The following is a 71662-nucleotide window of genomic DNA, read 5'->3' on the forward strand; positions in this document are numbered from 1 at the left end:
TGGAAAAGCTGTAAGATCCACATTACAGAGCCCCCCTTCCAGAGAACCTGGTTCAGGAGAAATCTGTGTTTTAACAAGGTCCCCTGGTGACCCAGATATCCAGATACTAGGGTCCAGGGGTCACCTTTTCCAAAGTGCAGGGGGGAGGGACCCCCTGTAGAGAGTGGTCAGGGAAAAAAAATGTGTCTTACTGAGTGAGCGGACACAGGAGGGAGTGCTGGGGCCAGGCCTTGAAGGACAGCAGGATTTCCTGTGCATGTTGCTGCCCCTGCTGGCCTCAACTGCTTCTGCCTGTTAAAAAAGGGTGGGTCATGGGCTAGGTCCACCCACTGGGATGTGCCTTGAATAATGTATGAGGTCACTCAGTGAGAAGCTCATGAATGCTTAAACCCTTTTAAGGGCTTCTCAGGGAGGCAGCCATCCACCCCAAGGCCTCTGTGGACCCCTGCCTTCTCCATCTGGATCCCAGATGAGGCATAGTGACAAGGTCATGCCCCCCTGCTATGGCCTTAAGGCCAAGAGCCTTTTAAGGAACAGAATGTTCCTTCTCACAGATTCCAAGTTCTCTGCACACATGAATTATGTATCTAGCACTTGGCGTAACAGCACTCTGGAGAGTATTCCAAGATCCCAAGGTGCAGTCCCTGACTCCATCCCTGCGCCACACTGCCCAAGAGCGTGCAGGTGGCCCGGCCCGAGACTCGACTCCAGGTCCCCTTCCTCTCACCTCCAGCCCTCGCCAGCTCTGTGTGGCTGGGTTAAATCACCTTGCTGCTCCTGGCCTCAGACGGGATAATTAGGTGTTCTTGCCTGACTGCTGCGAGCATGGGAGGAGAGGACATGGAGGAAGCCCTCCGGTTCAGCTCCTCGTGCAGATCAAGGGCTGCCAACACAAAAGCTGGTGCTGTTTTCCCTGTTACTCTTGAAGGTTCTCCCCACGCCTCCATGTCCCCAGGGAGTTAACACTTGTCTCACGATCAGTGTCTCTCACGCATTGGGCTGTGTTACAGGAGGGCAACACAGAGCCTCGAGGATTCAGTGCTTTGAAGGTGAGCAGTGAGTGAGTCTGCTCTGTGTCCACGGGGAGACCTGACCCCACTGTCTCTAGGTGTTCACTAAAAACAGAATCCTTACTTATAAGTGGGAGCTAAACATTGAGTACACATAGACATAAATATGGGAACAACAGTCCTATTAGAGGGTTGAGTGGGGATGGTTAAAAAAAACCACCTCTCTAGGCTGGGCCTTGGTTGTTCACACCTGTAATCCCAGCACTTTGGGAGGCCAAGGCGGGCGGATCACCTGAGGCCAGAAATTCGACACCAGCCTGGCCAACAGGGTGAAACCCTGTCTCTACTTAAAATACAAAAATCAGCTGGGCCTGGTGGCAGCCACCTGTAATTCCAGCTACTCGGGAGGCTGAGGTAAGAGAATCACTTGAACTTGGGATATGGAGGTTGCAGTGAGCTAAGATTGTGCCACTGCACTCCATCCTGAGCATTAGAGTGAGACTATCTTAAAAAAACAAAAATCAAAACCAAATAAACTATCTCTCCGGTACTGTGGTCACTACCTGGGGGATGGGATTTGTACTCCAAACCTCAGCATTTTGCAATGTTCCCATGTAACAAACCTGCATGTGTACCCCTGTATCTAAAATAAAAATTCAAGAAAAAAAAAATGCAACCCTGAAAAGTAGCCCAGGAAAAGAGTCACCAGAACTTTGCCTTCCTGCCATCCCCTGTAAGACCCTACAGGGGATGCTCAGGGCCCATGGCAGGTTGCTTCTCCCAACAAGTAAATAATTTTAAAGTGGAGAAATGCTATGGAAAACACAAAACAATGTGCTGTGATAGAGAGTGGCCAATTACTTAAGCTAGGGTGATCAGGGAGGGCCTCCTGGAGGAAGTGGCTTTTGAAATGAAATCTGAACCATCAGAAGAAGGATCTAGAGGGAGTCCCAAGTAGAAGGAATAGCAAAGACTAATTCCCTAGGGAGAAACACAGCTTGCATGGTGTGCTCCTGGGACAGAAAGAAGCCTCCTATGCTGGAGCGCAGTGAACTCAAGGGTTGGTGGGCTGAGAATGGGTATAAGAAACAGAGGAGACGAGGATGACTTTGTTAATTCCCGCAAAAGACGCTTCTATGAATGTTAGGCCCTCCCTGCCTCTCCACCAGGTGCCCTTGTGTAGTGCACAACCTTCAGAATCATACATGGAGGACTTGGGTAGTTCCATTCATTACTTGCCTGTGATGGAGCCAGGTGGGCAGGGAAATCAGCTCAGTGCTGGCCAGGCTAAATGTGAGATGCCATCAGCCACTCAGGAGACAGTGCTGAGGAGACAGTGGAATGTGCCCCTGAAGCTGACAACAGAGGTCTGGGTGTCCTCAGTGGGTCATTTTACAGGCCTGGATGAGGTCACTCATGCAGATCATGTAGGGTGATCTTTCTAATGTGTATATCTGCCTGGGAGGAGCTTACCAGATAGTGGGTGAGGCCAGCAAGGAGCCAATGAATCAAAATTTAAGGAGGCACTCACTGCCAGGCTCCTGCCAATGTAGGGTTGGTGCCTGAGAGTGAGTGCAACCTTAAATTTTGTGTCTCCTTAAGTCTAGCCCCAGTCCCGGGTAACTGAGCAGATAGGATGGTGCTTACAACAAATGGTGCTGGTATAATTGCACATCCCTTTAGGGAAAAAAAGAACCTTAACCTTTCATTCAGACCATACATAAAAACAAAAATAGATTAGAACCCTAAGCATAAAGGCTATAACTATAAAACTTTTAGGGAAAAAAGGAGAAGCATCTTCGTGACCTTGAGGCAGGCAAAGATTTCTTAAATAGGACACAAAGAGTGTGTTTTTGTATATTTTTTATCCTTGAAAGATAAAAAATAAATCAATAGGATTTTTATCAAAACTAAGAACTTTGAGAAACACTGCTAAGAAAATGAAGAAAAAAAGCCACGGATTGACATAGCTTAAGTGTTGACGAGGATGTGATGAAAAAGAAACCCTTGCACGCTATTAGTGGGAATGTTGACTGCCAAAACCATTATGGAAAAAATATAGAGATTCTTTTAAAAATTAAAAATAGAACTGCCACATAACCCAGCAATCTGTCTTCTAGGTATATATAGAAAGGAAATGAAATCACCACATCGCAAAGATACCTGCATGCCCACATTCATTACAGCACCATTTATATAGCCAAGATATAGAAACAAACTACAAATAAATGGATAAAGACATTGTGTGTGTATGTGTGCACATATATAGTGGAATATTATTCCACTTTAAAAAAGAAAGAAACCCTACTATTTGCGACAGCATGGACAAAACTAAAAGACATTATGCTAAGTGAAATAAGCCAGACACAGAAAGAAAAATACTGTATGATCTCTCTTACGTATGTAAACTTTTAAATAAGCACATAGAAACCTAATAGAACAATGGTTACCAGGCACAGAGCTGGGAAATGGGAACCTGTAGATCAAAGGGTGCAAAGTTGCACTTACGCAGCATGAGGAAGTCTAGAGATCTGACGGCAAGAGGACTGTGGCTCATCATATCATATTGTATGCTGGACATTTGCCAAAAGAGTACATTTTAGTTACTTTTACTATAAAGAAAGAACAACAGAAAGAAAGAAAAGAAAAGGTAACTATGCGATGATGAGTGCGAATTTGCTTGACTGCAGTAACCATTTCACTATATATGTGTATAAGAAGATAAATATATCAAAACAGCATGTTGTACACTTAAATATATACAATTAAAAGACCAGAAACAATAAAATTAAATAATAAATAAAAAATTTTTAAATGAAAAAATACCATGGATTATTGCAGCATATGTATTTGACACAGAACTTGTACCCAAAATACATAAAGAACAACTCAATAATAAAAAATAAGAAAAAGACAAGTGATCCAATTTTTTAAAAAATAGGTGAAAGATAAGAAAATAAAAGAATGGCCAATAAGCACATGATTTGATGCTCAGCATCATCCGTCATCAGAGAAACACAAATGTAAGCCATAATAAAATACTGGCTTACACCCATTAGAATGGCTAAATTAAAAGCAACGAAAATACCAAGTGTGGCAGGGAATGTAGGGCAATTAGAATTCTCATACACGGCTGGTGGGAATGTAAAATGTACAAACACTTTGTGAAACAGTTTGGCAGCTTCTTACAAACAAGCAACTAAGCAAACAAAATATCTACACAAATTCTGACACACAAATGTTCATCAGCGTTTTGTTCATAATAGCCAAATACTTGGAAACAACCCAAATGCCCGTCCACAGGAGAATTGATAAACAAGTTGTGCTATATCCACACATCAGAAATTATTCAGCAGTAAAAATGGAACTACTGACACAGGCAACAACATGGGTGATTCTCAAAAATATCATGCCAAACAAAAGAGTCAAACGAAGAGAAGAGTACAGTTGTATGACTGCATCTATAGACATTCTACAAAAAAAGGATATGCCACTGGCAAATAAGCATCTGAAAAGATGTCCAACATTGTTAGCCTTTTCTTAGGAAACCATAAAGTAAAACCACAATGAGATATCATGTCATGCCTATCATAATGGCTAAAATAAAGAAAAAAAAAAGGACGATGCTCATATTAGTCAAATTTCTCCAGAGAAAAAGATATTCCTAGAGATAAATTCCTAGAGATAAATAAGAGGAGGTTTATTATGAAGAGTTGGCCAAGAAGTCCCAGAATCTACCATCCACAAGCTGGAGACCAGGAGAGCTGGTGGTGTAATTCAGTCCAAATCGGAAGGCCTGACAATCAGAGGATACAGATATGATGCATATCTATATCCCAGTCTGAGAGCAGGACAAGATGAGATGAGATGTCCCCAGCTCAGGTAGTAAAGTAGGGAAAAAAAAAAAAAAAAAAAAAAAGCAAATGCCTTCTTCTTCCAGCTTTTTGTTCTATGCAGGACCTCAATAAACAAATGACATTCGTATGGTTTGGCTGTGTCCCCACCCAAATCTCACTATGAGTTGTAATAGTCCCCACGTGTCAAGGGTAGGGCCAGATGGAGATAATTGAATCATGGGGGTGGTTCCCCCATACTGTTCTAGTGGTAGTGATTAAGTCTCACGAGATCTGATGATTTTCCAAATGGGAAGTTCCCCTGCACAAGCTCTTGCCTGCTGCCTTGTAAGACGTGACTTTGCTTCTCCTTTGCCTTCTGCCATGATTCTGAGGCCTCCTCAGTCCTGTGGGACTGTGAGTTCATTAAACCTCTTTCCTTTATAAATTACCCAGTTTCAGGTATGTCTTTATTAGCAGCATGAGAACAGGCTAATACAGATGCCCACCCTCCTTGGAGAGGCCAATTTACTGTACTGAGTCCACTGATTCAAATGCTTACCTTATCCAGAAGCACCTTCAGGGACACACCCATAAATAATGTTTTATCTGGGCACCCGATAGAAACTGATTCATAAAATTAACTATCACAACACCAAATACTGGCAAGGATATGGAAAACCCACTCCTACGTTGCTGGTAGGAATGTAAAATGTTACAGCCACTGTGAAAAACAGTTTGGCAGTTTCTTTGAAATGAAAACTGTAACTACCACATGATCCTGGGCCCTTATCCCAGAGAAGTGAAGACATGTTTATACAAAAAGCCATACACCATGTCTATAGCAGTGTCATTCATAACAGCCAAAAGCTAGAAATGACCAGGATGTCCTTTGACAGGTGAATGGTTAAACAAACTATGATACACCCATAACATAGAATAATACCCAGCAATGCAAAGGAACAAACTATTGATACAGGCAACAATCTGGATGGACCTCCAGGGAACTATGCTGTGTGAAAACTGCTGATCTCAAAAGAGTATAAACTGTATGATTCTTTTATAACATTCTTGCAATCACAAAATTATAGAAAGGAAGGACAGATGAGTGGTTGCCCCGGGTTAAAGAGTGGGTGGGGCAAGGAGGAAGTAGGTCTCCCCGTAAAAGAGCAAAGTGAGAAATGCTTGTGGTGGTAGAAATGTTCTGTATCTTCACCATATCAATGTCAGTATCCTTGGGCCGATATTGTGCTCTAATTTTGCAAGATGTTATCATTGGGAGAAACTGGGTAAAGGGTACATGAGATCTCTGTATTATTTCCTACAACTGCACATGAGCCTATAATCATCTCAAAATAAAAATTTTTAAGAAAGGCACCATGAAATGATTTCAGCAAAAGATTTGCAAGATCTTTATATAGAAATACTAAAGAAAAATTAAGCATATAAAGAGATATGGCATGTTCTTGAAGAGAAATATTTGTTATCTGTAATATGTCAATGATACCCAAAAAGAGTTAATAGAATTGTGTTCAAGCCCAGGTTACTTGGGGGAGCTGACGAGGTCACCCTAAAATGTATCCAAAGAGCAAAGAGCCACAGGTAGTAAGGAAACAAAGAACGCAGTGAGAAAACCTGCTCTCCCATACATGGATTAGCATGAAACTAGAGTAACTAAATCAGAATAGCATTAGTATTAGACAGATGAACAACCAATGGAACAGAACAGCCTAGAAACAGACTCATGGCTAGATGGACACCTGACAAATTTGGTGTTGCAGATCAACAGAAAAGAGCCGATCTAGTCAATATGGGGCTGGAATAATTGAACATTAATATGAGAAAAATAAAATTGCTTCCTTACTCCCGCCTCACACACAATATATCAGTTATACAAGGCTGAAATATGAGAAAAGGTATTTAAATTTTTACTAAAATACTACAGGACAATATCTTTATGGTCTCAAATTGGCAAATAATTTATTAAACAAGGGCTAACTATAAAAGAAAATGTTAATAAATTTTGACCAAATTAAAATTATTTACTTCTGTTCATGAAAATATATAATAGAGTGAAAAGAAATGTAAACATGAAAGATGATATTTAAAAACCTATAACTAACAAGACTAGTATCTAAAACATATACATACTTTTCCTGAGTCAATAAAAAAACAATAAGCAAAATTTTAAAACACGCACGAAAGACCTGATGAAAGGCATTTCTCATCAAAGGAAATGAAACTGATCAATAGGTGTGTAAAAGATGCTTAGTGTCATTAGTAGTCAGAGAAATGAGAATCAAATCCAAATGAAACACTACTTCATCATATCATATTTGCAAAATTAAAAAAAAAATCCTAACAATACAAAGTGTTGGTCAATGTGGAGCAATAAGAACCCATGCCTGCTATAGGTAGGATAATAAAATGGGTGAAACCGCCTTGGAAATCAGAAACTGGAAAACAATGGGCATCTATTAGTAAAAGCACAGAGGAGCTGACCACAAGATCCAACTGTTCCATTCCTGAGGACCCCTTGCACCTGTGCATCCGAAGACAAGATCGAGAGTGTTCATAGCAGCATTTTTTTTTTTTTGGCATTATCAGAAAACCTGGAGATGACCAAAGTATCCATCAAAGGGCTAGTGCATCAATAAAAACTGTGATAAAGACATACAAATGGGACATTGTGTAGCACTGAAAAACAATGGACATCAACTACACAAATAATGCTGAGAAAGGAACAGAGAAGACATGGAAGAACAAATTTAGAGCAATTTAATTTTTCTACAAAGGGTTAAAGCAGGCAAACTATAAAGGTAAAACTATAAAGGAAAGCAAGAGAATTGACATGAATGAATACTAAATAGGATGGAGGTGACCCTGGAAACGGGGCAGGTAGGAGATGCCTTAGGAGAGATACACAGTAGGATTTGAAGACTGTTTTTTATTGTTCCATTTTTTTAACCTATGCAAGGCTATATTATATTTCAAATTGCACACACACAACATACATGCCCTTTGATTGTGAAGTATGACACTTCACAATAAATGTACATATTTCTTACAGCAGATAGGGAGCCCTGGACAGTCCTGGGCAAGCTGCTCTGCTATTGGCCACAGGAAGGATGGAAGGAGGTGGACGGCTGTTGGCATGAACTGTTTGGGCATGCCCCGTGTGGATGACGCTGGGAGTGGCAGGAATGATGGGTGTGGCGAGCACAGTACTGACTAAAAACAGGGAGGGAAGGGAGGGCCAGGGAATTGGAAGGTTTAGAGACCAGAGGAGGAAGGGAGGAGGCAAGCATGACGGGAAAAGTGAAGAGAGAGAAGAAAGAGAAAAGTGGTGGGGGGCGGGTGGGGGAGAAGGAGAGAAGGAAGAGGAGGTAGAAAAGGAGAGAGAAAGGAAGGGAAGGGAAAGAAAGGAAAGTTATAGGAAAGATGACACTGAGAGCCTTCTATAAGTCAGTGAGGTTCTGGTCCCATTCCCACAGCCACAGTCCCTGCTGGGCCCCTAGCTGCTGCGGGACCTTGAACAAACCCCTCCATCTCCCTGTGCCACAGCTTCCTTGCCTGTGACAAAGTCTGGGAGTCCCAGGCTGACCCTCAGAGAGGCTCATGATGACCATGAGTGTGAAGTACCTGGAAGAGATACCACCCGAAGGGACCAGTGGTACTCTACACACACACACACACACACACACACACACACACAGTTCCCCTTACTTGTGGCAGCTGCATGAGTTTCGATACTTGTTTGAGCAGAGAGCCATAGAGTACCCGCTGTGCAACTTGAGCACCGTGCAGTCCTCGAAGACACCACTCACAGCCTCATCTCTATTGCATGGTTAGCCATGTTAGGGCTCTCATTTATTGAGGACACCGCGTGCTGTATTCCCTATCTCATTTAATTATTCGGTTCTGTATTGTCTTTTCACAGATGAGGAAATCTAGGCTCAAAGACACTATCTTGTTCAAGCTGCACAACAAAACAGAGCTAGGATTAAACCTCGTTCTGCTCAGATGCCGAGCCGGGAGCACACTGGACTCTGGGAGGAGCGTTGGCGTGGAAAGCCAGGTCACTCCGATCTTGGTCCCCAAGAGAAGAGCCGCCCACAGCCCCGGGTGGGTTGGGCTCAACTGCACGGGGCGGGGCGCCAACAGCTCAGGACTTGGGTTCCAGGCTGGTTTTTGCACCAATCAGCGGGGCGGCCTCGGGCCTCAGTTTTCCCCATCCCGCGCACGAAGGGAGGCGATTGTGAGCGCTTGGGGTTTCTGACGGACCCCGCCCTGGGGGTGGGGCCGGGAGTGGTCACGTGGAGGGGCGCCCCGTCCCCCGAGCCCCGCCCCGCCCCGCCCTCCCCCGCGCTCGGAGCCCTCCGCCCAGTAGCTGTCTGGAGCCAGAAGCCCAGAGACAGCCGAGGGCGCCGTGCGGGCTCCGGACGCTAGCTGCTCCGCCCGATCCCCGCCAACTGTGCAGGCTGCTGACCCGCAGCGACAGCTGCAGCATCGAGGACTCGAGCGCGGGCGGCAGCAACAGCCGCGGCGAAAGCGACACCATGGATCTCTCCTTTATGGCCGCGCAGGTAACGGGGCGCCCTCCCCACGCGCCCCTGGCCACCAAGTTTGGGGAGGTTCGGGGCCACGGTCTCGCCCTCCACGTTGGGACTGGGCAGTGGCGCCCTCCCGCGATCCGCGTTCCGGTCCTTTGTTCCGAGCCTGGCACCCCCACCTGGTGCACGCGTCGGGGGCGGCGATCGCGGCTCTCCCGGGGTGCGGCGGGCTGCGCGCCCCGCACTCCCGTGGCTCGAGCTGTTCCCACTCGGGCCCCTCTCTCTGGCAGGGAGGCTGCGAGGAGCCTGGGCAACCCGAGTCGCCCCCTTCCTGCCCATCCCCCACTGTTGTCCCCCTTCTGGGGTCCCGGAGCCCTCCAAGACCGGGGCGGCTCAGACCCGCGCGAACGCGGATGGGCGCACAGTCTGGCTCTTCCCCGCTCTGTTTTGCCGAGGCGCCGGTAATCTGTCTCTTGCCGGTGACCTCGAGCGCCCCCTCTGCCGCCGCCCGAGGAAGCCACTGAGACCCGCTTTGTGACCGTGAGCCGCCAAGCGTCGACGCGCCGCGGTCATTTGTCCTCTTTTGCTTTGTGTAGAGTCTAATGGAGCCACCAGTGCCCAGCGCGGCCGGAACCCTCCCCCGACACAAACAGGCTCCCAATGGCTGGAAAAACAAATCTCTCACAGCTTGAATTTTCCTCCAGCGGAATCCCCTGGAGTTCTGAGCTTGGGTGATGATTCTGTTTCTGTGCCTTAACTCTCTTGAGCCAGAACAAAGACAAATCCCGGATTTCTCCATCCGTCTGGGGCACTAGAGAAGACCCAGAGCTGGCTCCAGGGAAGGGCTGCATTTGGCTTGGGAGAGTAAGTCCCAATCTACCAAAGCCACGTCTTGCAACTTCTCTGGTTGTGTTGGTTGGTTATGGTGGGAGCAGAGAGGTCGGGAGGCCACCCAGGCTCCCTTCTGTCTCCATGGTGTGTGGCAGGGACCCCATCTGCTGCTGTTTTCTTTTACAGGGAATGACATTTGAGGGGACGCTTTCTTTTTCCCCAAGCTTCACCTGTAGTGGAAGCCTGTTTGAAAAGTGACAGCAAAATCCAGGCTGTGTGTTGGCAGCGAGTCTGCAAATGGAAGCAAAAAAGGTGCAGAAGCCCCAAGTTAGCTCTGGGGGTCTAGATCCTGGCTCTCTGGCAGCCTAAGTGTTCCATGATGCTAATTGCCCTTCTGAGTATTGCTGCCCCCCCTTTTTTTTTTGCCTGATTTTACATCTCCTGTGCCTAAATTCATACTTATAAATATTGTCATGTAAACATCATTTTAGATAATGATGGTTTTAGCTGCAGGAAATCTAAGGAGGCTTTCCGGGATTTATTTCTAGAGTGGAGAGGAACTGTGTCTGCCTTCCCCTCTGGATCCCACCGAACCTCCGGAATTTCCATGGTTACAAGATAAATTGATCCTTGCTAACCCTGGAGCTGGCTGGAGCATCAGTGCTGCCATGGCAACTTGACAAAATAAACACAGGGCTTTTCAACGTCTTTAGGCAGAGTCTGCCCAGAGACCAGGTTCCTAGTTTTCCTTTTTTGTTTACAATTCACATTCCACTTGGTCAACGTATTCTCCTTGACACATTTTTGACACTGATTACATGCGCAGTACTGTGCTAGCTACAAGGGACAGAAACATGAAGTGCCACACACGTGAGAACAGACCCTAAGGTTTGTTGGGCACCTACTAAGTGCCAGATGCTGGATACTTGGCATATTTTATCACAGCAAACCCTTACAAGTCCATGACGGAGGCCCCATTTTACAGGTCAGGACACTAAACGAGATTAAATAATTTGCCCAAGGACATGCCGTTTGTAAGGAGGAGAACTGGATTTCAAATCTGAGTCTGAGTGTCTGCAAAGCCACTGGGGTTTCCACCTTATTGCTGCAGCCTGAGAAAGATTTGATGTAAGGTACAGTACAGATCTATTTCAGAGTGATTTCTCTCTTCTCCTCCCTCTGGGAAGTGGTCTTACTATTGTGCCTTTCTAGTGGATTGCTTTCTGTTGTTGATTCATCCCATTATGCCCATAAGGATGGGAACTGTTACTTCACTACCTGCAACACTTCGCAGTGCTTGGCTGGAGTAAGTGCTCAGACCCTGCCCCTGGTGTGTCCTGTGGCCACCAGGTGAGGGTGACAGTCACGGTCTCCCTGTGCAGTCTTTCCCTCAGCAGGGAGCAGTTTGCAGAGAAATGTTGGTGCATCCATCCACTTGCTCAGCAAATGTCTAGTACCTGCCTTGTAATAAGCTCCGTGTCAGGCACTGGGACAGGGATCCTGTGGGACAAACTTGAATGGAACGTAGATTTTCTTTCTGCATGCTTATCAAATCTTGGAGAAATGATGGGCCCAGTCAAGACCCAAAGAGGGGAATGGCTAAAGTGCTGGATTGAAGAAGGTGCCCAGCACAAAGTAGGTCCACAAGTATTTGTTGGAGGATTGGATGAGGACCAGATGTATGTTCACGAAGAGACATTAACAGGAAAAGACGGTGAATTCAAAGTGTCAAATGCCAATGCCACTGAACAGCTGTCATCATCAGGACTTTGAGAATGGGGGCTGTAGATGGATTAGAACTATAGGCATATATCTCCTGGTGGGCCTGGGCTTTAAGACTGTTCTAGGTGGAGAGGTATCAAGATAGGTAAGCCCAGGAAATATTCATAGAGTCCTTCAGAAAGTTAGAAGATAGGGGTGCAGGAGGGCTGAGAGAGAGAGGCCAGGGCCAGATTATAGAAGGTGCTGATTGCTGGGGTGAGAAGTTTGCATCTAATTGGTAGGCAGTAGGAGCCATTGCAAGTTATTGAGCAGGGGAATGGCATAGAGTTGGAGCAGTTCCTTGGGAAAACCTCAGCCCCTGTAGAGGAGAGAAGCTGGAGGGATGCCTGGGGCTGGGCGTGCACACTTGTGTGATTAACTAAGTCAGTGAAGCCAGATCCACGTGACTCCAAGCCCACGTTTCTTCTTACCCATGTTGTTAAATGTGATTCGTTTTTGGCTGAAGAAGACCCAGAACACATAAGCCATTTTAGAAAGATTTTCCACTCGGAAGCTAAGCATTAAATAGATATCCTCATTGGGTGTACAGAGTAGACACCAGTTATCTGGCAAATCCTCTTATGCAGAGACACCCTCCTTGGTGCGGTATACGTGGCTGTGTGACAGCGTAAGAGAGGCTGCAGGCACTGAGGGTGTGCTCATGGGCCCCATCTTGCTTCTGAGCCCTGGAGGCTCCTGGTTGCCCTCTCCCCCACCCTGGAAACACCCCAGCCCCACTCCACACAGTCCCTGAGTCTCTGGAGAGTCTGGAGGATGTAAACAGTGAAAAAGGGCGTCCATTTCTCTTTGACCAGGCGTGGCCAAGAGGACAGGGTCACCTGGGCGCCCAGTGGACTGGGGATAAGGGGAGAATCAGTCTTTTAGGACTGAGTCCAAAATCTCTGTGTCATTGGTGGGGTCACCCATGTTCGAAGACAGCTGCTGTGCATTTCCTCTCTCCCTCCTGGACACGCTTGCTGCCCACCACTTCAAGAGCTGGAATCTGATTCTTCTCCCCTTAAATCTGGGACTATCTTTGGTGAAGAGAAAGTGTAATGGCTTTCTTGGTGAAGAGAATGCAGTATTGGTGACATTCTGTGGTTAAGTCCTAAAAAGCCTTAGCTTCCACTTGGGCCTGTTGGGACGCTCACTTGCTCCAGGGGAAGCCCACATCATCCAAGAAGTGCAGTGACACAGAGGCCATGGTGCTGGGGGAAGGGAGCGAGCATTTCAGGAACGTTCTGCAGGTTAAGCCAGCACGCGTTACGGGGGATTGGCGTGGACAACAGAGACAGGAGGACTCCTTTGCTTGTTCTTACGGTGAAGGACTCCTTTGCTTGTTCTTTCTCCTGTGAAAGCATGCCTCGGGCGTAAGAGCTCAACCTTATTTTTGTCTTGCACTGTCTCGTCCCTGTAGTGAGTGGTTTCAACCCAGTGGTTCTCAAATGTTGTTGCCATTAGAATCACCTGGGAGCTTTCAAGAGTCCTGTTTTTGCCCCAGTGGTATCAGCTGGAACAGCAGGGGCTGGAGTCCAGGCTTCTAGCCTGTAGCTTCCTCCGAACTTGTCTGGTGCCTCCAGGCAACTTGGTCACTCTCTCCTCTTGGGATTTCATCCTGCAAGGGCTTGTTCAGGTGGCTTGGGCTTCCTCCCAGTATGGAGGTCCCGGGGTTGTTGCTCTTCTTGCATGGTGCTGGCTCCCCGAAGAGTATTCCAGCAGTTCTAGGTAGAAGCTGCAGGCTTACTAGGACCTGCCTGGAAGTCCCAGAATGTCATTAACACTACATTCTTTCAGTCAAGAAAGTCTCCAGGCCAGCCCAGATTTAAAGGAAGGAGAGTCGGATTCCAGCTCTTGATGTAGCGTGTGTGTCTAGGAGAGAGGGACAGAATGGATGGTCATTGTCCTTGGGGACTGGCTACTACCTGGACCAAACAAAACAGGTGTGTGGGCTGGATTCATCCTGGGGCTGCCAGTGTATTATCTCTAGACTAAAAAACGGTGTGTAGAGCTTGGCAAAACCTTAAAACACTGCCAGGCCCAGTAGAAAAGTCACTTATTTATTCCTGAGGAGGTAGGCCATGACCTTATTAGGCTGAACCATGTGAAACTGCTGACATCTGACAATTTTTGACCTATCAAATGACCATTTTATTTGGTTCAAATTCATACTGCGGAGATCCAAGTAGGCTTCCTGCGCTTGAGGAGCTGGGAATTCCCCCACCTCTCTCTTCCGCCTGTCTCTTGGAATCTGGCCCTTGCTAGGTGGGAGGATTCAGTCTCACCTACATATTTACATCATATTAACACTGGGCCTGTCCTTCTGGGAGACACCACACGTGTATCTAATCACAGCTGAGATGCTGGCATATCCCCTGCTAATTCCCCTTCTCTTTACCCCCAGGACCTTGAGAGGCTCAGTTAATTTGCATTTCTATCATTTTTCAGGAGGAAAAAGACACAAAAGACATCTCTTCGAATTGGAGAGGTGATTTTTTTATCTCCTGAAACTCTCTTAGCTATGGGGAAGGGCCTCATTCTGACAGATACGCAAGAGACTAGCAGAAATTGTCCATCCCCAGAGGAACATATTACTGTCCAGAAAAATAGAATTCCGCAAGAGACTAGCAGAAATTGTCCATCCCCAGAGGAACATATTACTGTCCAGAAAAATAGAATTCCGCAAGAGACTAGCAGAAATTGTCCATCCCCAGAGGAACATATCACTGTCCAGAAAAATAGAATTCCAGGGAATCCGGCAGTCTGCTTCTTGGAGAATATTTTCTTCAGCCAATGAGTGCTTCTTTTCCTTCGAGCAAGAATTATCATTAAAATACAAATTGTCTGTTATCTTAGGGCTTGTCTTGTTGTCCTTCAGGTTTCCATTGCAAAGATTTAAATATTTTATCCTTCCAATTAGACCCGCTTCAGGAGAGAGTACAAGGCTACATTTTATGCAGAGGTGTAATGAGCAGTTCAAGAAGTAAACATTCCAGTGATTTTTGTAGACTAATTTTCTAGTGTTTTAAGATTTCAGACATTTGACTTGAACAATGGAATCTCACAAAGCTAAGAGAACTGGGACATATGCGGGTGGACGGCAAGTCTCCAATGAAACGCTTGAGTGTTTAGGGAGCACTTGCTGTGTGCTCTGTTCTGCTGAGGTCCTGTACCTCAGCTCTTTCTACACTGAGGTGATGGAGACCCATCTGTGTTCACTCCCTCCTCACTGTGTCCCCTCAAGACGTCCCTGTACCTTCCCATCACAGCTACCATTCAACGATGCCTTTGAGGTACCAGACAAACCCTGTGCTGAGCAATACACAGAATCTCACCGAATCCTTGCAGCGGCCCCGTGGAATAGGCACATTCAGATCCATTTTATAGGCGAGGAAACTGAGACTTGGAGGGCACATAGCTGGGGATCAAACAAAGGCCTCTGCATCACATCAGCCTATTATTTTTAAGAACTTTTTTAAAGAGATGTTTTAGGTTCACAGAAAAATTGAGAGGAGGGCATAGAGATTTCTCAGATGCCCCTCTGCCCCTGTTTATGCACAGCCTTTTCCACCATCAGCATCCCCACTGGAGCTGTGCATTTGCCACAACTGATGAACCTACATTGACACATCAGAATCCTCCATAGTCGCTGGGCATGGTGGCTCATGCCTGTAATCCCAGCACTTTGGGAGGCCGAGGCAGGAGAATCACTTGATGTCAGGAGTTCAAGACCAGCCTGACCAACATGATGAAACCCTGTCTCTACTAAAAATACAAAAATTAGCTGGGCGTGGTGGTGGGCACCTGTAATCCCAGCTACTTGGGAGGCTGAGGCAGGAGAATTGCTTGAACCCGGAAGGTGGAGGTTGCAGTGAGCTGAGATTGTGCCATTGCACTCCAGCCTGGGTGACAGAGTGAGACTCCATCTCAAAAAACAAAAAGAAAAACAAAAACAAAACACTCCAAAGTCCATAGTTTACATTAGGGTTCTCTCTTGGTGGTGTACATTCCGTGGGCTTGGACAAATGTATAATGACGTGCATCCACGTTATAGACAGTATTTTCACTGGCCTAAGAGTCCTCTGGACTGCATGTATTTACCTCTTCCTCCCCTCAACCCCTAGCAATCACTGATCTTTCTACTGTCTTCACAGTTTCACCTTTTCCAGGGTATCATAGTTGGAATCATTCAGTATGTAGCTTTTCAGATTGGCTGCTTTCACTTAGTAATATGCACTTAAGGCTTGATAGCTTTTTCTATTTTATTTTTTATTTTTATTTATTTTTTATATTTTTGAGATGCAGTTTCACTCTGTTGCCCTGGCTGGAGTGCAGTGGCATGATCTCAACTCATTGCAGTCTCTGCTCCCCGGGTTCAAGTGATTCACCTGCCTCAGCCTCCCGAGTAGCTGGGATTACAGGTGCATGCCACCATGCCCAGGTAATTTTTGTGTTTTTACTGGAGATGGGGTTTCACCATGTTGGCCAGGCTGGTCTCAAACTCCTGACCTCAGGTGGTCTGCCTGCCTTGGCCTCCCAAAGTGCTGGGATTACAGGTGTGAGCCACTGTGCCCAGCCTGCTTTTTCCATTTTAGTACTGAATAATATTCCATTGTCTGGATGTACCACAGTTTGTTTATCAGTTCACCTATTGAAGAACATCTTGGTTGCTTCCAAGTTTTTGCTTTGCTTTTTGAGATGGAGTCTTGTTCTGTCATCCGGGCTGGAGTACAGTGGTATGATCTCAGCTCAATGCAACCTTCACCTCCTGGGTTCAAGCAATTCTCCTGCCTCAGCCTCCCGAGTAGCTGGGATTTCAGGTGCCTGCCACTACGTCCAGATAATTTTTTGTATTTATGGTAGAGACAGGGTTTCGCCGTGTTGGGCTGGGCGTGGTGGCTCACGCCTATAATCCCAGCACTTTGGGAGGCTGAGGCAGGCAGATCACCTGAAGTTTTGGCAATTATTAATAAAGCTGCCATAAACATCTCTGTTCAGGTTTTTCTGTGGACATAAATTTTTAAGAGCCTATTTTAAAATCCAATCTAACAATCTCTGCTTTTTAATTGGAGTGTTGAAACTTTTATTTTATTTTATTTTATTTATTTTGTTGAGATGGAGTCTCACTCTGTCACCCAGGCTGGAGTGCAGTGATATGATCTCAGCTCACTGCAAGCTCCGCCTCCCAGGTTCACACCATTCTCCTGCCTCAACCTCCCAAGTAGCTGGGACTACAGGTGCCCACCACCATGCCCAGCTAATTTTTTTTTTTTTGTATTTTTTAGTAGAGATGGAGTTTCACCATGTTAGCCAGGATGGTCTCGATCTCCTGACCTTGTGATCTGTCCTCCTTGGCCTCCCAAAGTGCTGGGATTACAGGCATGACCCACCGCTCCTGGCCAAAACTTTTTATATTTAATGTGATTACTGATATGATTGGGTTTAAATCTACCATTTATTGTATTTATTTTCTACTTTTTCATCCTTCCTTTGCTCTGTTTTTCTTCTTTTTCTGCCTTCTTTTGGGTTGGGAAATTTAAATGTTTCCATGTTATCTCCTCTGCTGGCTTATTAAACACAACTCTTTGTTTTGTTAATTTATGGTTGCTTTTGTATTTATAGGATAGATCTTTAACTTATTACAACCTATTAAAAGAAGGCAGAAAAAGAAGAAAAACAAAGGAAAGAACAGATGAAAAAATAGAAAACAAATACAGTAAATAATAGATTTAAACCCAACCATATCAATAATCACATTAAATGTAAACAGTTTAAACACTCCAATTAAAAAAGCAGAGATTGTCAGATTGGATCTGCAAGTAATAGTATGCCACTGTACATACAGAAAGAACTTTAAAACAGTAAAACTCTATTTCTCCCTTCTTAGTTTTTGTGCTATTGTTGTTTTACTTGTACATATGTTATAAACCTCAAACTACATTGTTATTATTTGTTGAAAGTCAGTTTTCTCTTAAATGGTTTAAATAGTAAGAACAATTTTCATTTATTTTCCCATGTTGTTATTATAGCCAGTGCCCGCCCTTCCTTTGTGCAGATCCATGTTTCTATATGGTATCATTTCCCTTCTGCCTGAAAGACTTTTTTAGTAATGCAGAAGTGCTGATGAATTCATTCTTATATCTTTTGTATGTGTGTGGGGGGAAAGGGCTTTGTTTTTTTAAAGTTTGTTTGTTTGTTTGTTTTTTCCTGGGTATAGAATTCTAAGTTGACAGTTTGTTTAAAGATATTGTTCCATCATCTTCTAGTTTACATTATTTTTAGTGCAAAATCTGCTGCCATCCTTATTTTGTTTCTCTGAACGTAATGCATCTTTTTGACATCTGGCTGCGTCTAAGATTTTTTTCCTTATCATTTTTTTTGGGCAATTTGATTATGATGTACTTTAGTGTCATTTTCTTCATGTTTCTTGTGCTTGGAGTTTGGAGAGTTTCTTGCACTTGTGGATTTATAGTTTGCATCACTTTTGGAATTTTTCTGCTATTATTTCTTTGGAGATATATATACACACATACGTCTATATATGGAGATATATATATATATCTCCATCAACTCAGGGAGTCCATTGAGCCCTGACTGAGTTTCCTGCTCCATGGCCTGGAAACTTTCCACAGGCAGTAAACTGGAGCACCTGTATGGCTCACCTTGCTAATTTCCCATCTCTCAAGGGTCACTGTCCTTCATGTATGTATATGGATATACATATGGATATATATATGTATACGTGTGTGTGTATATATATATTTATAGTTCTGTCTTCTCTCTCCTCTTCTTTTGCCACTAATACGCATATATTAGGTCACCTGAAGTTGTCTCACTGCTTACTGATGCTCTCTTCTCTTTTTTTTGGTCTTTGTTTCTGTTTGTGTTTTATTTGGATAGTTGTTATTGATATGCCTTCAAGTTAACAAGGTTTTCTTCTGAATATCCAATCTGCTATTAATAATTGCACCACCCAGTGTACTTTTGATACTAGATGTTATAGTTTTCATCTCTAGAAGCTAATTTAGATCTTTTACATAAAACATATCTCTTCCATTCTCTTCTTAAGATGTTCATTGTTTCCTGTAGCTTTTTGAACATATGGAATATGCTTATAACAACTGTTTTAATGTCCTCACTTATTAATTATGAATATGTCAATTCTGGATTGCTTTTGATTGATTGCCTTTTCTCCACATATGGTTCATATTTTCCTGCTGCTTTACATGCCTGATGATTCTTGGTTGGATGCCAAACATTGTGAATTTTACTGTGGTGTATGCTAGATATTTTTATATTCCCATAAATATTCTTGTGCTTTGTTCTGGGATGCGGTTCAGATGCTTGAGAACAGTTTGATTTTTGTAAGTACTGTTTTTAAGATTTGTTAGGCAGGATCAAGCCATATTTAATTTAAGAGTAATTATTCCCCATCACTAAGGCAATGCTGTTCTGAGTATTCTACCTACTCAGTGCCCCATAAATGATGAGATTTTCAAAATGGCTGAGGGAAACAGGCACTATTTTTGGCCCTGTATGGGTGCCAGGCACTGTTCCTGCAATTTTTTGGGTGATTCTTTCCCTGCCTCAGGCAGCTTCTGCACAAACATGCACTGTTGAATGTTTGAGTGGTCCCTCTCTCAAAGCCCAGGGTTCTCTCTCTGGGCAGCTGTCTTCTCTCTGTACTCTGCCCTGTGGTCTCCAGCTGCCTCACTCTCCCCAGACTCATTTCCATTCTTCAACTCAGGGAGTCCATTGAGCCTTGCCTGAGTTTCCTGCTCCATGGCCTGGAAACTTTCCACTGGCAGTAACCTGGAGCTCACCTTGCTAATTTCCCATCTCTCAAGGGTCACTGTCCTTCATTGTCTGATGTACAGTGTCTTGAAAATCATTTTCAAGTATTTTATCTGGTTTTCAGTTGTTTCAGTTGGGAGAGTAAATCTAGTCCCTATTACTCCATTTTGACTGGAAGTGGAATTTTCTTAAGCCTGTGTTTTTAACAGCTATATTTCCACCCTTCTTCCTTTTCTCCAATTGTGGGAAAAGGAATGTTAACACTTGAATCTAAATCTAGACCATCACCCCTACCTCCCAGCTATGGACCCTGGTCCAGCCAGCACTTCTCTTTCTCCCTGTCTCCCAAATGCCACGGAATGTGAGTAACATACATACATACTCTACAGGTCAAGTGAGCATGGGGAACAACAGTGAGAAAACCAAATCATGCATGGACCAGCCTAACTCCTTTCCATCCTGCCATTGCCACTTGGAGTTCTTCCGGGTATCCTGTGACAGGATGTTCCATGAGACATTGAGGGAGCCAGTCTGTAATTCAGGTGTGGGGTCTGCATACCAGGAGCCAGAATTGGGTAGTTCAGTGAACAGGGATGGGTTATTTAGGCCTCCATTCCAAATACCTGGGCCCTAGGAAGTCTGGTTCCCCAGAAGGATGAAAGTGAAGGGAAATGGTGGAAGCAGATTGCTCCAGCCTGAGGCCCATGCAGTTTGCCAGCCTACCATTTAGCCAAGAGGTGGAATATTGCTTATTTCCTCCAGCCCTCATGAAGACCCCGCATCCATATCCTCAGCATGAAGCTCTGGAAGCTGATTAGAAATGAATTAAGACTTGATTTCCAGCAGCTTTGAGGGACACCTGAGGGGGAGTGACTAATGTGCTCTCCCAGGCACCCTGCACCCCCGTCACTCTGCACCGAGTCCTAGCAGCCCTTCCTGCATCTCCTGCTTTCTCTCTGACCTCCTGCCAATCCTTCTTCTCTCCCTGAGGAGGTTCCATCTGGGCCCTGCTGCATATCCCAATAATCAAATCAATCAGGCAGGGCCAGCCTTGCAGGCAGGCTGTGTTGGGGAATGTGGAAAGCCAGAAAGAAGTGATTGCCAGCCTTCATCGTCTTTGTCATCCTTACCAACAGCGTGAGAGCACACATTGCATACAGAACATCATTCCTAGGCACGAAGACCGGTGAGGCAGGAGCCCCACCCTCTGGTGGAAGAAGAGGACAGATGGTGTAGGTGAATCTTGAGCACCTGCTAACAGCCAGGTTCTGTGCTGCACGGGCAGCCTATGAAGGCAACACATTCAGCATGCCCATTTTAGAGAAGAGGATTCTGAGGCTCAAAGAGCTTTGGGGCCTTGCCTAAAGTCATCCAGGTGAGAAGAGGCTACGCTGGGGTCAAGGCTAGATCTGAGCACAAGGCTAGGTCTGAGTCACAGCTGATGGACTGTAGAGTGTTGGGGTGAGATGGAAGCTGATCTGAACCCCAGAGAGTGTGGTTCTCTGTCACGACCCCTTCCAGCCTGGCTGTCTCTGCAGCCTGTCCGGGCAGAGTGGATTGTGGCTGAAGACAGGTGTCCCACGACTCAGACGGGCTAGTGCCAGAGGTGGAGGTGAGGACCCCACAGGAGGCTGAAAGGACTGAGAGGGGCATTGGAGGACAGGAAGCTTGCTTCCCCGGGGAGGGGCCATGCCTCTCCTCTGCCCCTGCAGCTCCAAGCAGCTCGCCATCAGGGCATCCCTCCCTTCTGAGGTTCCCTTGAGGGCCCAGCAGCAGACTCCTTTCTGCCCAACATTGCAGGAGTGATGTCTTCTGCAAAAGGGGAATCTGTTTGGCCTCCTGCTGATGAATGATGTCTATCGGCCCTTGGAAGTGGAGTCCATTTTTTATACTTTTGGTCAGGAAAATCACATGGTGCTAGCAGACATCCTGGCCTGCAGTCTATCTGGAAGGAAGCTCGCCTCCACCCCTGAATCCTTTGTGGAGAACAACGTGAAGGCACTGAAGCTTTTTCCTTCTCTTGGTTCCTATCATGAAGGTTGGAGAAGCTAACCTTCAGGTGCCATTGGTCGCTTGATTCCTATAACCAGAACTGACCATACCGACCATGCTAACGCCTGCCTTGCTGTGTGCCAGGCTCTCTGTGTTACACGGAGCAGCACAGCTAAGCCTCACCACCATGCTCTGAAGTCAGGATTACAATTAAGCCCAATTTTCAGGTGAAGCAACTGAGGCGCAGATTTGAACCAGCCACCTGGCTCCCACGTGCTGTGTCTCATGGCTCACTCCCTTAGCTCAGGGTCTCCACTCTCCTCCTTGCCCACACTTCATGGGGCAGATCCTCCTCACTCGGTCACTCTACACCTCTGTCTATGTCCGACTTACTCACAAACACAACTTGTGGCTCCTGGAAATAACTGCCCTCTGTGACCCAGTGCTATTTTATTCCACCAGAATAAAGATCCTTAATGACACCATTTCTACCTCCCCTCTTCCCTGACTTCCACTCTCAACTCACCTTCCCCTTCTTTTAAGAATCTTGTGAACATTGGCTTATTTGTACTTATGCACCATCTCAGGCCTCCCGGGGCAGCTTTTAATCATCTCCCTTCTTGCTGGAGACATCTTGAAAGACTCCAATCCCTCACCCGTGCTGAGAACATTTCAAGCAAAGCAAGATGCACGAGAACAGTTTTTAATTGAAGTTACTATTGTGGCTTTTCCCACACAGCCAGACTCTGAGGCATGTTGGGGAGATTAAAAGTGATGTCGGAGAATGTATCCACGAGTCTGTGCCCTCAAGCAGAAAGCAGCAGCCACCTGGGCTCATGGATCAGACAGGATGCATCTCAAACAGGGAATGAGAAGGATGGGCCTCCATAGATTCCCCTACTTGGCCCAGCCCACTCAGGTGCCTCCCGAAGCATTGTGGCAGTAGGGCTGCCACTGGCAGGGCTGGGAACAGCTGGGGGCTATCTTGTGTGCAGGGTAGCCACAGGTTGCCCAAGGGGCTTCAATTCCCCAGTGAGCCTGATTGCATGTCCCCAGAAAGTCATGACTGAGCCTGTTTGCATATTTGAAGAGGGGCTCAAGATTACATTCCCCAGGCTGGGCGCAGTGGCTCACACCTATAATCCCAGCACTTTGGGAGGCTGAAGCGGGCAGATTGCTTGAGGTCAGGAGTTCAAGATCAGCCTGGACAACGGAGTGAGATTCTGTCTCTACAAAAACTACAAAAAAGTTAGCCAGGTGTGGTGTTAAAAAATTAGCCTAGCCAGGTGCACACCTATAGTCCCAGCTACTCAGGAGGCTGAAGAGGAAGGATGGCTTGAGCCCAGGAGGTCGAAGCTGCAGGGAGCCATGATTGCAGCACTGCACTCCAGCCTAGGTGACAGAATGAGACACTCAGAAAACAAAACAAAACAAAAAACCTGCTCCATGGGTTTATTTTGAACGTTGGAGGGGGTAATTTGTGCAAATAGCTTTGTAAATATAACAGATAGTAATGACACAGCTTGACATGTATTGAGCACTCATGAAAGGCTAGGCTCTGCTCTCAGCACTTCTCATCGTTCCCATTCTATAGATGAGAAAACTGAGGCTCCAGGGTTATGGCACCAAGCCACATAGGGAGGAAGTGGCAGAGGGGGATTTGCAGGTCATGTTTGGGCATCCTTGCTGTCAGCCACTGTGCTGTGCTCACCTGTCACACGGCAGCATAGCTCGTAGGATATTCTTTAACCTGGCAGCAGTCTCTGCTGAGGGGGTCCTAGATGGGCTGGGTATTTCTTGACCCAGTAACATCCGTCCAAATCGCCATGCCACTGCTGCAGCCCTCGGCCCCGCCTCTCCTCCTCCCTGGACCACTGCTTCTCACCTGGGGGGTGTCTCCACTTGCTTCCTGATCTGTTTCCTTTCTTCACCCTTGCCAGAGGGAGCTTCCTCCTGCTGAGGGTCTTCTGTGGCTTCCTCAATCCATGGGATACAGTGCCAAGGCCTTGGTCCAACCCTTGTTCCCATGAACAGACCCCATCTCTAGGCCTGGGCCCAAATGCATCTTCCTGGTGCCCACACCAGCCAGGCTGGGACACATGCAGCTCTCCATAGTGGTGTGCCAAATTTTCCGTGCCTTGTCCCTGGGATGCCCCCCTCCCCTCCTTCAGTGCTGGATTCAGAATCCCCTTCCCACAAAACCAGGTGCCTGGATCCCACACGCTAAGATGCTGTCCTTCTGAGTGGCCAGTGCTCTTCTGTAGCATTCCCGGGGACTTCTCCCTCCCTATCCGCTAGATTGTCATTTGTGGAGATGATTGGCCGGTTCTTGTGTGGCTCCCCCTAGCACAGGACATAGGGCTGGTATGAAGTCGATTCTGCATAGAAGATGAAGGAGGTGGGATTGGTGTCACAGGCCCAGGTCTCTGCTGGCCCCCACAATGGCTGTGGGATCTTTGCAAAGGTGACCCCCTACAACCACCGTCTCTGCAACAGTAAAAATGGAATGACAGCCATTCTATTGTCACAGCGAGCACTGACCAGCCAAGGGAGCTGCGATGTGCTTTGTGACATGTAGAGAGTTCCAGCGCCCTGCATGTTTGTTGCTTGAGTGGCTAAACAGAATGTCGAGTTTATTCAGCAGATTTTTTTTTTATCCCCTGCACCCTCATTCTTGTGCTACCATCTGGGGACTCAGGGCTCAGCTTCCTGACAGAGCAATGTCCCTCCTCACTCTGTCTTCTTCCCTTGCCTCACCCATTCACTTGATTTCCTCCTTAGCCACCCCAATTCCCACGCTGCGTGCCTGAAAGAGGCGGGACTTCACCTCTATGCTTTGGCCAGAGGCCTCTTCCCTCCCACCCGTGCCCAGTGCCAGGGACGCAGCCCAGCATCAGCAAATCCAGCAAACACATCTGTCTAAAGAGGAATAAGTCCCACATCTCTCATGCCAGACTTCCAAGGAGCTGAGATGGGAAGGGTCTGGGTAAAGGGTTTCCTAGGCCCCGAGACACACGCCTGCGCATTTCCATAGCCCATTGTGTATTTGCTGTAGACCTTTGAATAGGAACCGAAACAGTAAGCTCATAATTCTCAAGTTTGAAAAAGTTCTTCCCAGAACATGCACCATCTTAAAATAGTAAAAACAAAGACAGTGCCACGACCATCACCTACTACTAGTGCTACCAAAACTAAACACAACGGCAGCTTATTAAATTACCATTTCCCTGGTGCTAGGCTCTGTGCCTAGAACCATGCACTGGGTCTCATTCTCAGGGCTTTTCTTCTGTCAGCTCAAGAAGCCCTCACAGCACCTCAAGGAGGGAAATATTTTCATTACCCACATTTAGAGATAAGAACGATAAGGCCCAGAGAGGGTGAGGGATTAGTCCACAGTCACACAGCTCCATGGTAGCCAAGTCAGACAGGGGTGCGGACGGCCCAGCTCTTTGTTCCTGCACCTTCTCCCTGTTGGAGTAGCTGGGGTTGGTGTTATCTGTTGCCATTGGGCATGTGTAGTCACACCCCTCATTTTAGTTCATAGGTTCATTTAAGGAGCTACCTGTGTGTGTGACAAACAGCAAATGTGGCTGCCTGGAGAGCCCACTGCCAGAGCTGGAGCTGTGTGTGATGAACGTCTGTAGTGGCAGATATGATTCACGGGGGTTCTGATTGTGTGTGGATTTAACTTACTGTGTTTTCTTTTAAGTAGCACTAACTAGCCATCATGTGCTTTTGGGTGGGCAATATTTAAAGAAATAAACATCTCAGGGTGGGCGCAGTGGCTCACACCTGTAATCTCAAAACTTTTAGAAGCTGAGGCAGGAGGATGGCTTGAGGCCAGGAGTCGGAGACCAGCCAGGGCTGGTCTCTACAAAAAATAGTTAGCTGGGTGTGGTGGTGCATGCCTGTAGTGTCAGCTACTTGAGAGGCTGAGGCGGGAGGATTGCTTGAGCCCAGGATTTCGAGGCTACAGTGAGCCAAGATCACACAACTGCATACAGCCTGGGTGGTAGAGTAAGACCCTCTTTCTAAAAATAAATAAATCGATAAATAAATAAATAAATAAACAAACATCTCAGCATAATTCCACAACTTTCTTACAAATGCTCAACAGAACCATTATTCTAATACTTTGTCTCTATCTAAGTCACCACATTCCCCCTTAACGAGGAGTTAATCAAACTTCCTGAGGATAAACCCTGTATCCAGCTGGTCTGGTCCTTTGGCACAGGTTGAAGTCAAAAGCCCTTGCAGGCAGCTTTTCTTATCTGCTCATGGCTTTTCTCCAGCAAGTCGCTCCATGGATTGAGTCCCTGCTATGTACATATGTCATCTCTGAACCTTCCACAGTCTGCCCACTGGAGTGAAATGGGCTTGGAGTGAAGGAGTGGACATGTGGCTATACTACCAGTTGGAGACAGAGCCTGACTATGCACCCTGGCCTGAACCCCCAGTCCTCTTTCACCCTCAACCATGAGATGAGCATCACCAGCTCTAAATGTTCCCCATTAATCAAGAAAGAAAGCAAAAAGGACCAATGGATCTTCATGTTTTCCTTTCATTAATCTACTTTATATCTCCCTTGCCTTTTGCAAAAGCTGACATGGGGATCGCAGCCCTCCACATGTGTCTTTATGTTAATAATTTGAAACACCAGCACTGTCTGTTTCAATTGGAAAGGAGGCATTTTCTGACTCTTAAGAAAAAGTCCTCCTGCCTAGCTCCCTTCTCACGGATGCTAACGCTTACAACCCCCTCAATTCCACCACTCTGAGCTGCGTCCGTATCAGAACCCCTAGAGAGCGGCCCAGATCCCTTTGCCAAACATTTCGGCAACTGGACTCAGGTTTTTCAACAGCGGATTAAAGTGCTGTCTTCTCTCCTGGCCTGCCAGGTACATTCTTTCTCGGCCTTCGGAGCGCCCTTACATACTCTCAGGACGAATCCAATCTTGTTTCTGAGATGATTTTCTCTCCAACAGACAGGTTACTTATGGAGCATAATATAGACTTGATGTTGCCCAAACAAGCCACTGAGCATTTATTGAGTGCCTGCTATGTGCAAAACACTGAGGATCGAAGAGATACCACAGACCCTTTCTGCCCAGAGTCACAAAAAGAGTGGGTATCAGTACCTTTATCACAGAAAATGTTTATTTTCATCTGATGCTTTTAAAGAGTTTGGGAGGTGGATGAGGCAGGGATCATCGTGTCTGTTTGAAAGCTGGGTAAGCAGAGGCCAGGGAGCTGTGAAGCAGCCATTGACTTGCAGCTGGGGTGAGTCTCAGACCTCCTTGCTCCTGTCCAAGCTGCCGTCCCCTCAGAAACAGAGGGTGAATAGGAAGGAGGTTCCTTATAAGAACTGACCTCTCGAAAAGTGCTGTCCACCCAAGGAACAGTACTGTGGCATCGGCATCCTTTTTGTTTATTTGTTTGTTTTGTTTTTTTGAGACGGAGTCTCTTCTGTCGCCCAGGCTGGAGTGCAGTGGTACAATCTTGACTCACTGTTACGTCTGCCTCCTGGGTTCAAGTGATTCGCCTGCCTCAGCCTCCCTAGTAGTTGAGACTACAGGCAAACACCACCACTCTTGGCTAATTTATGTATTTTTAATAAAGACAGGTTTTCACCATGTTGGCCACGTTGGTCTTGAACTCCTGACCTCAGGTGATCCACCTGCCTCAGCCTCCCAAAATGCTGGAATTACAGGGGTGAGCCACCACGCCCAGCCATGTGGCGTCCTTTTGAGGAACAACAAAAGTCATGTCCCTACATTGGCTTAGGCAAGGATTTCATGACCAAGAACCCAAAAGCAAATGCAGTAAAAATGAAGATAAATAGCTGGGACCTAATTAAACTAATGAGCTTTTGCACGGCAAAAGGAACTGTCAGCAGAGTAAACGGACAACCCTCAAAGGGGAAGAAAATCTTCACAATCTACACATCTGACAAAGGACTAATACACAGAATCTACAACGAACTCAAACAAATCAGTAAGAAAAAAACAATCCCGTCAAAAAGTGAGCTAAGGACATGAATAGACAGTTCTCAAAAGAAGACATACAAATGACCAACAAACATATGAAAAAATGCTCAACATCACTAATGATCAGGGAAATGCAAATCACAACCACAATGCGATACCACCTTATTCCTGCAAGAATGGCCATAATCAAAAAATCAAAAATAGTAGATGTTGGCATGGACACGGTGAACAGGGACCACTTCTACACTGCTGATGGGAATGTGAACTAGTACAGCCACTGTGGAAAACAGTGTGGAGATTCCTTAAAGAAATAAAAGTAGAACTACCATTTGATCCAGCAGTCCCTCTACTGGGTAACTACCCAGAGGAAAAGAAGTCATATGAGAAAAAGATACTTGCACACACATGTTTATAGCAGCACAATTTGCAATTGCAAAATCATGGAACCGACCCAAAGGCCCACCAATTATCAAGTGGATAAAGAAACTATGGTATACATATATATATATATGTGTGTGTGTGTGTATATATATATATATATATATATATATATATATATATGAGATGGAATACTAGGAAGCCATTAAAAAGGAATGAATTAATAGCATTTGCAATGACCTGGATGAGACTGGAGACTATTATTCTAAATGAAGTAACTCAGGAATGGAAAACCAAACATCCTATGTTCTCACTGATATGTGGGAGCTAAGCCATGAGGGTGCAAAGGCATAAGAATGATACAATGGACTTTGGGGACTTGGGGGAAGAGTAGAAGGGGGCATAAAAGACTACAAATGTGGTGCAGTGTATACGACTCAGGTGATGAGTGCACCAGAATCTCACAAATCACCACTAAAGAACTTACCCATGTAACCATAAACCACCTGTACCCCAATAACTTATGGAAAAATCAAATTTAAAAAAATTAAAAAAGAAAAAAGTCACATCCTAGTTTTAATTTGCTTTCCTGGCATTTTGCATTTTCCATGCTGGGATTCTGTTCAGGCCAGCTCTGTTGAACAGGCTTGCTGGTTGGCAGGGATTATGCACACACATGGCGCCACCTCCCTTAGCTTTTCTGGCCCTGTTTTCTTCCTAACGCAGTGTGCACTCTTCCTCCCGTACACAGGTCGGGGGTTTTGACGTGACTTCCTGAACATCATGTGTAGTGGTGGGGGGAGTTTTCTCTGGCTTCTGACCCAGCTGGGTGTACTGAAATAACTTTGAGGCTGCAGAGTCCTGAGCCGGATTGTGTTGGCACAGGATGGCCACCTCTGTGCCTTCCTCTTCTGCTCATACAGGTGCCCCTGGAGAGGAGGGTGCAGTGCGTTCCCCTGAGAGCTACATTGGTTGGAGGAGACTGTAGCATTTTAGAATGTTCTCCTGGAGATTCCGATGTGCACCTCCAGTGGAGAATCTGGCCTTTTGTTGCTGTTGTTTCATGCTGTGATTACGACTGAAGACAATTTTGCCATATAGAGGAGAAGATGTTTAAAAATAAACCAAAAGGATCCACTCAGGGAGGTAAACAAGCTGGACTTGCCATTGCCCCAGCCCCCGCTTCACTCCAGGATACATGTGCTCACTGATGGAGAATGATGCTCAATTTCACTTTCATTCCTTTTGTCTTCTCTTCTCAGCCTTCATCACCCACCACCACTTTCCCGTTCTCTCTCTCTTCCTCCAAAATAGGGATTACATAGTTTTTCTCTTGGTACCTCTGGCTTCCAACCTGACTCCCTGGCATGTCGTAGGTGCCCAGTAAAATGTCTGTTTAGCCAATGAACGAGATAACAATGGAACAAACAAATTCCCCACCCATCCTCCTAAGGCCCTGATACTTTATTCTCCACAGCGGAAAGGAATTTAATCTGATTAGGAGGCTGCTGGCCCACACAGGGGACATCCATTTGGTTCCAATGACACTGCTGAATCACTTGAAAGATGCTATCGAGTTAATTGGGGTAGAATAAATACTAATTTATAGCAATCTTTGCCAGCTATTCCCTAAGGGAAAATTTTTAAACTCCCCATCCTCTTGCTTTGCTTGACTGCTGAGATCCAGTGAGAGTGGCCTGAACTTCTCATAGCGGAACAAAAAGAGGCACAGACTCCTCCCCCCTATCCCCACCTCAGGAAGCCACAGCCAGGTGGAGGAGCTCCTCAGGTACAGCCAGGGAGGTGAGGCATCTCAAACTGGCCTTGGCTGCTTCTTCTTCAGGTTCTTAGCCAGCCTCCTCTGAATGCAAGCTGTGGCTCTGGGGCTTGTCCCAGTCCCCTGAGTTCTTACCATGGACCATGGGATGCATATGGAGGACAAGGTTCCCAGGGCCCTGGACCACACCATCTGAGCCTTTCTGTCCCCCCAGGGCAAGTGCTTCCTCCATTATTGCTAATCTGAAATGATGTACTCTGATGAAACAGCGTTTTCTCCCCCTGCGTTGTGCTGAGTTACTATGGCAACACTTTCAGAAGAGGTGAATTTGCTTTTTCCTCTTAATTCTGAAATGCTCTCAGGCTTTCCAAAAATATCCTTATTTCCTTGGGTCCTACATGTCGGACACACAGAAAATACAGCCATCTCCTCCGCCATGTATATATTATACCAAGTAGCTCAATGCACAGCTATTGATTGCGTACACTTTTTTTTCATAAAAAATATTTTTAGCATCTGCTCTATGTCAGTAGATGTGCTAGGCACTGGGATTCGAAGAGAAGTTAGACTCAACTCATATCCTATAAGTGCTCACAGTCCCTAAGAAAAATAGATAAGTACACAGCTAACTATAATGTAACATAAGTACACATCTAACTATAAGGTAATGTAACATAACATAATATATTGTAAAGTAATATAATATAATGTACTATAATACACGCAGTGTAATAAATATAATGTAATGTAATGAATATTTTGTCAGTTCTAGGAATAAATTAGCATAGGACCCCAGTAGAGAAAGCTGTTAATTCAGCCTGGAGTGAGGAGGGTTAGGAGTCGGTAGATCTGGAGTTTGATTCCTGATCACTTACATATGAGCTGTGCCAGCTCAGGGAAATGAACATCCCTCTCTGAGCTCCAATCCTCCATCTCATCCTGAGCTGTTGTGAAAATGAGGGAACACCACAAAGTTACAACAGCCAGTCCCAGAGCAACTGTTACTTGAAAGATACTGCTCCTCCCTGCCTAGGTGCCGGGGCGCCCAGAAGGGGCTCAGGAGAGGACGTGAGCATAGACAGAGGGACCCGCAGGCAGCGAAGAGGCAGGCCAGCACTTCCGTCAAAGGCAGTCGCGCCAGCAGCAAGGCGGCCACGTGAGCACACCTGACACATCAGTTTGGGGGGAGATAGGACAGCCAGTGTGGCCAGCGCGGGGAACTGGATCTGAACCCATTGCCATCCTTGGGCTCTGGGTGGGACCCCTTTTGAAAGCTTCCGCTGAACCAGAAAGATAGCACAGCAGTAAAGTGCTTACAAGGGAGTCACCACAACAAACATGAACACTGCTCTAAAAATTAGCATGCACTTTGGGAGGCCGAGGCGGGCCGATCACCTCAGGTCGGGCGTTTGAGTCCAGCCTGACCAACATGGAGAAACCCTATCTCTACTAAAAATACAAAATTAGCTGGGCGTGGTGGTGGGCGCCTGTAATCCCAGTTACTTGGGAGGCTGAGGCAGGAGAATCGCTTGAACTGAGGAGGCGGAGGTTGCTGTGAGTGGAGATCAGACCATTGCATTCCAGCCTGGGCAACAAGAGCGAAACTCTGTATTAAAAAAAAAAAAAAAAAAATTAGCATGCACTCAGCGAAGATCCCAGTGTCATTATGCTGGTCACATTTGGAGTGCCGTAGGTGTGCCCTCTACCTTCCACCAGCTTAGATGCTCTTTGAGGGAAGAAAGCAGCCCTCTTTGTCCTGCGCAATGTAAGGACATGCAGGTGGCCACTTACAGGGGTTCCAGAGAGGGTGATGTCTTCTTTGCCATGTGTGCCTGCGTCCTCGCCTGTCAAACAAGGGTGACAATAGTACCCACCTCATAGGGTTGCGATAATAAAACCCAATCATGCCTGTAATGTGCTTAGCCCATACCGGGCATAGAGCAGGCTCTCAATAAATATTAGCTTTCATTTTTATTTCATCCACCTGATTGTAAATTGAAGACTCTCCAGCATGGAAACATTAGCCAAGGAGAGTGGCAAGTACTGATATCCAGTAGCAAATCTTGCCCTTAACTGCAGCCTGCATGGGCGAGCAGCACAGAAAAGCTTGGTAGCTCCCTGTGCATTGGAAAGCTTAATGAAAGGGCAGATTATGTTTTTTCAGCAAAACAGCCAGATTTGGAGGCCAATTCTCTGCAGGATGTCACCCCAACGTGTTGCAGGGCTGGGCAAGTTAACGAGAAAGCCTTTGGGATTTGGGGATCGGAGGAGGCCTGGACGCCATTCCCAGGTGTGTGATGTGAGTGATCTTAGGCGGGGTGCTCCGTGCCCCGTCCAGCAGGCACTCACTGTAGATGCGTGGGCACTGATTCCAGCCTTCAGCCCCCTGTCTGTAGAAAGAGGCAGACCCCACCCACTGATAACCTCTACAGGGAGTAGAAAAGAATTTCTCACTTCCAGATGTGACCAAAGCAGGGACTCTTTGGAGCTCTCTATTTCCACCTCCATCAGGATGAGCACACGGACCACATAGAGAGCAGCAGCCGCTTAGTACCCCCGGGAGAAAAGCTTGGCCACATTCATCAGCAAAAGCCTATGTACCTGGCTTCTGTGAAAATTCTGCCCATTAGCTCTTGTCACCTTTAGCACGTGCTGTGCTCCAGGCACTGTGCTGAGCACCAGGGGACTGTGATGGTTTATTTAAGGTGTCAACTTGGCTGCACGCTGGGATGCCCAGATTGAGTGTGTCCATGACAGTGTTTCTGGCTGAGGTTAGCGTTTGAATCCGTGGACCCAGTAAAGCAGATGATCCTCCCCAATGTGGGTGGCATCAACCAGTCCACTGAGGGAGAAGGAAAGAGGAATTTGCCCCTTTTGTCTCCTGCCTGCCTGCTTCAGCTGAGACATTGGTCTGCTCTTGGACTGGGTTTTACCACCCTAGCTCCACTGGTTCTCAGGCCTTTGGACTTAAGACTGAATTATGCCACCAGCTTCCCTGGGTCTCCAACTTGCTGGTGACAGATGGTGGGGTTTCTCAGTCTCCATAATTGCATAAGCCAATTCCTCATAATCTCTTCATATATGTATGTGTGTGTGTGTGTGTGTATATATGTTATTAGTTCTGTTTCTGTTCATATATATACATATTGGTTCTGTTTCTGTTTCTCTGGAGAACCTGGTCTAATACAGGTTTGATAGAGACTATTGATTTCTATAATCCTGGAATATTGCAGAGTATACCATGATACTCGGGCAGTTTGAATTTAGTTTCTGGTTCTCTGGAAATATTTAAACTGTCAAAGTCTCAGTTATAATACCTGTGTGGTGGGAAGATACCACCTCCACCTCACTGTGAGACACATCATGATTAGCCAGGGCAGGCACGGGGTGTGCATGAAGCTGTACAACAGGCAGCCCAGTCTGGAGCTGGCACAGTCAGCCTGGGCAGACAGGCAGCTTTCGAAGGCTTCAGCCTCCTGCACTGGCTTCAAGGGCCCAGGACTCAGAGGCTGACATCTGACCAGGGACCTCCATGAGTTACTCATGTAATGGTGTTGAGGGCCTTGATGATGTGGAATTGCACGCCACAAAATCCTGCTTTTTTATTAAGTTTTAAAGGACCTCAATATGTATTATTTTAGAGAGGATGGCTTTCTACTTTGAGATCCCTTCTTCCCAGCAAACACCAATCAACCTTTATTTTTACAGCCTGGAAGTTTATTTTGATGCTCTTGGCACAGACATCTCACTAAGGAGAAGTCTTCAAACCTGTGCTCGTTAGCATTTCTTCCAGGGCCTTCCAAAGACCCCTGGGAGGGGATTCACAGAGCATGCTGTTGTCCTGCTTCCACTTAATATTCCACAGCGGAGAGCCCTGCCCCAGGAAGAGGGGTTGACTTTTGTACTAAGCCAGGCAGATTTACTGAAATGCACCCCCAGACCTCACCTCCACTTGTAGCCAGGGCTAAACCAAGAGCCTGTGAGGTAGGAACTCTGTGGACAAATGAGGGTTTTCCACTGTGGAGGGCACTCAAGTTGTGCCCCTTGGAATTGTCCCTTTTCCTTGGTAATTAAGTCTAGGTGCCTAGAGTCCTACGTTCTTTACCTGGTTGTTTACTTTTTAAATAATTGATTGCCTCCCTCAGTGTGTCATGAGCCAGGTAGCCATCCTTCCCTTGGATCACTGGAGCTGACCTCAGCCTAGCCTGCCTTTTCTGGAGCCGGTTACCTATCGCTGCCTCATTCTTCTTCTGCACCATCTAAAGAGCTCTCCTTTTCTCTCTCCTTGAGGAAGCCCATGGCAGATAAAACTGAAGCCAGGTTTGTAGAAATGCAAGTCCTCAGGGAGGAGGAGATACTTGAGGCATGTCCCAGGAAACCCAGATTCTGATTTGAACTGGATTGCAAAGGTTCATTCACCAGTGTACATGAAGTCTCTCTCTCTCTCTCTCTCTCTCTCTCTCTCTCTCTCTCTCTCTCTCTCTCTGTCTCTCTCTCTCTCTCTCTCACACACACACACACACACACTGCACTGACCCCTTCTACTCCTTGCTAGCTGAGGGACTAACCTTGGGCAAATCACTTAACCCTTTCTAGGGGCAGTTTCTGCATCCCCTTTTGTTAAAGGCATGGATAGAAATTACCCCACCAGAGTCACTGGCAGTTCTGAAGATTCCGATGGAAGGTGTGCAGGGGAGTAGCTGCATGCCCTGCATCCTCATGGGGTGCACCTATATCACCTTAGTTTCTTCATCCCTAGGGTGGTAGGGTCTCTGAAAGGCAGCTAAACCACTGTGAGTTAATGACTGCCGCACTGTGAAGGTCATTGATCATTGTCTGCCATTTGCAGAGACAGCTGAGCTCACTCTGAGCCTTCGGTGATGTGCTGAGAAGGGGAAGCAACATCCAATGAGGTTTGTATTAGTCCATTATCATGATGCTAATAAAGACATACCTGAGACTGGGTAATTTATAAAGGAAAGAGATTTAATTGACTCATAGTTCCACATGGCTGGGGAGGCCTCAGGAAACTTACAGTCATGGCGGAAGGGGAAGCAAACACATTTTTCTTCACATGATGGCGAGAAGGAGAAGTGCTGAGCAAAAGAGGGAAAGCCCCTTTATAAAGCCATCAGATTGTGTGAGAACTCACTCACTATCACGAGAACAGCAGCATGGGGGTAACTGCCCCAGTAATCCGATTACCTCTCACCAGGTCCCTTCCACAACACATGGGGATTTGGGGAGCTACGATTCAAGATGAGATTTGGGTGGGGACACAGTCTTTTCACTCTCCCTCTGTGGCCCATGTCTCCCTTCAGGGCTTCATCACCAGCTGTCTTTCTCCTATAGTGAAATGCAAGCAAGCCCCTGTCTCTTCTCTACCTTCCCTGGATTTGGTGGCATAAACTCAAGTGTTCTGATTGCCATCATTGCTACTACCGTCACCCCAATTAAGCCATGAACACACACACTTCTCCCTGGGGATCCCCAGTCTTTGACCAGCTTGCCATAGTCCCAGCCCTCTCTCCTGAAGGGGTTCAGGTGGCAGCCTGTGGACCCAGCCTGTTGCCACCCTGAGGGATGGTGCCACTCAACCTTGGGAAGCTGGGCCCTGGTTTGTGGTGAGTGAGAGCCCCAGATGTCTCAGCAGGAGACCAGCCCCATGGGGAGTGTGGAGAGCTGCAGGGAGGTGGGGCACACAGGGTGCTCTGCCAGGGCTGGTGGACGTCTCCTTGTGCCTGTCCAGCCCTGGGCCTTCATCACAAAGGACTTTTGCTGAAATCAACCACCTTGAGCCTCAGCTCCAGGGCATGCCTGGGAGAGCCATGTGAATGTGGCCTCACAGAGAGGTGAAGGGAGACCTGGTGTGAAGGGAGAAGCTCTCTTTGCAGTTGCCTCTGACTCAGACTCCACACTGATCATGCAGGGCTCAAGAGAGCCCCCAGGTCGGAATGGACATCAGGGTTAAGGTGGGAGATGTGAATGGAAAGGCCTGGGACCTGGGGAGCCGTGCCACGCTGCTGGAGACTTCCTTCTGAGCACTTCCTCAGGAAAGCTGTCACATGTTCTGCAGGCCCTCTGCAGGCCTGTCGAAACGCCACAGTGATTTCGGCTGCGGGCCAAGGTCCACTGAGTCTCGATTTGCCAAGCACCTTTGTCATACATGCAGTAAAATCTTGGCGCTGTAGAAAGAGCTTGGGACATGGAGGCAGATGTGGTTTGGGGTCCAGCCTGACCCTGGGCGCTGGGGCCTCAGCTGAGAGACTGTGCAGTTGGAAGGCCACCACCACCTCCCAGGGGCCCTGAGGACTGCATGGAATGGCGAACGCTGGGCTTGCCACAGCGCCTGGCTAAGAGCAAATGCCGCAGTCTCCTTCCCAGGTGTGCTTTTGATTTACTTGCTAATATGCATACCAGAAGATTGTTTTGGTGGAGGGGATGATATGGTTCTCTAACTGGTAACAGATGCACAGAACCCTGTGACCATGACCACAATCAAAATTTAGAACTTTCTATCACCCCAAAATATCTCCTCCTGCTGTCTCTTGCAGCCAACCACCCCCTACTGCACACACCCTTGTCTCTGCTGTTGTCCACCCCATTGTTTTTTGCATCATCCAGGATACCATCTAAATGGCTTTTCCCATATAGCTTCATTCAGGTAACCTAATGCATTTGAGATTCACCCATGTCATTGTGGACATCAATAACTTCTTCATTTTTATTGTCGAGTGGAATTCTATTGGGTGAATGTAGACAGTTCACCCATTTACCAGTTGAAAGACACTTGCATTGTTTCCAGTGTGGGGCAGTTATGAATAAAGCTATTGTAAACATTTGCACACAGGTTTTTGGTGAACATCAGTTTTTATTCCTCTTGGGTAAATACGTAGAAGTGGGATTTCTGGGTCATATGATAAACATATGTTTAACTTTGTAAGAACTGGCTTAACTGTTTTCTTTAAATGGCTGCATAATTGCTTCCCATAGCAAGGTACAAGAGTTCCGGTTGCCCTACTTTCTCATCAGAAATTAGTAACACGAGGGTTTTTTGGTTTTTTTTTTTAAGTTTAGCCATTGTGGTAGATGTGTAGTGTTATCTCATGGTAGTTTTAATTTACATTTCCCTAATTAATGATGATGAGCACCTTTTCAAGTGTTTATTTGCCCTCTGTGTATGTATCTCTTGTTCAGGGATATATTTCCTATTTAGCTGTTCAGATCTTTTACCTATTTTTAAAAGTGGGTTGTTTTCCAACCCCATTAAAAAGTGGGCAAAGGACATGAACAGGTACTTCTCAAAAGAAGACATTCATGTGGCCAAGAAACCTATGAAAAAAAATTCAACATCACTGATCATTAGAGAAATGCAAATAAAAACCACAATGAGATACCATCTCACACCAGTCAGAACGGTGATTATTAAAAAGTCAAGAAACAACAGATGCTGTGAAGTTTGTAAAGAAAAATAATGTTTTTATACTGTTGGTGGGAGTGTAAATTAGCTCAACCATTGTGGAAGACAGTGTGGCACTTCCTCAAAGATCTAGAAGCAGAAATACCATTCAACCCAGCAATCCCATTGTTGGGGCTATACCCAAAGGAATATATAATAAATTATTCTATTGTAAAGATACATGCATGCATATGTTCATTGCAGCACTATTCACAATAGCAAAGACATGCAATCAATCCAAATGCCCATTGATGATAGACTAGACAAAGAAAATGTGGTACATATATGCCATGGAATACTACACAGGCATAAAAAGGAATGAGATCGTGTCCTTTGCAGGAACAAGGTTGGAGCTGGAAGCTGTTATCCTCAGCAAACTAACACAGAAACAGAAAACCAGGCACTGAATGTTCTCACTTATAAGTGGGAGCCGAACGATGAAAACACATGGACACATGTGGGGACACTGGTTTCAGTGTTCTTTATATATTCTACTTACAAGGTTTTTTTTGTCAGATAGATGATTTGTAAATATTTTCTTCCAGCCTGTGGCTTGTCTTTTCATTCTCTTGATGGTGTTTTTCATGGAGAAAACTTTTATAATTTTAATAAGATCCAGTTTGCAGTGTTTTCTTGTATGGATTTTGCTTTTGATGTTGGAGCTAATAACTCTGCCTAACACAAGGTTACAGGCATTTTTCTCTTACTTATTTTCCTAAAGGTGTTATAGTTTTATGATTTCATTTAGGTCTAAGATTCATTTTGAGTTTTTGGTATGAGGCATGAGTTTTGTTTATTGCTGCAGCTGTTTTGTAATTTTTGTGTACAAGATTGGGTTCCAAGTTCACATATCTATCTCTCTATATATTGTTGCATATTGATGTCCACTTGTTCCAGTATCATTTGTTGAAAAGACTATCCTTTTTCCATTGAATTGCCTTTGCAATTTTTTTAAAAATTAATTGGCCATATTATGTGCATCTCATTTCTGGAGCTTCTATTTAATGTATGTATCCATCCTTTTGCTAACACTACACTGTCTTGATAACTGTAGCTTTATTATAAGTCTTGAAATACGATAGCATGAGCTCACCAAATTTGTTTTCTTTCTCAAAATTGTTTTGATTATGCTTAGTCCTTTGCCTTTGCAAATAAATGTTTGAATCAGCTTGTTGGCATCAACAAACATTCCTGCTGGGATCTTCATTGGGATGGCATTGAGGTTCTACATCAATTTGAGGAGAATTCACATCTTAACAATATGGAGTCTTTGATTTCATGACCATAGTATTTCTCTCCATTTATTTAGATCTTCTTTGCTGTTTCATCAGTATGCTGCTTTCATGAAGCATTCGGATCCTGCACGTATTTGTTAGATCTAGGCTAAATATTTTATTTTTTGGTGTTGTTGTAAATAGTGCTTTTTGGCTAAAGTTCATATTGTTTGTTGCTTGAGTGTGGAAATACAATTGATCTTTTAATATTGACCTTGTGTTCTATGACCTTTCAAAATTCAGTTATTAGTTATATGATGTTTTGGAAATTCCTTGAGATTTTCTGTATAGACAATCATGTCTTCTGCAATTAGAGACAGTTTTATGTCTTCTTTATATATAAGGCATCTATGTATATATGACTTTTATTTCTTTTTCTTGCTTTATTGTACTAGCAAAAACTTTCAGTGTGATTTTGAATGGGAGTGGTGAGGGTAGACATCCTCTCGTATTCCCTAGATCACAGAGGGAAGCTTTCACTCTTTCACCATTAGGTATGATGTTAGCTATAGGTCGTTTGGTTTTGTTTTCTAGATGTTCTTTGTCAGATCCAGGAAGTTCCCTTCTATTTCTATTTTACTAAGGGTTTTAAATCATGAGTGGATGTTTACTTTTGTCAAATGTTTTTTCTGCATCTACTGATATGACTGTTTTGTTTCTTCGTAGTTCTGTCAGTGTGGCATAAATTATATGGATTGATCTTTTTTGAATGCTGAATATTTGAATGCTTTGCATTATCTCGTTTATATATTGCTGGATTTAATTTGCCAATATCTCGTCGACTGCTTTTTGTCTGTGTTCAATTGAGATATTGATCCACAGTTTTCTGCTTTTGTAATGTCTTTGATTTTGTTAGCAGAGTAATGCTGCCTCATTAAGACGATTTGGGAAGTGTTCCATAAAATGAGTTGGTAAATGTTCCCTCCTCTTATTTTTTGGAACAGAATGTCTACAACTGGTATTTTGCTTCTTCATATTTTTGGTAAATTATTCAATAAAATCATTTGATGATTTTTCCCAGGAGATTTTAAACTAAAATTTTAATTTATTTAATAGCTAAAAGGACTGTGTGGTTTATCTTTTTTCCTTGAGTAAGTTTTGGTAGTTTGTGTTTTTTAAGGAATTGGTTCATCTCACCTACATTGTCAAACCTATGGGTATGTAGTTGTTTTTAATCATCTCAGTAATTCCTTATTGTCTGTCCTTTTGCTGTCAGTAATGTCTGTGGCAATATCCCTTTTCCATTTCTGATATCGATAATTTGTGTGTTCTCCCTTCTTGTTCAGCCTGGCGAGAGGTATTTATCATTGTTATAGATCTTTTAAAAGAACCTGTTTGTAGAGTCATTGATTTTTCTCTATTGTTTCTGTTTTCAATTTTATTGAGTTTTGTTCTTATCTCTATTGTTGCCTGCCTTCTGTATGCTTTGGGTTTAATTCAACTTTCCCCTCGTCCTAATTTCTTAAGGTATAGTTTAGATCGGGGTTGTCCAACATTTTGGCTTCTCTGGGCCACATTGGAAGAAGAATTGCCTTGGTCCACACATAAAATACACTAACACTAGTGATAGCTGATGCACTAGTGATAGCTGATGAGAAAGAAAAAAACAAAAACGCAAGAAAATCTAGTAATGTTTTAAGAAAGTTTATGGATTTGTATTGGGCCACATTCTGTCCTAGGCTGCATGCAGCCCGTAGGCTGTGGGTTGGACAAGATTGGTTTAGATTATTGAATTGAGACCTTTCTTCTTTTCTCATATAAACAATTAGTACTATAATTTTTTCTCTAAGCACTGCTTTAGTTGCATCAATGCATGCTGATAACTTGTATTTTCACTTTTATTCAGTTCAGAATATTTGCGAGTTTCCCTTGAGACTTCCCTCTTGACCCATGGATTATTTAGAAGTGTGTGGTTTAGCTTCCAAGTTTTGGGAGATTTCCCCAATATCTTTCTGTTATTGACTCCTAGTTTAATTCCATTATGATCAGAGGACATATTTCATAGGATTTTGATTCCTTTAAACTTGTGAAGGTTTGCTTTGTGACCCAGGATATGATCTGTCCTGGTGACTATTTCACGTGCCCATGAGAAGAATGTGCATTCTGTTGTCAGGTGGAAGGTTCAATACACTTCAGTTAGATCCTGTTGGTTGATGGTGGCATTCAGGTCTTCTGTGTCCTTGTTGATTTCCTATTTCTTCCTATACCAAGAGAGAAGTGCTGAGGTGTGATAATTTGGATTGGATTCTGGGTGTTTTGAATATTATGTTGTGAGATGCTGGCGGCTATGGGTTGTTGCCCCCTCCCCCAACCCCGCAATTCCCATGCTGAAGCCCTAACTCCCAATACCTTAGACGTGAGTGTATTTGGAGATAGGGTCTTTAAAAGTTAAAATGAGGTCACTAGCGTATGCCCTAGTTCAGTATGATTGGAGTCCTTATAAGAATGGGAAATTAGGACACAGACATGCACAGAGGGAAGACCATGGGAAGACACAGGGAGAAGGCGGCCACCTGCAAGCCAAGGAGAGAGGCCTCAGAATAAACAAGCCCTACCTACACCTCGATCTTGGACATCCAACCTCCAGGACTGTGAGGATGTAAATCTCTGTTGTTTAAGCCACCCAGTGTCTGCAGTACTTTGTATGGCAGCCAGAGCAAACTAGTATACTATGTCTTGTTAAAAGTTTTAGAGCATTGCTTTGTTTTAGCAGGTTGGGTCTGGTCTGAAAATTCTCTGTCACCTTCTATAAGCAGTGGTTGCATGTCGCTTGGGTGTGTCTTGCAAGTGCACCCCTCAAGGGTTAGTCTCGACATGGCAGGGGTTTGCACCGTAGTTATCAGAGCCTTTACTGTGCTCTTTTGAATCTTTTGTGCATGCAGTTTGGGGTGAGCCCAAAATGCGTACAGGTTCACACAACAAACTTAGGGCATTCCGTTCTCCAACTTCCTCCCTCTGGGTTCCCCTGACACTGTCTAGCTCCCAGGAGCCTTTCTGTCTAAACCTCTGGCTGCAAAGCCGGTGTTTCTGCCCGCTGCATCCTCCTGTGCTGCTACACCGGTCTGCACCGCCGGGGCACCCTGTAGGCAAAGCAGTGAGAGAAAATGGAAGAGATCAAGGGAGCCCCCCACACTCTTCAGAACATGAGGCCCTTCCCCGGGTTCCTCTGGCCGGTGGGAAGGTTTTCTCTTGTGTTTAGGTCACTGTCACTGCTGCCGTCGCGACCGTGGCAACATAGCTCAGCAACTGACACTGCCTTGTGAGGCAGGGCCAGGAGATAAAAAAAAGAAAACAAGCAAAAATCAGGGATTTCCCTCAAACTGCCAGCTCACAGGAGCCTGGCTTCTCAGTCTTCTGTCTAGAGAGAGGGGGTTTCTTCTAGAGCTTTTGTGCTCAATCCTCGGAGATAAAAAAGGCAAAAACCCCAGTAAGCTCATGACACCTGTCTTTCTCCAGGTTTATTTTCCCTCCCCGAGCCAGCTGCTGCGGCTTTCTTGTCAGGGGCCTCGCCGTTGCTTGTTGGAGCCTGCCTGGGGTTCTTAGTTGTAATCTGCAGTGGGCTTACTCTATCTGCGCCGGCACTGCAAGCATTTTATCATATTCTCCTAGTTTCATAATGGTCCCGTGGATCCCAGGCAGGAGTTCTTGTGTTGAGACAGGGAACAGATCCAGCAATAGAAGTGGCCTAGTCCAGCAGGCAGACTGGGCTGGCACCAGGATCTTACATCTCCCTTGGGGCCCCTTCAGGTACCACCCATTCCTTCAGGAGGACCTGACTGCCTGTTCACGGTCCTGCGGTCCTGCCCGTCCCAGGTCAGGAGGCCACTGTGCCATTCAGAGCCCAGCCTCCCAGCAGTTCCTGCTGATTTGTAAAAGCCCATGAGTGGGCAATGAAAACTCAGGCGCCTTTCCATCCTTTGCTGACCCTCCTGCTCTGTGGGGCTTCAGCCCTCCCCATCAGAGGACATTATGAGGAGATCAGCGTGTACCTCGCCATGCGCCTTTCATTTCTTCTCTTACGTTCCCAGTGGAATCCACATAAAGTAAACCAGACCCAAAAGTGGAAAATGGAGAAAATCAAAAGAGACCCCACTCTAGAGAGAGCCTGAGACAGCAGGTCCAGCTCTTTGCCTTGGAAGTCACGGGGCCACACGGCAAGGATGAAACTTACAATGACAGCTCACGAGCATGGAACACACACAGCCAGGTGCTGTGAGTTTCTGTCACCCCACAGCACCTTAGGAGGTGGTTCCTGCTCTTATCTTCATTTTACAGATAAGGAAGCTGAGGCATGGGATGGTTAGTCATTTGCCCTCATCATACAGCTAAAAAGGAATCACGCGGGAGCTCAGTCTCATGCCTGATTCTGCAGCTCTTGTAAAGAATCCCGGCCTGTGTTGCTTCTTTCTAGCTGAAATGTCTTCACCCCATCAAAATCCCATCGCCTTTTTCCTCTCTCTGTGAAAGTGCACACGACACTATTTTGTGACTGTGTGTTTAAGTCTATATTCTTTTAAAATGTTGAGCCCTTCAGAGGTCATGAGTAACCCTTGGTGTGCCTAATGTCTGTCTATCACTTCCTGGTGCCAGTGGGCCTTCGGTATTTGTTGAATGAATGACGAAAGGATGGATGGATGGTATTCAAATCTAACCGGGCTTTATGTTTAGACCACAGAGAGCCTGCGAGAATTTAGCGATGAGAGAAATTATCTTTATAATGTTTGTACACTAACTGGAGGCTTCTCTGGAATTTTCTGATGTGCTAGATCCTCCAGAGAGCCTGGGCCACAGATGGTGTGTTCTGAAGAGACAAAACTGAAGGCGTGGTCTCTTGTACAAATTCTGAAATTGCTGCTATTTTTTAGATTAGCCACATATTGAGTTGTCAGATGTAGCAAATAAAAAGATGCACAGCTAAATTTCATTGTCAGATAAACAACAAATAATTATTTAGGATAAGTATATGCCATGCAATATGTGGGATACACTTATGCTAATATGTGGGATATACTTATGCTAAAAATTGTGTTGTTGTTTATTTGAAATTCAAATTTAACTGGGCATCTTACATTTTGTTTGAGAATTTTATTGAAGGCTTTGTGTGGCAATATTTGCCACACAGGCTGTCACTTTAGGCCTGTCTATAACTGATTTCAGCCTTCTTAGTATTGGGCAGGGACTTCTGACCTTAGATATCACCCCATCCAAGCTGCTCCCTAGTACGTAAAGCTCCAAGACAGGGCAGGGCTGGAGCAGGGCCAGATCTCGGCTCTCCAGACCCAGAGCAGCATGGGAGCAGCACAGCCCACTGGGGACATGGCTGTCTTTACCCCCCTACAAATTTAACTTTAAAATTCACAGCCCAGGAGCATCAGATTCTAACTGTTCTGGGCCAGGATGCCACAGGACCGGCGAGGCCAAGCCGGGCACTGAGACTGCATCTAAGGGAGGAGGGTCTGGTGGCCCCCGTATCACAAGCCATCACAATTACACTTCTGTTGTTTTGTGTTTACCCGTCCTCTGAAAGGCCTGCCAAGGTCACCTCGGATAACCATGCTTTGAAGATTTCCTTCTGAAAGCATTTTCCATTCCTTTCTCTGTAGAGGTGGCGCTTAGGGGAGATTTATATAACAGTCACCTCCTTAGCAGGAACAGGTGGAGACCTAAAGGCCACCCCACTCCTTAGAGCAGCTCTGCTCTGGGAGCAGGATGGAGACTGTCGGGAAGGCAAGGCCCTCTGAGGCCCCTGGGGGGTGTCATCCCATTGTCCACAATGGTCCGGACCACCTGGAACACCCCACATCACACTCAGCCACCACATGCCACATGGTGCCCCAACACTGCAGGGCAGGGACTCCGAGCCTGGGGCACCCTTCTGAATTCAGAGAGTGCTTAATCCCACAGCCACGATCGATTGTAACCATCACGCGCGGTGCACTCCAATGCTCGAAGCACTGCTCTTAATTTTAGGAGTTCAAAAATACCAAACTATAGCAGACACTCATATACCCACTGACCAGAATAGGCCATTTATAATATTTCATCATGTCTGCCTTGTCTTTCCTTATAAGAAACGACTGCAGATGAAATCGGTCTCCTTTGTTCCATCTTCCCCTTTCCCAGAGGCAGCCACGATCGCAAGTCTGGCTTCTCAATCCACGTTGGTACTTTTACTAACATTTGTATAAATCCATGCATAGTACATGGTAATATTATGCATGCATGTTTTTTATTTCAAGAATGAATTTATTTTGTGACGCCTTTTTCCCCTAGAAAGCATTTTTCATCCAGTGTTAAGAACCTCCCAGCAGCCCCCTTCTATGAGCTGTCTTTATTATTTTCCCTGTTTTTAACTGAGAACCCTCTGCCTCAGAGAGGTTAAGAAGCGGGCCTAGATCACACCAGGAGGCAATGTTGGCCCTGGGGCTAAATCTTATCATGCCCTCAGGATTCTTGACTGATGGTCCTAGGATTCATTCATTCACCAAATATTTTTTGAGTGTCTGCTCTAGTCTAGGCATTGGGGATACTGTGATACTGTGGAAGATCCCTGCCTTCTGAAAAGTGTAGGCAGAAAAATACAGCCTTCTTTCTTCGACAAGCCAACAAGTGTTTCTGTTTTCTTTTTCTTTTTTTGAGACAGGGTCTCGCTGGTGCCCAGACTGGAGTGCAGTGGTGCCATCATGCCTCACTACAGCCACGATGTCCTGGGCTCAGGTGATCCTCCCACATCAACCTCCCTAGTAGCTGGGACCATAAGTGTACACCACCACACCCCGCTAATTTTTTTAATATTTTGTAGAGATGGAGTCTCACTACATTAGCCAGACTGATCTTGAACTCGTAGCCTCAAGCAATCCTCCCACCTTGGCCTCCCAAAGTGCTGGGATTGCAGGCATGAGTCACCGCACCCAGCCAACAAATTTTTTTTGTTGTTGTTGTTTGTTTGTTTTTAATCTTGACATGAACATCTCCTCCGATAGGGAATCAAGGCCACCATCGCCCCCCAGGTCACCTCGTGTTGTCCTGGTTGCCAGCGTCTAACTCAGCAACAGGAGACTAGTTTTCTAGTTCTGCCCCCTTAAGCCACTCTCTCTTCTGCACAGTAGCTTTTCTAGGGTTTAAGGTTAGGATCACACCCCCCAAATCTGAGTCAAAACCTCATCCAAGAGTCCCATTCTCTGAAGGCCGGTGGCCACCCCTGCCCACTGGTATGAGAAAGCCCAGCTGCTCGTTTCCAGCAGTGGCGTGCCACCAAAAGGCCATCTTTAAAAGTGGCTAAAAGTAGACTGGAGCTGGTCGGGCGGGCTTTGAGAGTGACATTCTCTCACCACCTGCTTCCAGGATGACCTCAGCCAACACCCCTTGTGCTGACCACAAGCCAGATCCTCATCAAATTTTCGTAACTTCCAAATGTTGGAATTGAGACTGACTTTTTGTTTTCGAGTCATGGAATTCTGCTGTTTGAAGTTATTTTTGTATTTTTATTTTTATTTTTTTGAGACAGAGTCTCGCTCTGGAGTCAGGCTGGAGTGCAGTGGCACGATCTCAGCTCACTGCAAGTTCCGCCTCCTGGGTTTACGCCATTCTCCTGCCTCAGCCTCCGGAGTAGCTGGGACTACAGGCACCCACCACCACGCCTGGTTAATTTTTTGTATTTTTAGTAGAGGTGGGGTTTCACTGTGTTAGCCAGGATGGTTGAAGTTGTTTTTATGTCTAACTCAGCACTTTCCATTTAGAACCTGTTTTACAAAGAAAAAAATATCAAAACAAAATAAAACCAACAAACCTGAGACGGATGGAGCAACAGGGCTGACCGGCTTTGGAGCCCTTCTCAGCCGCCTGTCTCAGCATACGGTGGGGGCACGGGCGGCCATCTGCTGACAACTAAAAATGAGTATCTAGTTATCGATCACACAAAAAGCACATGACTAGAAATGCCGTGTTCCTGATTTCCTCACTTCAGCTTAAGCAGCTGGATAAGAGATGCATGTAATACTCTCCTACAAGGACGACAGAGGGGAGGGATACTGGTTGGTAATTGTTGTGTAACTGTTTGGGGCCATGCTTTCTTATACATGATCTTATTCACTGCTTGCAACAATCTCGCTGGTTGGACTGCATTCTCTTCATCATTTACAGAAGGGAAATTGAGGCAAGTCGGTGAGTCACTCACCCAAGCCCCACTGTATGTGGATTCACCCCAAGCCTTTCTGACACCAGAGCCCACCCTCGTTTCCCACGCTCCGAGACAGCAGAATCCATCCAACAGTGACCATCCTCTCTGGCAGTTCTGAGCTCCCACCACAGGTGCAGGGCAAAGGGGACTCCCCATGAGGCCTGTCCCACGTCTGGGAGCTCCAGGATTGGGGTTTATGAAGTACCGCCTGTGGGGAACCCTCCTGCTGATTTCATATTCATTAATGCCGCATGCTTTTACTTGTCACTTTTTTTGTATGTTAAGGATGGGGCTGAGGGAGTTTGTGATGAGTAGACCATATCCTTGCCTTCAAGAGTTCTCTGTCTAATGGGAAGTGGACATCCAGTTATGCACACCATCCTGACTCCTTTCTGGAACAGAAGTCCGGGGTGTGGTCGGCAGAATGATGCCCCCACCAAGGATGTCCACATCCTAACCCCTAGAACCTGTGGACGGGTTACCGTTCATGGCCAAAGGGACTTTGCAGGTGTGATTAAGTTAAGGATTTTGAGATGGTAGGAGTGGCCTGGATTAGCCAGGGGAGCTCAGTGTCATCACAAGGGCCCTTATAAGAGTGAGGCTGGAAGATGAGAAAGAGAGATTGGAAGATGAGAGAGAGAGATTGGAACATGCTACACTGCTGGCTTTGAAGATGGAGGAAGGGGCCATGAGCCCAGTCATGAGCCCAGGAATGTGGGCGGCCTCTAGAAGCTGGGAAAGAGGAGAAAACAGATTGTCCCCTAGTGCCTCCAGAAGGAGTGCAGCTCTGCCAACGCTTCGATTTTAGTCTACTGAGGTCTCTGAAACTGTATGATAAATTAGTGCTGTTTTCAGCCACTGTGCTTGTGGTAATTAGTCACAGCAGCAACAGGAAACTGACATGCAAAGGTATTAAATAAATACCTGCAGGGAGGCAGAGAAGTGAGGGGTGCAGAGGCTGGAGGGCATCACCCTGACCTGTTTGGCAGGAGTGTTTGGAATACAGGTGCCGTGTGCCGCCTGGCAGGAGCTCATCGGAAGCAGGTGCTCAAGGGCCACCTGATGACCCGGTTGGCGGGAGTCCTACAAAAGGATCTGTCCAGATTCCCTCCCTCTTTCCCCAGTGATTTGGATGAAAATACTCATCTCATTCACATTTGCTCTAAAGAGAGGAGAGAGATGGGACATATGCCCAGAGAGCTCCATGGGGTGGAAGAGTGGATCAGATCCCATGCGTGGAGTCCAGGGAGCCATCTGTCTAAGCACCCAGCAGCATGGGCCTGGTGAGGGAGGAGAGACAAGAAGCAATGAGTGGGAAGGGACGGGAACTCTGGTTAATTCCGGGGAATCTGGCAGGGGTCATGGGGGGATGTGGGGGCAGAACAAACCCCCTTGTCACACCCAAGAGGAAGAAAGCACAGCTTCCCACACTGAGCCTGCTTTCCAAGAGGCCACCAGCAAATGTTGGTGACTTTACCTTAGCCTGGGAGGCCTTCTGTTGTGGACAGGCTGGGCAAAGGCACTGATGATGTCACCTGGGGAAGGGGAAGCCGCCCATTAGGCTGGCATGTGTCTGATTCACCCGCACCCCATCTGACCTGCAATTCTTTTATTTCCACTTAAAATTGTATTTTTAGCCTAAAAAAACTATTGTAATATTCTTGTCTGCATTGGTCATCATATTTAATTTAAATATATTAATAGAATATGTTATACGTATAAGAAGTACTTATATAAAAATGTACCCCTCGAGGGGTGAACACAGCATGGTAACCTGCAGCCCCCACTCGGAAATTGCGCCTGGCCTGCCCTGAGCCCCATAACAGTCCCTTCTAGTCACTGCACTGTCAAGGTCAACAACTGCCTTGCTCCATCCCCTCAAGGACAGCACCATGTTAGGAATATAGGTGCCGAGTGCCTCCTGGCAGGAGCCCATCAGAAGCAGACGCTCAAGGGCCACCTGGTGACCTGGTAATGGTCATCCTTTAAGAAGAGGCCACTGAGACTCAAGGCAGGCCAGAGAGCTTCTGAGCAGCAGCTGCCCAGGCACCCGTGTGCCTCTCATGTTCCAGGAGCCTGACCCTGAAGCCCATGGGGCTGCATGAGGAGCAGAGAGTGCCTGGGCTCATAGTCGGACACTCCTGGCGCTCAGCCCTGACACCACCACAGATTAGTGCTATGTCCTCGACCTCTGCTTATCCATCTGTAAAATGGGGTTGCAGTAGTAGCCTCCGCCAGGATGGTTGAATGATTGAGAGTATTTTAATATCTCTAGCACAGCCCCTGACCATAGCAGGAGCTCCACACAGAATACTGTCTCATGCAGTGCTTGGTAACTGTGCATCCAACGCAGGCATCACTGTGTCATGTTCATTCACTCAGGTTCCCTTCAAAAGAAACATTGATTATGGGCCAAATAGGTGTCAGTGCCAGCCCGGGAATGCAGATGCACATTCTGCCTCTGGAGAGGGCCTGGGAAGCCTGGATGTGGGCCTCCTGGGCTGGGGCAGGGAGGGGCCTCCTCTTCACTGCTGTGTCCAGGATCACCCCCTCCCTTGGAGCACCTCACCTCCCACCTGAAGTCTGAGCAGCAGAGAACCTTTAAAAACAGAGATGGGAAGTTCTGATCCATGAATACAAACATTCTGGCGTCCCGTGTGCAGTGGTCTGCGGCGCAGGCGGTGGGAATTAGGGTCACTCTTCTGGGGTATTTGTTCCTATCCACCGGAAGGTATACAGTGTTCATACTCATCGACTCAGAAATTGTGTGTCTGGGAGTCTGCCCTAATAAATAACAATGTGTGTACAAGGATGCATGTACATGCTAAAGGGTGTACAAGGATGTTGATCAGTGTATTATTTTTCATAGGAAAAGTGGAAATTGCTAAATCTCCAACTCTAGGGCAGTGGTTACATTTTGGCTTATGTTCGTGATAGAATAATACACAACTGTTAAAATGGAATTTTGATGGTCATTTTGAAACATGGATTAAAAAACACATTTAAATGTGTTTTCGCTCACCCTCTCTCTCTCTCTCTCTCACATACACACACACACACACACATACACACACACACAGAGGAAAAAAGATTGGAAATAAAAACCATCAAAATGTTAGCAGTGATCATGTGGTGGGATCATGATTCTCGTTTTTTTATCCTGTTTTGTGTTTTCTTAGTGTTCTATGCTAAGCATATATTATTTTTAAAATTAGAAGAGGAATGAAGGTATTTTACAACCCATATTGTCATGGAGGAGCCTGGCATTGGGGGAGGGGAATGGCTGGAGGGGTTGCTGTGAGTCCTAGTGAGTCACCAGCTAGCTGTTGGGTGAGTTCCTTCATGCTTTCATAGTAGCGTGGGCATGACAACGTCTGCCTCAACAGGCTGCTGTGAACACTAATTTTTTATAGATTACCATATGCACCATCAATTATAAAACCATGAAAGCAAAGCCCTGTTTTGCAGGTGCAGTGGAAGTTGTAGCTTCATGTGGGGCTGTTTGGCCAGGCCACTTCCCTTTCGGAGGGCACATCTACCCAAGCTCCCATGGCCCTGGATAATTGTCTCTCTCTCTCCTTCTTTGCAGCTGCCCATGATGGGAGGAGCTTTCATGGACTCGCCCAACGAGGACTTCAGCACCGAGTACTCCCTGTTTAACTCCTCTGCCAATGTCCACGCAGCTGCCAACGGCCAGGGCCAGCCGGAAGATCCTCCTCGGTCCTCCAACGACGCCGTCTTGCTATGGATTGCCATCATAGCCACGCTGGGGAACATCGTGGTGGTGGGTGTGGTGTACGCCTTCACCTTCTGAGGACGACGCACCCTCCACCACCATGGGGTGAGGCTTGGCACGTAGCTCTGACTTGCTGTTGGCCTTTGGCTGCTCTCATGGTCTAGAACCAGGAGTTTTGACCAGAGGCAGCAGCCATCCTTCTGGAATTTCCCCCCAGCAGCCCTGATTTCAAATATCCCACGTTGTGGTCAAGCTGAGTCAGAAGACATGGAAGTATGGGCCTCCCACCCCTAGAGGCATGATGGGGCAAGGCCTTCAGAGGGCAGATTGGGGATCCTTGAAACTACATTCCAGGAACAGGAGACTAGATGGAACAGCTAGTTAGGTTTAAAACATAGGCACGGTTTGATGGTCGCTTGCTGGTGGTAAATAATCACTCGTGTGTCTTGTTTTTATGCAAACTTATCGAACCTAGGGTGTGGGGTGCTGGGGCAGGAGCGACCCTCAGGACTTCAGTGTTCCCGACCCAATTCTGGTTTAACATTCAGTCCCTTGGCCACCTAGTAGGGCCATTGGATGTTCCTAATTTGACTTTGAAATGGCACCTTTGTCACGAGACACCCGGTCCCTTCCGACCCAAGTGCATCCGGAGACCCAGGGATGGGAGGTTACTGGTCATAGGGTGGGGTTTCTGGGAGTGTTGTTAGTGGTTTTTATCTCCTGGCTGGACTTTCTCTTCTTTTTAAGAAGAGGAGGGGAGAGGATGGGAGAGGATGTCTTTAACAGCTAGATCTGCCAGGCAGTGGACTCTTCAGGCCACCCACGTGAGGACACTCTTTCTTCTCTGAGGAATCGTGGAATTTTAAAGATGAACAAGATTCATGTCCACTGAATTATTCAATGCATGGGTCAGAGAGGGGGGTGATTTGCCTGTGGTCACCAGGCACGTTCGTGGAGGAGCCGGGACAGGAAGATGTGTCCTCTCTGTTTCAGCTCACTGCTCTCTCTCACTGCTCAGCTCACTGCTCTCTCTGCCCCAACTAAGCACTTCCCTGAGGAGGTTGCTGAGAAGCTGCCCTGGGGAGAATGTCCAGGCATCTTGAAGGTGGATGCAAGATTGGCAGGCTGCTCAGTCACCCGTCCTTTACACTCAGTGTGGATACCATGCATTCTCCTGCAGCGTGAAAGTGCTTCTGCCCAAGCCACTTCCTTAAATTCTCAAAAATCAGCATCTGGGGTCCTGGCAAACAAGGAAGCTTCCAAGTAAAAACCAGAAAGAAGGGCACACTTTTCTTTCTTCCTTAGGAAATCTTATTGCACAGGACCGACCCCCAGCCCCACACCTTCCCAAGGCAGCCTCCCTGTGCAGATAGAGTGAGAAAGGTCCCAGAAGGGGGCTCACTCACCTCTAGGCCCAGAGAGGCTTTCTCCTCACTTTGTACACTGCAAAAAAAAAAAAAAAAAAAAAGAGAAAAATTGTGTCAATAACACCCTCTGTGGTAGAGAAACTTTAAAAGCTGGTTAGGAAGCTCGCGTGTAGGTTTAGGGACAATTACAAGAAAGCTGGACTTTTCACTCTGGTCTCAGGAGAAATGAGCGTTCTTGACGACAGGCAAAGGGACATCTTAGGTGTCCAGAAGCGGCATTCTTCCCTGGAAGCCGCCATGGTAATAGGATTCCTAGCTTGGCTCCAGACAGTGCCTGCTCATGGCTGCCAGTTCCTACTGATCACATCCGTCACTGCCGCCGTTTATCATCTGCCAGTGCGTCAGCTTAAGGGGAGGTCACGAGTGCAAAGAGCCTGAGTTTGGCATTAAGGGAGAAGGGACACAGACCACCTGCCTGGAATTCCTGGAATCACTGACAGGGTGGAGGCTGGGCTGGGGAGTTAGCCACGGCGTGCGTGGGTGGCTGTGTCTCCAGCAAGTCTCTCTCCAGCAAACCCCAGGTCTGCTCCATAAGCAAGATCTTTAACAGATGGATGTCTCCATGAGAAAACCGAAGGCGAGAAGCCCAGAGCCAAGGCGGGGTTGCGTGATGTCCTCATGGAGTCACTCTGCCTCACACGCTCAGATCTTCCCTTCTGGCCCCACATCCCCAGGAGGGCCTGACCCCTGTAAAGATGCAGGAGGCAGCTGCCTGGCTTCCAAATGGCCCGTGGAGATGGCGGTCGAGAGAGGCGGTTCTGTGTTTGCTGCAGCAACGGGAGGAGAAGGCAATGGCAGGAGAAAAGGATGGCTTCTAGCCCTGAAGAGGACTCCAGCATCCCAGGAACTGGGCGCTTCCGGCTGCAGTTTTCCCTATGGAGGCCCCTCAGCCTCCAGCCCTTAACATAAATGTCAGTTAAATTCAGTTTTCAAGCTTCTCTCGCTTTTCAGTATCAGAGCGGTAGATGGTCCAGAGCATTGGAGACCTCGACCACTCTGTATTGCAGATTACAGTGACTTCCTTGGGGTTGCTCCATCTTGGTCTCCTATGGTTTCTTTATCAACTTTGTTTACCACCATCTCTCAAACAACAATGAAGATAGATGCGCCCGTTAGTGTCTGATTAAGGAGCAAAGGATGGATTTCCGGCCAGAGCGAGCTGCACTCTCCCTCCTGCCTCAGCGGGGGTCCGTCTTAGCAGTTCGGAAAGGGGAGAAAGATGCCGGTCCTCACTGCTTGAATTATGTGTCCAGGTGCCGCTAGACTTGCATGCACACTAACTCCTTACAATCACCACACAGCATCATCACCCCAGTGCACAGATGAGGAACCAGAGGCTCAGAGGAATGAAGTCGCCTTCCTGAGGTCACACAGCACGAAAGTGACAAGCTAGGATTTGAACCTGGGAAGTTGGGCTCTAAAGCCAGGCTCTTTCTGCCACACAGTACTGCCTTCTGTGACTGGATGACACCTCCAGGGCACATTTACACCAGGCCCTGAATCTGCAGAGGCTGCTTCTCAAGATGCCCGTCATGGTGTGGCCTGGGCCAGCTCTGGCTTCCACAGGTCCCTGACCGCCCTCAGAGTGGAATATGCTCAACCTCCTGCCCAGTGCTCTCTCTCTGCCCAGATTTCAGGGGTACCGGTCCCGAAGGCATGCCCGCTTCTTTAAGACTGAGCTCAAGTCTCCTTGGAAGTCTCCGGTGAAGTTCCCAGAGACTGGTTTTCTTGGGATGCAGGCAGAAAGGGGACCCTCCCTGGCCAACACCCAGGACCCCAACAGAAGCACCCACACATAGAAAGAGGCTCACAGCAGCCAGGAGTGCAGAGTCAGAGTCCTGGGACCATCTTGTTCTGCAAGGTGACAGGGGAGAGGGATCACCCCTTGTTCAGTCTCTAGCTGGGACCTCTGTACTGGCTTCTCCCTTGATGGGGTTGCCTGTTAAATAGCTGTGCCTCAGAGAAAGTGTCCTGCATTTTCTGGAATGTTCTCTGTGCTTGCCCTTCTGTGTGCCCCTCCATTGTTCCTCTACAAGCAATTAGGTGATTCAAAAGAGCAACTTAGGCTGGGCACAGTGGCTCATGCCTGTAATCCCAACACTTTGGGAGGCCGAGGCGGGCAGGGACAGGAGTTCAAGATCAGCCTGGCCAACATGGTGAAACCCCGTCTCTACAAAAAAAAAAAAAAAATACAAAAATTAACCAGACATGGTGGCATATGCCTGTAATCCCAGTTACTCAGGAGGCTGAGACAGGAGAATTGTTTGAACCAGGAGGCAGAGGCTGCAGTGAGCTGAGATCGTGCCACTGCACTCCAGTCTGGGCAACAGAACGAGACTCTGTCTCAAAAAAAAAAAAAAAAAAAAAAAAAAGAGCAACTTGCTGCTTTGTGAGGTTGTGAGAGGCCACCACTGGAAGTCTTTGAGAAGTGGCCAGACACCACTGTAGCCAGGCCTGTCTTAAGAGGACTTGTGCCTCCAGGGACCCAGGCAGGCAGGATGATGGCGCAGCTCTTCCTACTCTAAGACAATGCTGTCCTTCCCCTTTCCCATGAAGTCAAGGTCAAGAAGCAAATAAGACTCCCTGCTCCACTCTACCCCCAAGAGAGAAATGATTCTCTCTCCTTTCAGATCCCCCAGGATCTGAGGGAGAAAGGCTGGGAGGAGGGGCAGCAGCACTTCGCTGGAAAGGCAGCAGACGCTTTTCCAGCCCCGGTTCAGCTGGAAGGCTTGGAGGCCGGCCAGAGCACTCTGGCATATCCTGGAGTGGGTCCCTGGAGACTGAAGAGGCTCGGTGGAGTCTGTCTGTTGTCAGCGCTGCTGCCTGATCCCTGCAAGACAAATGGCACTTTCCTTCTTCAGAAGCATGATCTGCCTTTGTTATTAGCAGTAATGTTATTACCAGTTATTATTCTTGCTGGTGTCAGTTTTGCATATCTTTTTGTTGCTCTATTTGTGTCTCATTTACTTTTCAAATTGCCCCTGGGGGCAGGAATGAGGATGCAGAGAGATGCACATTAATTACTGTCGCATTTTTCTGTGGAGAAAACTGAGGCCAGAGCCGATTGCTCACAGCTAAGGAGCTGTGATTCAGACCCAGTTCTGTCAGCTCTAGAGGCACCTGCATCCGTGCCCACCAGGGTGATCCCCCTGGGATGGACCATCTCTGGATTTGGGGCCTCGGAGACTGGGGTTGAGGTTTGGTCCTGAAGAGCTTGTAGCCAGATTGCCATGTTCAAGTGTAAGTCCAGGAAAGGGGCAGGCAGCAGTGCACATGGATTTATCAGTTTCAGAACCTCGCAGTGATAAGAGGCTTTACAGAGCATCTAATCGAGACCTTTAATTTTGGGGGGAGAGCAGCTGAGGCCACATGGAGAATTAGTGGAGAGCTGACAAGAGTCTGGGCGCCTGGCCCAGGGGTCCGTGGTCCAGCATGTTGTGCATTCAGTGGGAAGCAAAGGGCTTGCCCAGGATTGCCTGCCCGAGCCCCGAGGTGGCTTGTACTCACTGCAGCTGCCACGGGCCCCCTTTGCTTCATCCTGGCAGATGCCCAGTGATTGTCCCTGAGCAAGTCCCAGGGTTGGGCTGAGCTGCTGTGACAGGGAGGCCCAGGGAGCTCTGCTCAGGGAGCCAAAGGGAACAGTCAGAGCCTGAATGTTCTATGTTCACCTGCCCCAGCCCCTCCCACCCTGGCCCATTCCACAGGCCCCTGACCATGGTCACTCCCTGAGAGGGATGGAGGAGACGGTGGTTGAACTGAGTGCTGAGAACCCAGAGGGACAGAGTCCACAACTTCCAAACAGGAAAAGGGAACTCTCTGAAAAATCTGGATAACCAGAATTATCACAGCACCCACACATTCCCAGTGCGTCCTTCTGAGATCAGACCTTGAGCATTTACTGGGTTTCTTTTTGAGGAGGAGGGAAAGTGACAAAGGACAAAGCAATGCAACCCATCATGACTGAAGACGATAAAAGACTCCCTGGAGCGAGAAAACAGTTACTGCCAGAAGCAGAATGGAAGAGCCAAAAAGTACACAAAATTGACTCCATAAATTTTGAAATAAAAGTGTGTGGTGTGTTCTGAGTCACTGTAGAAGCCATGCGTTTATTATCAAGATAGAAAATAAAAGCAGAGAATGACGTGGCCATTGGTCCTTGGAGAGGCTGCACAGGCGGTGCGGTCCCCGGGGGGTTCCGGATGCTGGTCTTCTGACTGTGGCGGCCGCCTCACCCCTGCCCAGATGGCTCCATCCAGACATCTGGTAAGGTCGTCATCTGCTCCTGGATCCTTTTTCAAGCTGGTTTCCTGCCTCCCCAAGAGGAGATTTGAGCCCCATTCTGCCTTGGAAATAAATCCTGACAGTTGTGCACAGCATATTTGCAGGGAATTTGCAGGCCTTGGTTATTGGGAGAACCAGAGCCCACTCCACACCGAGCCCCGTCCATGTGGCTGAGCAACATCCCTGTGTCCCCTGTATCTGTCTCACTGGCTTGCTTTCTGCCAGTTTCTTAAAGAACCACACCATTACCGCGTTTGCCGTTCGAAGCATTGTCCCAACAGTGCAGATGGTCCTGACAAGGGCTCTATACGCTGGCAGAAGGGAGCTTCCAACCTTTTAACCTGAGGAAACTGAGTCTCCGAGAGGCTTGGGAGTGTTGCCAGGTGGAGCTTCTCAGAAGACAGGGGTCTTGAGCCCAGGACACCTAACTATCGAGTTTTCACTAGGAGACTTAGTGGTGACTTTCATGAGGCTGGTCGTTCTCAAGGAAGGGCTAGGGGCCATCAGCAATGTCTGGAGACCTTTTTGATTCTCACAGCTTGGTGGGGACTGCTGCTGGCATCTCATGGGTGGAGGGCAGGGATGCCACCGAACATCCTACAATGCACAGGGCAGCCCCCCACAAATAAGAATTACCTAGCCCCAAAATGCCAACAGTGCCGAGGTCAGGGAACCCTGCCCTGGACCATCCTATCTCTGATTCCAAAACGATGCGTGCTTTCCACTTTTCCCCATTTGTGAGTCATTGAATAAATCAAAGCTCTTCTGAGCAGCAGCAGTGATCATGGTCACTGCCATGAGTTCAAATAATGCCAGCGGAGGACAGTGATCTGGAACTCCCAGCATGTCATATGGGTCTCTTAGAAATCCATGTGACTGTTTCCACCATCTTGGGCATTTGTGGGGACCCCCAGACTGAAGGCAGAAAACCCTACAAAGTGGATGGGAGTGTGGGGCTGGATTTTTCCCCACCCCTAACTTTGTGTCTCTGCGATCTCCAGGGACCTGGCCCCTCACCACTGCCTCTGAGGCGCATGCTTGGGGAAGAGCTTAGGAATGGGATGGGCGTGGGAGTGCTGGGTAGCAACCTTTGAGCAAATCTGCATCTTATTTCTGACCTTTTTCCACGTGCTCAGTCCTATTTCCGCCAGTTGAAGGCATACTAATATTCTTTATACTATTTAATCTTTTGCAGAAACCTTATTATTGTAACTTGCTGCTCTCCGGATACCAGTTCTTCGTGCCGAGAGCATCGGAAATGTTTCTGTGTCTTACTGATGTTTTCATGATCAACTTGTAAATGTAAGCAATTGACTTCATAAAAGGTATTTTAACTATTCTTGGACCTTTGCTACCCAAGCACCTGGTTTCACCATGCGATCACTCACTTTTCTACAGCGAAGACTCTTTCTTAATGTAGGATTTCGATGTGCTCTTTTGATTAAAAATATCTAACCTTAAAAGATGTAAAAATGTATCTGTGAAATCTTCTCACTTTGTTAGCATTGTTGCTGTTGTCGTTTTCTATTATGATAATTGAAGAGAGAAAAGAAGAAAACATGAACACTGTGTCTGGTTCTCATCTGTGCTTTATATAAAGTAGACAATCTACTCAGCTTTAAAAGGCTCAGCCCCAGTGTCACCTTCATTCTGATGCTTTTCCTGCCCCACTGGGGCAGGACAGGTCCCCTGTTCCCTATCCCCTCCTGATCCCACTCCATCATCACACCTGTAGCAAATCGAATCGCAAAGCTACATTCAATTTTCCCAACTATCTGAGTCATCTAAGAGCAAAGTTTATCTTATTCAACACGTTATCCCCACCACCCAGCATAGTGCCTGGCTCCTAGCAAACACCCGCTATTCTGTGAATGAGTGAATGATACCTGAATGACCAGCCCAGTACATTTCAACACTACGAGGAACATGGACCATATCATTTTCTTTATTAGTTCACTGACAGTAACAAACATTTGTATAGCACTTATGAGATGTTTGGTGTAGCTCTGAGCTCTTTCCACACATGTTAACTCGCTTAATCCTCATTTTACAAATGAGGAGTCTGAGGCATGCAGAGGTTTCTTGCCCAAGGCCATGTAACTGGTGAACCAGGACTGAAACCTGATTCTGGGTCAGTCCTGGGCTTAGGCCTTAAGAAGCTTCTTTTTGGTTCTGGCTTTGGAACCCTGAGAATGCAAGCAAGGCTAGCCTGCTGGATGAGGAGAGACTACAGCCTGGCCATTCCCAGCCTGCCAACAGCCCAACAGATAGAACTGAGTCAAGGGAGGGATTAGAGCAAGAAGGTGTTCCATAATGTCAAGAGGTGCATGGACTTTGTAGGCAGCAACTAAAGAGATCACTGAGGGCTGCCTAGAGGAGGCAAGACTTAACTTGGCATGGAATCTGCAGAAGCAGGTGCACAGCAGAGGGTGCATGGGGGTCAGGCTAGAAGGCCAGGCTGGATGAAGGTCAAGGCAGCAGTGGAGCTGAGGCTGCTGAGGATGAAGGGATACAGCCAGCGGGAAGGGGCCTTGAATGTCAGGGTGGGCGCCATGGTGGGCCATAGGCCACCACTGGCCATAGGGAAGCAGGGCTGGTTCTCAAGTAGAGAGCGCTGCAGTTTCTGGAGCAGGGAGGCAGCAAGAGAACTGGGAAAGGGCTCTTGATTTTTCCCCTCGAACCTGCCCCTCTGGCATCTTCCCTAGCTCACTGGATGGCACCTCCGCCCTGCACCCATCGCTGATAGGCTAGGGTCTCCCTCCCAGTCGTGTGCCTTGCAAAGATGGCAGAGGCTTTCACATGGCCCAAAGGACTGCGTTCTCAAGACTGATAAGCATCATTCTGAAATAGCAAAAATGGCTAGCAGCAAGGTTTTTCAAGAAAAGGAGGCATCCCCGGTCCAATGCTGCTGAATTTACGTCTCAAGAAGCTACAGCCAGTCCAGCCCAGGCCACAACATGTCGCTTGGTTCCTGCCCCACCCTCCCTGCTAACATTTAATTGAATTTTTGGTTTTACCAGTCAGGATTGTAAACACATACATCCTCATGCAATGTGCCTGTTCCTAGTCAACCCTGGTATTGTAAGGGTATGGGAAGATTTCCTGGAACAGAATGCCCATCTGTAATGTGGAGCCTGTAAAGAAATAAAGGTTCAAACAACCACAGCTCTTCACTTCTGCCCAGGAGCCAGTTACGCTGTGGGTGTTCCTCTCTCCTGGGGATGAGTTGGCCCCCCATTAGCTGTGTACCCGTGGAAGGCTAATGCCTCCTCTGGCTCACCCCTGTGTCCTCCCCAGTGCCCAGCCCAGGGATGGCAGCGTCAGGCTTTCCATAAATGAACTAATGAGGGGGGCGGGGATGAACACCGCAGCCTCCCTTCAGTGCCTGCCGGAATGGCCAAGCCCTGCATCCGCTCCCCAGAGCTTCCTGAGCCTTTAGGGGTGGAGGAGGGGGAGAGAAAGGGGAGGGACAGGTTTCTAAGGCCAAGATGGGCTCCTTAGTGATTCTGGCGAGGCTGCCTGTTTATTTAGTTGCCTGATACCCATGGTCTCCAAAGCTTGCCCTCGCTGGGGATTTTCCATTTGACTTCCAGCGGCTCAGGCTCCGCAGGGTGCTGGCCATACCAGGCAGGAGAGATGGTCCAACAATTAATATTGATGAGAGCCAGCTGCTGAGGCCTCTTCCGCAAGCAACACAAATAATATTAACTACCACAGCAACCAGCATTTGAGCCGTGCTGCCCTTAGGGTTTGTGAGAACTTTCCATTCCAGCTTTCCATCCTCTGAACACGTGACTTGTGTCAGCCCCTCCCACGCCCCAAGCACAACCAGCCAGGGCACCTACTCTCTGTCTTGTGTGGGGGGTGGGGTGGGGAGGCAAATGATCAGATGAAGACAATGGGTTATAACTGCATGACAGTGAGAAGCTGAAATGGGCAGGGGTGAGGAGGGCCACCTAACCAGGCTAGCACTTCAGGCTAGAACGCCAGGGAGACAAGCCTCCAGTTTTTAGAAAACAAAACTGAAGTTCCTTGACTTGTTCATTCAATAAGCAATGACTGAGCACCTGCCACGGGCCAGGCGCTGTTCTAGACACTCAGGGTGTAAAGTGAACAAAACAAAGCCCCCTCCTTCTGATGGCAAAGGGAAGGTAGACAAGAAGCCAATTAAGAAATAAAGATCAAGCCTTACTTTCTGAAAAACCAAAAGAAAGAAAGTGAAAGTGCGCTGCAGAATACAGACAGGTGTTAGGGGAAACAGAAGGTAAATGTGGGGCTGGAGCAGGAGGGGCATGCGGTTTTGGAGAGGATGATCAACGCATTCCTATCTCCAGGGGAGAGGTGGTGCCAGTGGCTCAGGGTAGGGTGACAGTTCAGAGAGGTGACCTGACAACCTGCCTGGCCACCCCAAGCTTCTGGATAGACAGAGTTTTGTACTCAGGTCTTACAGAGTGTTGTCTTGTCCCGGAAGTGCTTTTGGAAATGGAAATAGCATCATTCATTCATTCATTCATTCACTCACTCACTCATTCATTTGTCCATTCCTTCACTGAGTCTCTACTCTGAGCTGGACAGGCAAGAATACCCCCCGGCTGCTGCCCCCACGGTGCTCATGGTCCAGGTTCAAAGTTCCTATGTCGTGTTCGTGGTTGGGGCTGCAGGACCCAGTTCTCCCCGGAGACTAAGTCTCAGAAGATACCTGGTTAACCAGTCTGCATGCGGGTGACAGTGGCTGGAGACTGCTGCCTATAGGGAATGCCCAGGTGGTGCCTTGTACCTCGCTGGACCCTTGTGAGTGGGAAAGGCACCTCCCTGTGTGGCTCCTGCAGGTGCTGCTGGGGCCTAGCACCCTAGCACCTATCTCAACAAGTCAGACATGGCTGCTGGGGTAGGTGCATGCTGGTCTTGGACTCTCAGCATCTGCTGTCACTCCTTTCAGTAAAGCGTGCTATTTCCTCTTGGGGAGCCACAACCCACTGTCTGTGTACTTGATCCCTCCTGGGCTGGGTAGTCTGAATGCCCCATGGCCACAATGATATGTACAAGGTGGGTGCATGGCTCTGGCCTGAGCAGTGGCGACCTTGCAACCCCCTGATCCCAGTGGCTGGGCCAGCAGTGATTACACAACCAGGCAGATGCAAGCAGCATAGATGCCCGGATTTGTAAGGGAGCACTGGGAAGTGAGGTCTGCAGGGGGACTCTGTCTCTCTGCTGGAAGGAAAGCCAGGAAGATGCGAGCCTGTCCTGGCTGCCACCATCTCACCACTGTGAGAGAAGCTGCTGAGAGTGAAGCTGCTGGAAGCGGAGCCCAGAGATAGGAAGAAAGAGATTGGATCCTGATGGGTTTAACTGGACCCCCGTGGATCAAGCCACATCTGATTCTCCTTATGTGAGCTGATCAATTCCCTGTCTACCTGAAGCAGTTTGAGTTGAGTCTCTGCCCCTTGTTATAGAAAGGGTGTTGGCAATACTACTTCAGTGCACTCTGACCTTCACCCCACGTAGGAATGGCCACCCCCAGTTTGAGGAGCTCCAGGGTGCCGTCCTATTCATTCTCGGCCATCCTGGGCTCTCCTGCCTGGCTGCTGCCTCACTCTATTCCTGCTCTCACCTAGTTCCATTTGTCCCTGGAAGTTTGAACTGTGAGCCTAGCCACAGGTTCAGCTTTTCTGGCTCGACACGTTGTCCCTGGTTTTGGCCTTATCTGCTGGTTTCTGATGGCCCCAGATGCTGACCACCAATGAGGCTCAGCACCTAGGACCTGACCCCAGGATTAGCCTGACCCTGCCTCCAAAGAATTAGAATGTGTCAAACAAACTCGCTTCTCATTTTTGTTTCATGCCAGTAGAGTGGGGTGGGGGGCAGCCCCAGTACAGCCCTTCGTCATTACTGCTGCTCCGGGAAGCCTACCATAACCAACATTATGCATCCCACTTCGTAGTTTGCAGAAATCCTTCATGCAGTGGACTGAATATTTCCGCCACCCCCCAAAAAAATTCCTGTGTTGAAATCCTAACCCCTAATGTGATGGTATTAGGATGTAGCGGGCGAGGTGGGAGGGGATCTTTTGAAGGTGATTAGATTATGAGGGTAGAGTCACATGAATGGGAAGTTCCCTCATCAAAGGGACCCCAGAGAGCTCTCTCGCCCCCTTTCTGCTGAGTGAGGATGTAATAAGATGGCCCTCTGCAACCTGGAAGGGGTGCACCAGAACTCAACCTTGTTGGCACTTTGCTCTTGCACTTCCAGCCTCTAGAGCTGCAAGAAATAAATCTCTGTTGTTTCTCCAACCTAAGGCATTTCACATACATTTTTAAATTTGACCACACAGGAGCCCTGCAGTGCACTGCCCAGATATCCTCAGAGGGCTGGTGCATTTTGGTGTGCACACCTCCCAGCAGCAGTGTGCCTCTGTCTCTAACTGAAACCCCTGCAGGCTGCCCTCTGGCTATGGGAGCAGCAGCTTTGCCCACACAGAGGGAGCAGCGGGGAAGGCCAGGCAGTTTGCTCCCTTCCTCCTCCCACATGGTGGCACTGACGACAGGTGTCCCAGCCCCTTTGCCTCCAATGGGCTCTAACAACTTACACCCCAGAACTCCCTGCAGGACCAAACTGAGGCTGCCCCCAGCAGGACACTGCCTGAAACTGCTACCCTGGCTTTGCTTCCTGCAAACATTCCCATTTCCCAGAAGCACTTCCTCAATAAATCACTTGCATTGAACCCTGGTCTCAGGTCTGTTTCTGGGGAACACACCAAAAGAAATGACCCTAACTCCCATGAGAGCTAGACATGCTCATCTACATTTTACAGATAGGGAAGCTAAAGCTCAGAGAGGTTAAGCAACGTGTCCAATATCACACAGCCAGTGAGTGACAGGGTAGGCTTCAAATTCAGTTCTTCTAGACCCCACAACCCAAGGCACTCCATCCTCCATTGATTAATTAGATGCCTGGGATTGAAATTAGCAATCAGCAATCAGTCTTGAGAAGCTGGACGCTAACACCAGAGCCTTAGAGAGCTCTCGGCAGCCCAGGGTCATCGTAAACACTGACCACAGAAGCCACAGCCCTGAGTTTCATCTGCCCTCTCACCCAAGCCTTGTTCATCCTTTTTCTTGCTCTGTAAGCCAACTGTGTGGATCCTAGGATGGAAGCCTTCACGTCCATCCAGATAGCCCTGAAGAGGAGAAACACAGAGCCCCAGTTACTACAGGGTCTGAACCCAACTGTGACTGCTTCCACCCTGTGAAAAAGATACTTGTTATGAAGCCACTGATGAAGGTTTTCTTATATCCATTCAAGGCTCCCCCCCACCTTGCAGTGTGCTTAGGGTTCCTTTTGTTTGGAGGAGGGGGCAAGAGCACTACTGGGCAAATGTGAACATGAAAACACCGTGTGATGGATGACCGGTCAGTCGCAGGCACGTGGCTGTGTGATGAGCCCGTGTGACTCCCATTGGCTGGCTCCAAGTGCTGCTAGAAGCTGGATCAGAGGCGAAATCCTTGGTGGGCCGCTCAGAGCCATGAGCTCCTGGGCTCCCTTACACCCATAGGCCTGCAGAATCAGGAGGTCGTGTGAGCTGGAGCTGCCTTCAGAGGAGCACGTGGTACAGCCGAGATGTCCTCCCTTCTCGCTTACCTACACTACCCTCCTCCCTACTTCCCCCTTCCCTCCCTACCTCCCCCTTCCCTCCCTATGCTCCCCTCCTCCCTACCTCCCTCTTCCCTACCTGTGCTCCCCTCCTCCCTACCTGCACTCTCCTCCCACAGGAGTATTGTGTTTGTCTGCACCTGTGTTGACCCTCAATCTTTGACTCCCTGGAAGCACATTCAAAATCCTGCCTTGCCCAAGAAACTCCAAAACATTTATTACCAAAATTTGCCCCCAGGGGCAATTATGAGTTACTGGTCCTAGAAAATCAGTGGTATGGAAAAATGCAGTGAGCCAGGACCAGCAGGGGGCAGTGTGGTGTTAGGGATGGGAAGAGACCCCGGCAGCCTCTGGGGTCAGTGGGTTGTCGCCCGCTGGTGGCTGCAAAGAAAAACAGAAGAAGCTCTGAGATTCCCCCTAGTACTTTTCAGGAAATCATGTTCCCTTATGAGAAATAGCCCCTAAACCACGAGGTCCCAGAGGGGAAATTAACTGATGGGATCACCCTGCCCCACCCCCAAAATAAATGCCAAGCAAACCTTCTAAGCCAGGACCCAGACAGGTGAACAGGCCGAACCCAGTCCTCAGACCTCTGATGGCTCTGCTTTGTTTGAATAAAGCTTTGCATTGAAATACAACATACAGAAAGAAAACTGTGTATACTGTTCAACAAATTTTGACAAAGTCCTCATACCCCATAAACCCAGAAATGGGGCCAACGAGCGGAACATTCTCGGAAACGTCTTCAGCCTGCACCTTGTTGTGAAACTCACTTAAACTGCTTGCCAACAATAACAGCAACAGAAAATTTGGATTTCTGGTTTTTCTGGAGAAAATGGAAAGATTGAACAGCAGTTCATGCCCGGCCCCCTAGCCCAGGGAAAAGGGGAGCCTGCCCTCTGTTTTAAAGGCCCTCCCTGTCCTCCTCTTACATGCTCCTTCCCCACAAGGCAAGGGCTCCAAAGGCCAGAAGACATGTCCACCTGACTCTGTTATCCCCCTTCTACATCACACTTCTGTACTCAGGACCCCAGAATTCTGTCTGTGCTCGTACTTTTGAGAGCTGACTGCCATGGTTCAGGAGCAGCTGTCTGTGACATGAGGAAAGGGCATGTTCAAGATGTTCAAGCTGGCCGGGCACGGTGGCTCACACCTGTAATCCCAGCACTTTGGGAGGCTGAGGCGGGCAGATCACCTGAGGTCAGGAGTTTGAGACCAGCCTGGCCAACATGGAGAAGCCCTGTCTCTACTAAAAATACAAATTAGCCAGGCGTGGTGGCACATGCTTGTAATCCCAGGTACTTGGGAGGCTGAGGCAGGAGAATCACTTGAACCTGGGAGGTGGAGGTTCCAGTGAGCCCAAGATTGCACCATTGCACTCCAGCCTGGGCAACAAGAGTGAAACTCCATCTCTAAATAAGTAAATAAATACAGTTCAAGCTGTGGGTGGGAAGACAAGGAGGGCAGACCTGGGGCCAGGCCCACTGTCCTGGGCACCACACCCCAGCTCAGAACCCTGAAAAGCCACTATTAGAGTTCACAAGAGAAACAGACCACTATAGTGTGTGTGTGTGTGTGTGTGTGTATACATACAAGGAGAGAAAGAGAGATTTATTTTAAGGAATAAGGAATTAGTTTGTGCAATTGTGGGTCCTGGCAAGTACGGCTGGCTGAAATTTGTAGGGCAGGCTGGTAGGCCAGATATTGCTGTCCTAGGTCCAAATTCCAAAGGGCAACTGGCTGGAAACTCAGGCAAAGTCTATCTCCTGAGACCTTCAACAGATTAGATGAGGCCCAGCCACATAATGGAAGGTCATCTGCTTAACTCAAAGTCTAGTAACTTAAATGTCAATCACATCTAAAAAATACTTTCACAGCACCAGCTAGACTGGGTTTGACCAAATAACTAGGCCTCCATAGCTTAGCCAAGGTGACATAAAAGTCACCATCACAGATTCCCAGAAGGCTATACTCAAACCCAGCCTTCCTTCCAGGGTGCAAAGGTGCATCTGTCCAGGTAAAAGGAGAGGGCATATTTTGCTCACAATTCATTAGCCGAATCCTATCTTTAAAACGTTTTGACAAATGGCGTGTTGTCCTCCATTTGTACAGTAGCCGTGGCACAGCGTGAGTTAAGGGAAGCCTCCCTGAAACTCCAGGTTGTTCTACAGCAGCTGTTTAGCCTCATCTTATTTGTGTGGCCCTGTAGGTATTGTGTTTACAACCCTGGACTTAAAGAACATCTGTTTGGAAAGGGATAGAGGGGATGAAATTATTAGCCAGCCTATTAATTTCAGACTGGTTCTAGCTCTGTGAATATTTATGAATTCCCATCAAAGTCACCCCGCCCCCGCCTTTGTATTGGGTATTGTGGTGGGGGATGTGAGGTTGTTTATGATTCTACTTCCTGGGAATATAATGGAGGAGCGTCCTATAAATTTAAGGAGATGACGTCAGCAGTTGTCTTACACACAGTGTGTGCTCACAGACCCTAGCAGTGACTGCCCCTGTGGGGGCTCACCGCTCAACAGAGCAGACCCCTCCCACTAAAACCCATTCCCTCATGGTTGGAAGAGTTGGACAGGGCCTCATCTGCCTTAGAGTTCTTTAGGGAGCACCTTTCTCCTTGGTTAGTATTTGGGAAGAGGCAAGAGAGAGAAAAGTGCACTAAGGAGAGGCCAAGTCTGGCCCACTGCCTGTTTTTATAAATAAAGTTTTATTGGAACACAGCTACTCCCAAGAGTGTAGTCCTTGTCCATAGCTGTTTAAGCACCGCAATAGGAGCTGACTATTGCAAAAGAGGCCATATAGCCAGCAAAGTAAAAAATAATTACTGTCTGGTCCTCTATAGAAAACGTTTGCCAACCTCACCAGAGAAGGTAAGTCTGAGAACTAGCCCTTCCTAAAGACCAGGCAAGGTCACTTGGCTAGTACAGCAGGAGAGTCTCTCTTCTTCACCCTCCCTTTTATCATCTTTGGGCGCAGCTGCCCCTAGGGGACTTAGGAGGAAGCAGTTCTGTACACAACTGGCACAGAGAAGGCAGCCCCACAGTCATTTGTCCTATCATCCCATCTTCACCCCAAGTAGGCCACTTATCATTAGCCCTCAGGTTAAGAGAGACGACGGAAGCAGCCTTAGAGGCCACATATGGCTGCACAGTGACAAGTTGTCACTACACAGAGGCATCTGGCTTAGGGGCATCCAGGGGCTGATGTGCAGATCGTGCCACTCACCAAGCTGTGCACCCAGTGTGGGCCACCTGTGCCCAGAGGACAAACACCTCCTCTTAGTTTTCACAAGGGGATCCACGAGCCAAATGAGCTAATGTGGTGGCCCTCCAGGGCCTGGGCTGGATACCCATCCTAGCCCTGACCTTGGGCAAGACACACACATTATCTGAACCTCAGTTTCCTCATCAGTATAATGGGAGCAAGAGTAGCACTGTGCTAGGCTGATGAAGGCCCTCCAAAGATACCCCTTGAACCCATGAATGTGTTACCTTAGATGGCATAAGGGACTCTGAAGATGTGACTAAGTCAGGATCTTGAGATGGGAGACCATCCGGCATTATCCAGGTGGGCCCAATGTCATCACAAAGGTCCCCATGAGAGGGATCAGGGGTCAGAATGAGCTGTCAGAGTGTGACAAAGGAAGCCAGAGGTTGGAGTATCACAAGGAAGGGGCCACAAGCCCGGGGGTGTGGGCTGCCTCTCCAAGCCAGAAAAGGCAAGGAAACAAGAAAAGAAAAGGCTCCAGAAAGCCTCCAGAAAGACCCAGCCCCACCAACACCTTGACTTTAGCCTAGTGAGAATAATTCTGGACTTCTAGTTCCAGAACTGTAAGGTTCTAAATTGATGTTGTTTTAAGCACTAAATTTGCAGTCATTGGTGACGGCAGATGTAAGAAACCCTACCACAAGCACCTCCCCTAGAGGATCGTTGTAGGGGTGAACTGAGAGGAGGCCTCTAAGCATCTGGTCCCTGAGGCACAGCTTGGAGCTCAGTAAGTGGGAGCCGCTGCCACTCGGTTAATACTGGGGCTTCCGAACCTCTGCCCCTATCTGCCTCCTGCCTCTTTCCGGCCCCAGGACGCTCCTGGGGGAAACGAGGAGTGACCTCTGACCATGTGAGGAAGGGAAGGAGGCCATATGGTGGAGATTACAGTCATTGCATCCCCAGGCCCCTTCCAGACTTGCCCAACCACGGGATGCAGGCCAGGTGGCTGTGAAGTCATTATTTACATGCCTCGGCTTGCGTCATTGGTTTCAAGTGTAGCCAGCGGTGAAAGCAAAAGTTCATCTCAGGCTGGTAGTGGGTGGCTAGCCGGCCAGACCATTCCCTGTAGTAATAACCCAGGCAGGGATGCAGTCACCCCGCCCACAGCCTTTCCCTGGGCTGCTTCAGCCCGCACCACATTCCGGGCCCAGCTACAGCTCGTCTAGCCTCTGGGAGGCTTCGCCCAGTGACCCAGCCTGAGGGTGATCAACTCATCCCCATTTGCCCAGGACTTTCCTGGTTTTAGCACCGAGAGCCCCGTGTCCAGGGAAACCTTTAGGTCCTGGGCAATCTGAGACAGTTGGTCACCCTACTCAGCTGTTGGAGTGGAGGCAGCCTGCCCCGTGGTGGGTTCCCATGGTGCCTGATCCCTCTCCCCAGTACAGGACAGCCTCCTTCTCTTTAGGCTCTGCCTGGTCTCAGGGCCCGCCCCACTCTGACCCCTGCCCTCCACCCAGCATCTTCTTCCTCTGGTTTGCCATGGCTGGCCCTGCCCTGGGGCCCTGATCAACCCACTTTGTTGGGGTCACTGTTCCTGTGTCTTTCTCACAGGCCTTCACTGCTACGTATTTGTCCCCAACTAGATCGTAAGCTCCAGGAGCCCTCTCCTTAGTGCACTTTCCTCTCTCTTGCCTCCTCCCAAATACTAACCAAGGAGAAAGGTGCTCCCTAAAGACCTCTAAGGCAGATGAGGCTCTGTCCAACTCTTCCAACCATGAGCGAATGGGTTTTAGTGGGAGGGGGCTGCTCTCTTGAGCACTGAGCCCCCACAAGGACCCTTCTACTTGACTCAGGCTCCTGAAATCCTCGGTGCCTGCCACGCTGCCCCACGTATCGCTGCCCCTCAATATATCATGTCTGGAGGATGGAGGGGAGGAAGGAAGAAAGAAAGAAAGGCAGGAGGAGAATCCCCAAGACACCTGTGTCCTTCGGACTTCCAGCCCACAACGTGACCGATGTCACAGAAAATGCGTTCCAGGCAGAACACAGGCTGCTTGGCGTTTAGCTGTGCGGTGGGGAATGGCCTGATCTGGCATGTGAGTCTAACGGGTCGGAGAGCAGTGAGCAGTGGGGATGCATCGGGCGCTCCTGGGACTTCAGGCTCCCCATTTTTCAGGTCCCTTAGACACAACCCTGCCCTAGAAACCGTCTGTACTGAGACTTCACACCAGGCCACATCTGTGTGTGGATATAAACCAGAGCAGCTGAGAAATCCGCCCTCCCCTCTGAGACCTGGGCAAGGCTCGAGCGCAGTGGAGGAGGCTTGAGCGCATGCGCTTTGATCCTCCAAAGGGGAGGTGCCCCCACCTCGCACGCCCCTCCCCCAAGTTGCTGAAGTCTATGCCCCCCACTATCCTCCCCACTTACTCTGTGCAAGCAGAGTAAGCCTGGTGTCCATGGCAATGACCGTGGCCTTCGAAGTTCTTCTTCCCATCCTCCCGTGAGACGCCAGGGCCGCGTGCGGGGTGGTCCTCCCCGGAGCTCTAGGCGGGGCCCCCAGGACTCAGCTTGGAGTCGCGGGTGTGCAGACCGTGAGGCGGCTGTGCCGGAGCAGGGCAAGCCGGGCGGGATGACAACGTCACTGCCCATGTGCGTTCTTTCAGGCGCTCCCTCAGCAACGACTCACTGAGAGCATGCCATGTGCCAGACCTCGGGCGGGAGAGTTGACACACATCCGCAGAGAGGCCGCTCTTATCTCGATAAAGGTTCTCCAAAATGTAATCACTGGGCAAAAGTGCAAATGGTTGAAAAATATTGACGTAATGCCATTTAGAAGATGGAAAACTCCGCTTTGCAGTGTCTGTGGGTTCACAGAGAGAAATGCACAGGGAGAAAGGGGGGCCCAGGATTACCCTGGGGAGAGGATCGGAAGGCAGACGTGGTCAAAAGGACTTCGACTCAGATGTTCCAGGTTTTTGCGCAGAGAACACGTACACAGGTTATCTGTATAATTTTTACGTTCGTATAATTAAATACTCAGAGCAAGAAACAAGGCTGTAGAGCAGTTCTGATGTTGTACCCCTCAATAGCAACTCAGAGGTCATCTTCCAGTTTAATAAGAAAGACAAAAATCCCTCATATTTGCCAAGATCTTTGCCATGTACAATATAAACACACACCAGCAAGATGGACAGATAATACAGCTACCACTTAACTTTTGCTGGGATTAAAAACAAAACAAAACACTCCAAAATGTAATGACTTACAGCCACAATCATTTTTTGTAGCTCATAATTCCGTCAGTCAGCTGGGTAATGTTCCCAGTCTGGGCCAGCCAGATTGATATTTGCTGGGCTTCCCCAAAAGTCGGTGACCAGCTGGCACCTGGATGGTCTAGAATACGTCTCCTCACTCTCCTCTGCCTCACTCTCATGACCCAAGAGGCTAGCTCAGGCTTATTGACAGGATACCAAGAGAGGTGACAGGGAGGGCTGCAAGGCACCTGGGGACCCCGGCTCTGAAATTCAGTGTCCCTTCCACACATTCCATTGCTCGAAGCAAGTCGCAAGCCCAGCCGTTGCCAAGTGATGGGCAACAGACCCCACCCCCCTGGCTAGCTAAGAAGAGAAATACCTCCTGTGTGCTAGACCCTGTGCTCAGCATTCAAGATAGATTTTCTCACTATCATCTCATAGGAGCCCTGTGAGGAAGTTGTGTAGTTTCACTTTATAGACGAGGAAACTGAGGCACGCTGGGGGTGTCAGAGAAGGGAATCTCTCTGATGGACTCTGGGAAGCCTTCTCCCTACCCACAAACTCTCCCCCAAGGATGCCTCAAATGTCACCTTCCCAACTGCCTCATGCTACAAACTAGATTGTGTTCCCTCAAATTCACATGTTGAAGCCCTAACCCCAAGTGTGGCTGTATGTGGAGTAAGGAAGTAATTAAGGTTAAATGAGGTTGTGAGGGTGCACCCCTGATCCAAAAGGGTTAGTGTCCTTGCAGGAAGAGACACCAGAGGTGGAATGCTATCTCTCTCTCTCTCTCACCCCCGCTTCTCCTCCTCCCCCGTCTTCATCATTTGAGGACAGAGAGGCAGCTGTTTGCAAGCCAAAAAGTGAGCCCTTATCAAAAACCAAATGGCCAGCCCTTTGATCTCAGACTTCAAGCCTCCAGGACTGCAAGGAATACATTTCTGCTGTTTAAGCTGCCCAGCCTATGGTATTTTGTCACGGCAGCCAGAGCAGACTAAGCCTCCTCCCTCCCTTCTCTGTCCTCTTCTAAAATGCGGCGCCCCTTGATCCATGGTCACGCATTCCCCCAGTCCCTCAGGTGCACCTGTTGTTCACTTCACCACTCCCCTTCCCATGAAGACAGACTCCAAAAAGTTCCCAGGACAGTAGATTTCTGTTTAGAACCCATCTCAGCCCCCATTTTTCTCCGCTGTTTCTCTTTTTTACTTCTCTCCTTGGAAGACACAGACTTAGCAATGAGAGATAGGATCCAAAGGGTGTTTCTTGGGTCTAAG

General features: G+C 47.6%; 1 protein-coding gene across 5 annotated transcripts; it reads left to right on the top strand.

The window, feature by feature from the left end:
• Positions 1 to 9228: 9228 nt before the first annotated feature.
• Positions 9229 to 57834, top strand: C7H14orf132 (chromosome 7 C14orf132 homolog). Of its 5 annotated transcripts, none has more exons than XM_065549335.2 (3): positions 9229 to 9429; positions 50414 to 50665; positions 57464 to 57834. In XM_065549335.2, the coding sequence occupies exons 1-2, from the start codon at positions 9403 to 9405 to the stop codon at positions 50636 to 50638; spliced, it is 252 nt and encodes an 83-aa protein (XP_065405407.1). In that variant the 5' UTR covers positions 9229 to 9402; the 3' UTR covers positions 50639 to 50665; positions 57464 to 57834. The 5 variants fall into 5 exon arrangements, with proteins under 5 accessions (XP_065405407.1, XP_045252873.1, XP_045252874.1 ...); XM_045396938.3 differs by lacking the exon at positions 57464 to 57834 and adding an exon at positions 11213 to 11360 and having other exon boundaries at positions 50414 to 54185; XM_045396939.3 differs by lacking the exon at positions 57464 to 57834 and adding an exon at positions 34762 to 34825 and having other exon boundaries at positions 50414 to 54185.
• Positions 57835 to 71662: the final 13828 nt, after the last annotated feature.

The sequence above is a fragment of the Macaca fascicularis genome, chromosome 7 (genome assembly GCF_037993035.2).
Source record: "Macaca fascicularis isolate 582-1 chromosome 7, T2T-MFA8v1.1".
NCBI lineage: Eukaryota > Metazoa > Chordata > Mammalia > Primates > Cercopithecidae > Macaca > Macaca fascicularis.

Coding starts and splice junctions, on each gene's coding strand:
- C7H14orf132 (XM_065549335.2), top strand. CDS start 9,403: ATGGATCTCTCCTTTATGGCCGCGCAG. Junction 9,430..50,413: donor TCTCCTTTATGGCCGCGCAG/GTAACGGGGCGC, acceptor CCTTCTTTGCAG/CTGCCCATGATGGGAGGAGC.